This window comes from Trichosurus vulpecula, chromosome 3 (assembly GCF_011100635.1).
Source record: "Trichosurus vulpecula isolate mTriVul1 chromosome 3, mTriVul1.pri, whole genome shotgun sequence".
NCBI classification, from domain to species: Eukaryota; Metazoa; Chordata; class Mammalia; order Diprotodontia; family Phalangeridae; genus Trichosurus; species Trichosurus vulpecula.
The window spans coordinates 358,766,710-358,838,798 of NC_050575.1; the positions used below are offsets into that span (position 1 = coordinate 358,766,710).

Consider the following 72,089-nt stretch of genomic DNA (forward strand, 5'->3'; position numbering starts at 1 on the left):
AAAGTGACAGTTTTATCTTAGGGCTAAGCTGAAAAGTGGAATAGGCTGGAGTCTTGGATCTGGATTCTGGAAAGAGATGTGGAGATGTATTTCTGGGTGTGGCCAGCACCATCGGAATCCTGGTTCAAATCCTGCCTCTGACACTATACCTGTGCAAGCACACACAGAAATCTTTGTAACTCTCTAGTACTCAGTTTCCCCATTTGTAATAAGGATAAGCCCCACAGCATCTACTGTCACAGAGTTTTTGTGAAGTTCAAAAGTACTTTGGAAACATTAAAGTGATATAAATATCAATTGCTATTTTTCCATATATAAGCACAGGTTGGGAAATTAAGAGCAGAACACAACAGGAATTCCATGATTCTATATAATTCCACTCAACTCAGTATTTATTCGATGTGCCCTAGATGTTCGGTACTGTGTTAAGAGTAAAGGAAAATAAAAAAGGAGGCAGAAGCAGGATTCCTCTCATGAAGCTCAGAATCTCTGGGGAGAGGCAGATACACTCCAAGGACCAGTTTAATGAGACACCAAATGACAATAGTGTCAAGTGCCAAAAGGGCCAACAGAATGCTGTGGGCAAGAGGAACTCAGGAGAGTTCATGTCGACTAAAACGTTTAGTAGAGGCTTCCAAGAAGCCATGAAGCTGGAGGTGCATGCTGAAGGGTGAGCAGGATTTTTTATTTGGGAAAAGGGTTGTTCTAGGATATTATAAGGCAGTGGCAGAGTGCATAGAGTACTGGGACACATCTTCCTGAGTTCAAATCTGGCCTCAGACACTTCTCACCTATGTGACCTGAGCAAGTCACTTAACCATGTTTGCTTCAGGTTCCTCATCTGTAAAATGAGCTGGAGAAGGAAATGGCAAACTACTCGAGGATCTTTGCCAAGAAAATCCCAAATGGGGTAACAAAGAATTGGACATGACCCAAACAAAAGAACAACAAAGGTTATTATAAAAATCAGGAATAAAGCCCACTGCAGGATAGCAGTATCCAACTGCAGCTGATGGAGGGCCTCCATAGGGGGAAAAGCAACAAATACATTATGTAGGATGAAATCTACTATGGAAATCCATGGGTACCAAACAGTAGTTTGGATTTTATTCTTTAGATAACCACTAATCAGGGAAGGCTTCTGAAATGAGATATTTTAACTATGCATCTACTTTACTTGGTAACTATTAAAAAGCTCAAGTAAGTATACTGTAAGGATGACTACTTCCTAGAAATTGTTAAACTTTAAATATTAGCAAAGAAAAGAATTTAGAGACGATATTCTACATATTAATTTTATTACACTACATCTATGAAAGGACACACCAGAAATTTGATAAATGCATTATATTGGTAATAAACACTTTTAAAATATAATCAAAAGAAAATAAATGGAATAATAGAAATAGATTCAATATAAAAGCAGCTAAGTATATTAAAATATCCTTAAGGAAGGAATACAATTTTAGCAAAAAGAAGGAATTTGTTAAAAGCAGTTTAGGTTCATTATTGTCAAATTTGTTATTGCAGGTTTATTCAGTTGGATTCTGAATGACAATCAGAAGATATTCCTTATCTGTAAAAAAAAAGGCAAATTTTAGTTAATCTTGAAAACAGTATTAATTGCCAATGACTATTTATGCTGATTTTACTTTTATCTGGCTCACTGCAACTTGAAGAACCTACCTATGTTTAAAGAATGATCGAACAACTGAATAAAATATGGAAAAGCTCAGCTAATCCTCTGATAGTTTACAAAATGTATTTAGAAACATCAGGATTATTGTAATTTAGTTCAATACATATTTAACTGTCATCTGAATTTTAAGCACTGTATAGCAATAACCTTGCTTTACACATATCCTTGGTTTTACAAATACACGCTTCTGAAAAATAAGATACATTGAAACAAAATAACACCCATTATGTAACTTGAAACGTTTCCCCAAGACCAAAAATTCTCCAACTGACTGAACTGAAAACTTTTAATTAAGAAGGGAATCACGACACCTAGGCTCCAGTTACTGCTCTGCAAATTACCATCTTACCAGCCAAAAGTTTCTTTTCCTGTAAATGAGGGGATTATAATAGAAGATCTCTAAGGTGCTTTCCAGGAATGGAATGGTGGCCAACTATGGACCTAGATGGGCATTTTATATTCATAGGGTTTTGCTCTGGTGGGAATGCTTTGAGAACTTTTTTTTCTTTGTGACCTCTTATATTCCCCTTTGTTCTGATTTAATAAATTTCATTATGTCTTTGAAGTTTTATGTATTAGTTCACTGAAAATGAGGGAGATCCATATACTTGAAATTTGTTAATGCCATTTCTTACAATATAATGCAACTAAGGAAAATTAATTCTACTGATCAAAGCTAAGGTTCATTGAAGACTTCCTAAACTCTTTGAGCTGAAATGAAATGTTAGAGCTCAAAGAGCTAGTCCAAAGCCCTTCTATCAAAGATAGAAAAACAAAGCCCATATGGAGTTAAGTGATTCCAGAGGCAGCATGATGTAGTAGAAAGAATGAGGAAATGGGAGTCAAGAGAGACCTTGGTCTTAGAAGGTGTTATGCATGCAATCAAAAGGCTTTAAACTGAAAAGGAAGATGGAAGGAGAAAATTGCCTAAGTATATCCGCCAAGCTCGATACCATAGATACCATGTAGGTGCTACATAGAAAGAAGAATAGCAATAAAGTCCCAGAAATTTGTAGTAGACAAAATCCAAAAAAGGAGCCATCAAAATGGCCTTAAATGTCTCTCTATAGGAATATATAAAATAAATATAAAATATATAAAATCAAGTAAGCTGAACTAGAGGTTATAATACAAAAAGGCAGATTTGATCTCAATGATATAAATGAGTTATTGGGTTAAGGCTCATGACTGGAATATAGTTCTGGAACAAATAACTTATTCAAATGAACAGAGAGCTAAAAAAGAGAGTGGATGGAACAGCACTGTACATATAGAAGACCTACTTCTGTGAAGAAATCCAAGAACTAAAGGAAGAAAACATGTTGGTGATGAATCGAATTGGTATTGCCTTTAGAATATGACATAGACCACACCTGGATGGAAAGAAATGATAGATGAGGAGTTTAGAAAACATCATAATTATTCAGACTTCTGTTAGAACTCTAACTTTGACAAAACCAGAACAGTTTCTTCACTTGCATTAATGTATATTTTATCCAGGGAACCTGATAAAGGGAATTGCTATTTTAAAGGATGTGATTTTCACCAGTAAAGAGGAAGTAGTTGCTGGAGTATGAATGATGAAAATTTTGGGCATAGGTAACTAGTGCATTTCAGGATTTATGACAGAGAAATATGGATAGAGTCTGATAGACACTAGATTTGGGGAGAGCAGATTCTAAGGCGTTCATGGAATGACTAGATAGGATATCCTGGACTAAAATTCTACAAAGAATTCAGTTCAGAATGGATAGAAGGGCCTCAGGAATAAAATTGTGAAGCCACAAGAAAAAGAATTCTGATGAGGAACAAAAGATGTCTAAAGACATCAGTATGGATTCAAGGATTCAATGGATCCCATCTAAGTTCACTAATGAACTTAGATTTTTAAAAGTCACGTACTAAAGATGGAAACAAAGGCAAATGCTAGACAATGAATACAAAAGCATGGCACAACCTCAGAATGAGCTGAGGTTGATGAGGAAAGCTAAAGACCAGGGAAAGTATTTGAAGTCAATTGGTAAAAAACAAAACAAAACAAAACCATCAAAAAAAGAAATAGGATTGCTGCTCAGCGTGAATGGAATGATAGTTAACAATTGATGATGTACTGTATTTCCCCATGTATAAGACACACCCTTTTTCGAAAAATTTGGGGTCTAAAAACTGGGTGTGACTTATACAGTGGTTGTAATTTTTTTTACTTGCATTTCTCACTTTTTTGCGCTTGCTTTTACGCTCATTTTTGTAGATTTTTTTACTTGCATGTCTCGCTTTTTCAGGTTTGTTATCTTTGAGCTCATTGTTTCACATTTGTTACCGGTAACGTTTTGCCACGTTCTGCCCAGAAATGGCTCAAAAAAGATTTTCGTACACTGCTGAATTCAAGTTAAAAGTGATCCAGTTAGGAAAAGTAAATGGAAATCATGCTGCTGAATGTGAGTTTGGTCCATCTCCAATTGAGAAAACAATCTGAGACTGGCTACGGGAAGAAGACACCCTACTGAAAATGCCATGGAAGAAGAAGGCCATGAGGGGCAAGTCAGCAACATGGCCTGATTTAGAGAGGGAACTGAAGATATGGATTGAAGAGCAAAGGACAATTGGATTCCTGCATCCAAAAAAGATGCTTCAGCATGAGGCTAGAAGAATTGCTGATGAAAAAGAAGTTACTGATTTCAAAGGAGGACACAAGTTCATGAAACCCAATGGACTAAGCATGTGTACACACACCAGACTTGCTCAAAAGATGCCTGAAAACTATGAGCAGAAGGTCCTTGAATTTCATCGTATTATTGTATGAATTTTATGATGAATAAAATTTGAGATCAATAACTTTATGTAATACATTTTTTTTTCAAAATTCAGGCCGCAAAATTAAGGTGCATCTTATACATGGGGAAATATGGTAGATAAGGTACAGTGGCTTAGTCTGTTCCTGTTTTCTATGCCAAGTGAAAAGATTTTTGGACTGAAAAGGATAAAAGTGGCTAGTGGGAAGGTGATGGAAGTTGAATATATAAAAGAAGATAGGGGGTGGAGCCAAGATGGTGGCTGGAAAGCAGGGACTTGCCTAAAGCTCTCCCCCAGGACCCTCCAAACACCTATAAAGATGGCTCTGAACAAATTCTAGAACTGCAGAACCCACAAAATAGCAGAGGGAAGCAGGGTTCCAGCCCAAGACAGCCTGGATGGTCGCTGGGTAAGGTCTATAGCACCGTGCTGGGAGCAGGGGAGCAGAGTCCAGTGTGGGCCACACCCGGATCAACCAGAACAGAAGCTGCACAGAACAGGCCATAATACCCTGAATCAGTGAGCTATGGCAATTACCAGACTTCTCAACCCGCAAACACCAACGACAACAGAGAAGGTTAGTGGGAAAAACTGCAGGGACAGAGTGAAAGGAATTCATGGTCGGCCACTGCCCCAGGGGGAGGCAGAGGTGGTGCAGCTATGAGGCTACTTACAGAGCTACAGCTGCAGTTGCTTCCAGCCCCAGGCCCACCTGGTGGGAGGAATTAAGTGGTGGATCAGAGCAGGAGTGCAGAGCCAGCTTAGATCTGAGTCGAGGTCCAGGTTGGCGGCTTTTGGGGGAGGAGAAGCGCTGGTGTAGCACAGCTTGCTGGTGTAGCACAGCTTGCTCTAAAACAACAGCACAGCCCCTTAAGCTTGGGACAAAGTACTCTGTACTCTACAAGCAGTCATACCCGGACAAAAAACTCAAGGGTCAAGTAGTTGTCCGGGAATATGAACAGGCAGCGAAAATGGACTCAGATTCAGTCTCAGACTTTGGAATATTTCTTTGGTGACAAAGAAGACCAAAACATACAGCCAGAAGAAGTCAGCAAAGTCAAAGAGCCTACATCAAAAGCCTCCAAGAAAAATATGAACTGGTCTCAGGCCATGGAAGACCTCAAAAAGGAGTTGGAAAAGCAAGTAAGAGAAGTAGAGGAAAAATTGGGAAGAGAAATGAGAGTGATACAAGAAAACCATGAAAAACAAGTCAAAGACTTGCTAAAGGAGACCCAAAAAAATACTGAAGAAAATAACACCTTAAAAATAGACTAACTCAAATGGCAAAAGAGCTCCAAAAAGCCAAGGAGGAGAAGAATGCCTTGAAAGGCAGAATTAGCCAAATGGAAAAGGAGGTCCAAAAGACCACTGAAGAAAACACTACCTTAAAAATTAGATTGGAGCAAGTGGAAGCTAGTGAATTTACGAGAAATCAAGATATTATAAAACAGAACCAAAGGAATGAAAAAATGGAAGACAATGTCAAACATCTCACTGGAAAAACAACTGACCTGGAAAATAGATCCAAGAGAGATAATTTAAAAATTATTGGACTACTTGAAAGCCATGATAAAAAAAAGAGCCTAGATATCATCTTTCAAGAAATTATCAAGGAGAACTGCCCTGATATTCTAGAGCCAGAGGGTAAAATAGAAATTGAAAGAATCCACAGATCACCTCCTCAAATAGATCCCAAAAAGAAAACTCCTAGGAACATTGTCGCCAAATTCCAGAGCTCCCAGATCAAGGAGAAAATACTGCAAGCAGCCAGAAAGAAACAATTTGAGTATCATGGAAAAACAATCAGGATAACACAGGATCTAGCAGCTTCCACATTAAGGGACTGAAGGGCTTAGAATATGATATTCTAGAGGTCAGTGGAGCTAGGATTAAAACCAAGAATCACCTACCCAGCAAAACTGAGTATCATGCTCCAAGGCAAAATATGGACTTTCAATAAAATAGAGGAAAAGCGTTCTCAGTGAAAAGCCCAGAGCTGAATAGAAAATTTGACTTTCAAACACAAGAATCAAGAGAAGCATGAAAAGGTAATCAAGAAAAAGAACAAGAAAAAGAAATCGCAAGGGACTTACTAAAGTTGAACTGTTTTGTTTATATTCCTACATGGAAAGATGATGTGTATGATTCATGAGACCTCAGTATTAGGGCAGCTGAAGGGAATATGCATATATGTGTGTGTGTGTGTGTGTGTGTGTGTGTGTGTGTGTGTGTTTGTGTGTGTATATATATGTGTGTGTGTATATGTGTGTGTATGTATGTATATATGTAGGTGTATGTGTGTGTGTATATATATATATATATATATATAGACAGAGGGCACAGGGTGAGTTGGGTATGAAGGAATGATATCTAAAAGAAATAAAATTAATTTAAGGGATAAGAGAGGAATATATTGAGAGAGGGGAAAGGGAGAGATAGAATGGGGTAAATTATCTCGCGTGAAAGTGGCAAGAAAAAGCATTTCATTGGAAGGGAAGAGGGGGCAGGTGAGGAGGAATGAGTGAATCTTGCTCTCATTGGATCTGACCTGAGGAGGGAATATCATACACACTCAATTGGGTATCTTACCCCACAGGAAAGAAGGAGGAAGAAGATAAAAAAGGGGGGAAGATAGAAGAGAGGGAAGACGGGGAGGAGGTAATCAAAAGCAAACTCTTTCGAAAATGGACAGGGTCAAGGGAAAAAATTCGATAAAGCAATCTGGTACTGGCTAAGAAATAGAGAGTTGTAAATGAACCTAGTAACCCAATGTTTGATAAACCAAGTTTTGGGGGCAAGAGCTTACCATCTGACAAAAATTTCTGGGAAACCTGGAAAGCAATTTGGCAGAAACTAGGCACAGACCAATATCTCAAACATATACCAAGATAAGGTAAAAACTGGTACATAATTTAAAGATAAAGGGTGATATCATAAGTAAATTGGGGAAGCATGGAAAACATTCTGTCATGTGGATAAGGGAAAACTTTATGACCAACAAGAGACAGCAAGGATCATAGGAAGCAAAATGGATAATTATGATTATATAAAATTAAAACATTTTTGTACAAACAAAACAAATGCAGCCAAAATTAGAAGGAAAGCAGGACACTGGGGAAATTTATAGGCAGTTTCTCTGATTTCTCAAATATACTGGGAACTGAGTCAAATTTATAAAAAAAAAGTATGAGCCATTACCCAACTGATTAATGGTCAAGAGATATGAACAGGCAGTTATTTGAAAAAATCCTCTAAATCACTATTTATTAGAGAAATGCAAAGTCAAACAACTCTGAGGTACCACCCCATACCTATCAGATTGACTAACATAACAGAAAAGGAAAATGACAAATGCTGGAAGCGATGTGGCAAAATTCAGACACTAATGTACTGTGGGTGGAATTGGAAACTGGTCCAACCATTCTGAAAAACAATTTGGACTATACCCAAAGGGCTATCAAATTTTGCATACCCTTTGACTCAGCAATACCACTACTAGGTCTGTGTGCCAAAGAGAACAAAGAAAAGAGCAAAGTATTTATAGGTACACAGATATTTATAGCATCTCTTTTTCTGGTGGCAAAGAACTGGAAATTGAGGGGGTGCCCATCCACTGGGACATGGCTAAACAGGCGGTGATATTTGATTGTGATGGAATTTTACTATGCTATAAGAAATGATGAGCAGGATAATTTCAGAAAAAACTCAGATGACTTATATGAACTTTGAAGTGAGTAGAACCAGGAAAGCATTGTACAAAGTAACAGGAATATTGTAACAATGATCAACTGTGAAAAGCTTACCTACTGTAATCAACACAGTTATCTAAGATAATTCCAAAGTATTCAAGAAAAAAAATCTGTCTCCAGAGAAAGAGAACTGATGAACTCTGAGTATAGATTGAAGCATATTTTTTACTTTACTTTTCTTTGTTTCTTCTTTTTTTTTTTGGCAACATGACTAACAGCATGATTTCATATGCATAATTGATATCAAACTGCTTTCCTTCTCAATGAGTGGGGGAGTGCCTGGTGGGAGGGAGAGAATTTGGAATTCAAAATGTAAAAATATATGTTAAAAATAAATAATTTTTTAAAATAAATTCTGAATGTTATATTACCTGGGGCTACCATGACTTCATGTTTCTTTGATCTGATTCTAAGAAAAGTTAGGTCATTCTGAGGATCTATATCTCGCACTGTACTCTTGGCTTTCATAGTCAGCTGATGAAGAAGACCTGCATACTGAACTGTTGTAGAGTTATCTAAGGTTGTTCTGATGGGGATACCTATAAAATAAGGTAATTACTTGTTATTCAAGCTCTCAGACTTTTAAAACAATGAAAAATAAGACTTTATTATTTTACTTTAAATGTATATATTTTGATAGCTCTATGATTTCATCAATGTTAGCATTTCCTTCAGTGATGTAACAGATCACAGCCCATACCTGCCAGTCCATCATCACATGCTATTTTTGTTCATGTCTTCCCATACATCCGCCACAAAGTATCCACCCAACTTCCTAGGTACTTTCCTCTAAATCTCTTAATATTGTGTGAACTGACAACTGATAGGCTGCCTATATGTTTTGCCTCACTTTTACTATGTGATTAGCTTATCGTTTTTTCTAGGTCTAGATTTCTGACTAGATGTACGATACCAGGACTTGTACATTGTCTCACAGTATCAGAGTAAGGATTCAAACCCAGATTTTTACTGTTTCTAAGTCTGCTGCTTCTTCCTATTTACCTTACTGAGGTGTTGTGAGGAATGTGCTTTACACACCTTACTTATGAGTTAATATTTTTATTTTCATTATTTTTGAGTCAGCTGTGATTGTGATTCTTCTGATATCATGGTGTTCAATGATTTACAGCCACATAATGTCACAGAGAGAACATTTCTGTTTACAAGATGGGCCTCTAAAGCAGTAAGCAGTTTAGAATCTCTGGAAGTGCTTAAAAATTTCCTAAATGCCATCCAATATTGCATAATATTTTACAAGCCTTAAATTTGTTTTAGTAAGCATAAACAACTCACTTTTGATATTTTTGCCCTTGATCCCTTCCTTTCCCTTCTGAAGGCTCACCTTGTCATTCATCCAATTTGATTTTCTCTTGTTCTCTCTCATCTTCAATCTTTCCACTTTTACTGGCTTCTTCTATGCCTACAAACATGCTTGGGTTTTCCCCATCATTGAAAAATAAAACAAAAACAAAAAACCCTTGTACTTGACCATACCCTTCCCTCAATCTGTCATCCCAAATCTTCCCTTTATTTCATTGCCAGAAACCTTGAGAGTAATCCACTATTACAACTGCCTCACCACCCATTCACTTCTCCAGTCCTTGAAATCTGGCTTCTATCCCCCATAAACCATTCTCTCCAAGACTGCCAATAATCTCTTAAGCATTATGACATCTTAATCTTCATATTCCTTGACTTTTGCATACTTTGTGACATGGTCAACCATCCCCTTCTTCTCCTACTCTCCTCCTCACTTGGCTTTCTTGATTCTCTGTCCTGATTCTCCTTTCTAATTGTTCCCTTTAGTCTCTTTTTTTGATCATCATATGCTCCCTCTGATTGACCCTCAAGGCTCTGTCCTAGGTCCCCAGATCCTTTCTTATTTTATCACTGAATAGTCTCCTTTAGGAATCTTATATACTTCTATGGGTTCAATGATCATCTTTATGTAAACTCTCAGTAAGTTATGTGCATGTGTGTATATATATATGTATATATTTGCATATGTGTATACATGCATATATATATACATATATATATATATATATATTTATGTATGATACATACTTATCTCCTGAATCCCTCACTTACATAACTCTAGTCCTGTATTACCAAATGTGTACTAGACATTTTCATCTGTATGTTCTATCAGCAACTCAATTACTATTTAACATTTATACAGTACCTTAAGGTTTGTGAAACACTTCACAAATATTATGTCACTTTATCCTCACAACAACCCTGAAGGTAAGGGCTACTATTATCCCATTTTACAGAAGAAGGAACTGAGGCAGACAGTTAAGTGACTTTCCCAGGGTTACAGAGCTAATAAATGCCTGAGGCCGGACTTGAACTAAGGTATTTTGGACTACAGGTCCAATGCTTTTGCCACAGTTCTAGCCATCTGCCTTTCAAACTCAATGAGTTCCCCATCAATTTTCCTTACTTCTGTCATGGTTACTTTTATTCTCCAAGTCACTCAAGTCTGCTACATCAGTCATCCTTGTTTCTTTCTCCTAACTCTCCATATTCAGTCAATTGCCAAACCATGTTGATTCCATCTCCACAAAACCCTTTTAATTCATCCTCTTCTTTTTCTTACTCATATGACAACCACCCTAGTTCGGGCTCTCATCAGTTTCTAAATGCCCTATCATAATGTCCTTCTAAACCATCTCCCTTCTTCTAGGCTATTTCTTCTCCAATTCAACCTCCATAAAATTATCAAAATAATCTTCCTAAGGTAAACGTCTTCGCTCTACTCAAAGCCTCCAATGTTCTATTTTGGCTTCTACGATGAAATTTAAGTTGCTCAGCCTGGCATTTAAGGACAATTTGGATCTAGCTTCCCCTTCCCACATGTTATGTTCCAGTCAAACTGGACTGTCACCTGCTCTCCAAATGTGACATTCCTTCTCTCACCTTCCATGCATTTGCACAAGCTGTACCTCGAATGTGCTCCCTTCTTATCTCCTGCCTTTCAGAATCTGCATTTTCTATCAAGACTTGGTCCATGTGTTACCTTCTCCATGCAGCTTTTCTTGAAACATCCAGGTGTAAATGCTCTCTCCCTTCAAATGACTTTGCATACACTTATCTTGGTACATGCTATATCTCATAGTAGAATGTAAGATCCTTGAGGACTGGTACTATTTTTAATTGGCATTCCCAGCATCCAGTAGAGTACCTTACATATAGTAAGCATTTTATAAACTTTTATTTGATTTGAAATATCTTGAATACTAGATTTAAATTATTTAGTTATCTTATCTCTTAGTGGCAAAATTCTTCAAATATTCTTATTTGTAAATGAACTAGTACTGATAGCACAAAGACCTTGAGTACTTCAAAGTCTTTTCAGTAAAATTCACAGCAATATAAAATGGCTAAGTCTAATCACCCATGCTAGGAAAACAAAAACAAAGTAAATGAAAGCCACTCACTACACTCAATCCAGTTAGTCAACCTGTATCCTTCTGAGAGGGAATGGAGTAGGTTACACTTCATCTGGAGGAAATGCTCAGTGTTTTCAATAATAACAAAATTTTCAGTGAGACAACAACAAGAAAAGATCTCAACATCAATATTATTCCAGTGATACTATGTGGTTGCAGCAAACAACAAAAGAGAGTAATGGAAAGGTACATGATGAGTTTAAGTAGAGCATATTATCAATGGTGACTGCTCATAGGAAGTGGGTTGGTTATGTAATGAGAATGAGAGGAAACAGATAAACTCACTAGTACCATGGCTTCTCTGATATACTAGAATAGTGAGAGAAAAGCCTTTATTTGGATTAGTAATCTATGGAGGATTTAAGGAAAGCCATGGGCAAGGATGATCTAGGATTAGAAACAATCTGAATGGAAGGAATGAATACCCACACAGGTGAAATCAAATTCCACCAAAATACTATTTAAGCTATTTTATTTTCATTCTATGCGTTCAAAATAGTCTATTAATTTAATAGGAAAATTCAAGCCTGATCAAGTGCAACTGAAAACTGTTCCTAAAATTACTTTATATACTTGGTGTACAGAACTAAGGGACATGTAGGGACGTTTCTGGCACTTTCCTTTCATGTGTTCCTCTGTCCTTTGCATATAACAGAAGGATATATAAAGATGAATTTGGACTTAACAAGACTTTTAGGAAGAACTGAAAATCCTGATACAGAAGATATGACCCAGGTGGGGGAATACAAAATAACACAAGTATTGAAAGTACAGACTATGACTAAAAAATTAACATTTCTACATCTTTCAATGGTACTTTCTTTTTAACTGTAAAATGGTATATTCTTTTGCATTATGTACTACAATTTCCATAATGGTTTTTTGTTTGTTTTAGCAAATAATCTGACAGTAGACAGAATGAACTTCAATATTTTCACATTGTAATTTTCTAACATAGCTTTATTGCTGTTCTTTCCAGTTACATTGCTGTAGGCATTGCATATTTCATTTTCCTGTTCTATTTACTTCACTTTTGCATCAGTTCATAGGAATCTTTCCATGCTGAAATTTAGCCAACATTCTGAACATGAAAGGCATCCTCAGTACTTGGCATGGTCATTGTTGACACTAAATGGTTAACTAAATGTTTCTTGAAGGAGTAAGTTTTAGGACATTTATCTTCTATCTTTTCCCCCAATTTATTTAATCAATAATTTTATTTTGTACCTTTACAACAACTATTATGAATTCTGAAATGTCAAAAATGTCGAAGAAAAATATAGAAATAAATTATCTATAATCTAAATTTATAGGATTATGGTTCAAATACTTAGAACTTCCTTGCCAGTTCATTCTAGATCAATGTTAAGTAAAATAGGTGGATTTTGTGAATAACAATTATACCTTTGGGATGTTTCAGATACTTGGCTTTATGCCTATTACAACTGATTTTAGGAGACATGAATCTTTATATGGTTTTGGTGAGCTGTGTAATGGCAAGCAAAGTGGAACTTTTTGCTGTTTTTTTTCTTTTGCAGTATTTCTCAGCACTAAGGCAACCAAGTGCCTTTGATTGAGTCCTACCTGCTTAAGTCACAAGACAGTTTAAGTCATATGAGTTTGAGTCACATGGTTGTGATGCCCTCTGACCCTGAAGAAGTGTATATAAACTCTGAGGTTAGCATTTTGCTGTGCGGCTCACTCATTGAAAGAGTGTTCACATGGTTTGGCCAGACAAGATGCTAGGTAGACATTAAAGAGCCCCCCGGCTTTGAAAACCCAGATGTTGTTGCTTCTCTCTCTGGTAACTATGTATGTATTGATATGCACAGATAGAAGCCCTGTCTGCTGATTGTGTTATTTGTTCTGTTTATATAATTTCTGCTTGTAATTTCTGTTTGTGTTTTCTCTGAAGTTCGGGGTGCTGAATTTCTCCTTGAACTAAGTGAATGATATATGTATGTTTAATTAAAGTGAGATTGTGAACCCTTTAAAGTTGCTTTCCTTAGAAAGGCAGATCAAAGAACCTGTGCTAGCAACCCTCCTGCTAATAATATTGTTGTTACAGCTGTCATTCATTATTTTAGTTAAACTTTCTAAAAAAGAAATAAAATTGTTTTATGGTTTGTTATTGGAGTGAGTCCAATGTGTGTTGTGTGTGTGTGTGTATGTGTGTAATTACATATATCTACTGCTTATCAGAATGCCTGGCACATAGTAGTGTTTACTCATTAGTGTTTACTAATCAATTTAATGTTTACTAATCAATTAATATATTTGATATTTGACAGGTAGTGTAGTTGCACAATGAGCTGGATCCTGGATTGAACAGAAGGAAGAGAAACTGAACTGAAATAAAACTGTACAATGCTCTTTAAAACACAAAAATAAATTTAACAATATAGTTTGCTCTTATATCACCTATGTTTTCCACTGTTATTTTCCTCACCTCCTCCCAGAAAACTATCCCTAATAATAAAGTACAAAGGGAGAAAAAGTCCCACAAAGTATATCATAAATATTCCAATATTACATGCAATATCCAACACCCCATATCCCATGCTTTTCTAAAGGAGCAGGGGCAGATATCTTCTCATATCTCTTTTTGGGGGTCATGCTTGGTCATTGTAATTTTGTAACATACAGTTTTATTTGTTGTTCTTTCTAGTTACATTGTTGCAGGCATTGTGTTCTATTTACTTCACTTTGCATTAATTCATATAAATCTTTCCATGCTTCTCTATAATTATCATATTATTATTACATTACATTTGTATACCACAATTTGTTTAGCCTTTCCCTATCATGCCCAAATGATGGGCATCTACTTTGTTTCTGGTTGCTAACTATCCCCCAAAGTACTGCTAAAAATATTTTAAGGTAAATGGGACCTTTCTTGTTGTCTTTGACCTCCTTGTGGATTTTTGCATAGTAGAGGAATGTCTGAGTCAAATGTTATGGACATTTTATTCACTTTCTTGTACGTTGTTCTTTCAATAATACCCTACTACTCTCTTGCACAAAACCCTACATTTTTGACACCCACTTTTCCAGATGAGGTTATGTCTCTATGGTATGTTATCATGGAATACCACAATCTCTAAAGAATCAACTCAATTAAGTAAACATTTATTAAGTACCTACTATGTTCCAAGCAGTGAACCAGAGACTTAAATAACGTAGATTAAAATTAGGCTTAGTAAATTGCTAATAACGAATGATATATGAAAGGTGCAGCAAAAAGCTATTATCCAAGCCAAGTATAATAGGAAAATGAGGTAGGCTGATTGTTTAGCAGCAATGAGTGATAACAGATGGACAAGAATCACACAGGATGGGTTGTAATTTAGACCACGGTAAGGTGTACTCACATTAATGAGATCACAGATTTATTGTAGCAATGAGTAACAAAATTCACCCTAGTTGATAAATATTGTTGCTAGTTCATGGGCTCCGTGTTATGGTTGTACATGTGTTTTGTGATATTGCAGTTTCATCAAGAATAAAAAAAAGGTAATAATTTTTTGTTGATGCCAAAGAGAAAAAAGAATTGATTAGGGGTTCTTATAATAATGTAAGCCAGAGTAATGAATTTTTAAGAGGACAGCATTTTCAAAACCAGCTCGCTAATATTAAGACACTCCAGAGAAGAAACTCCTTTCCATAAAAAAAAAATTATTGGCAGGGACAGAAAGCAGATGTAGAGATATTTGCTCTATTGGTCCTGAATGTTTCTATGATGATTATCTGGTCTAATACCAGGCCCTCCATTTAGATTCTCTAAAAGAGGAATTACTATTCTCTCTAATCTTATCACACTACATTAAATGAAATAAAACAAATTGCTTAGAGTTTAGTTGGCCAGCATGTTTTATAATATTTTAAAGGCTTAAACATAAAAGTGAGCATATAAAAAAGACAAACTTCTAGATACCTTCTTTCCCATACAGTGACAGCAGGGACATACGGAAGCATGGAGATGGAGTGAATAACCCACAAGACATTTAGGTCACTCCTGGAGAGGAGAAAAGGCAGGAAGGAAGGATATCACCATTTCTATCTAGGTAGCACTTGATTCAGTAGTGCAAATATTGTCCAGTCCATGAGTCACACTCAAGACTTTCCTCACTGTTCTCTGCTCAGGATCATTCTGCTGGTTGGCTTGATCTCTTGCAGTTTGTGATGGTTCTTCTCAGATGCCATTCCCAGTGGCTCCTCTAGGGCATCTTACAGCTTATTTAGGGCTTTCTCCTCACCAGCTCCTTCAGCATTGAGGTCAAGGTGGACTTAGGAAGCTGGGCAAGTCAATCAGTCAGTCAACAAGCATCTATTAAGCATATACTATGTGTCAAGCCTACCTGGAGAACAGGAAAAGTAACTGACTCCTTTCAATGCTTCTGAATATCTGCCCCCTCATGGGCAGTGACAAAGTTTGGATATATCTCTTTTATGGAATACTCCATAATTTTGATTTATAAATGGTAGGACACTTTGTTGGAGGAGAGCCTTTAAAGTAATTTTTTGCTTTATTGGATCAAAAGCTTTTTTAAAAAAGTCAACAAGGTAGTAGTATAGTGGGATCTTCTATTTTATACATCTTTCAGTCAATTATATGATGGTAAAATGTAGTTTGCTAGGAAATGATACTTGTAAAAATCAGTCTGTTACCTTTTTATACCTTAAGAAGCCCTCAATGTATATGTATTTTTAAACATTTTATGTAGAAAGTTGACATGAGTTGGTAGTGAGCCATATTCTCTTGGTTGCCTTCTTAAAATAGCATTTTTTCTACATTTTCAATATCTTAGTCTTTTTTTCTGATGCCTTGAAAATTAATCCCTTAAGGCCCTCAAAATTTTCGAACCACCAGCAAAGAGCTCCTGTGTACGCACATACTTGGTGTAATCCAGCTTTTTGCTCCATCTTTGTCAAATAACATTTCCCCTTCTTCAGGAGGCACATTTGAGACTGTGATGTCAGAGTGCAAAGGTGGTAGCTCTGCTCTCTTAACTTTGAAGAGCTGGCTATGGAAATCTTTAAGGCTTTTGTGTCTGTGTCCTCTTTGTCATCCTGCATCCAGCTTCCTTCTTAAATGCTCAATTGGGACTCTCACCAAATTTTCTTCAAACTTATTTTCCCTTTCACTGTTTGTCCCTGTTTTATGAGGAGATGCTACTTATAAACTTCCATCGTTCTTGTCCCTAAGATATTCAAATGAGCTTGCATCCTTAAAGAACTGTTTTCCTAGGCTGCCAGCTCTCTTCTTGGCATGTAGATGGTGTTTACTGACTACGGCAATTTTTAAGTACTTCTAGTCTCTTCCCTATGGCAGTTCATTAATATCAGTTAAACACTTGCATGGAATTGCTATTATCAATGTCAATATCCATTTCCCATTTTTAGAATCAGATAGAGTTGGCATTGTTTTAATTTTGTCGTAGCTTTCTCATTTCCATTTTCTTGTCTAGTTTGGAATTCGTACTTATCTCTGCTCTTACAAGTTGGTGCTGTGAATGAACACAGAGCTAATGCAGGAATGACTCCCATATCAGTAATAAGCCATTCTGTCCATTAGGATGTAATCAAGTTCATTTTGGGGTTGTTATTTAATGCTCAGCAAGTCCCTCACCTCCAATTCTTTCCTTAGAAAGAATTCATGAATTATGGGTGTGATGCTTCTGTGTAGTCTACAAGTCTTTGACTTCTTTCATTTCTCATTCCTGAACCATACTTTCCAATATATGTATGTTTTGTCCTACTATCTATGCATTGAAATCACCAGTTACTGAAGGAAACTTGGAGGAAATGGTTGAGTTCTTCATATAATTCTGCAAACTTCATCCTCTGCAGTGGATGTAGGCATATGAACTGTAACAATTTTCACAGAAGTCCTTTTGCAAATAAATACTTATCATGATCAGGGCAATATAAATGACCAAATATGTCATGTTGCTTTTGGATACCTGGTGTCCAAAACCAATTCTATCAGCTCCTTTCCTTACCTTCCTGAAGAGAACCTATAAGCCAACTTTCTATTTAGCGGTGACTTGTGTTTGCCTTCTGGTTTTTCTCTAGTGAGAATGTCGAGATTGATCGGATTCAGACCCTCCAGCAGCAAGTATATCCACTTGTAAGGCACTAAACAAGGAGCTTACATTTAGAGTACAAGAAGTCAATGTTTCAGTGAGTTTGAAGACGATGTGTTTCTTAGCCCTCTGCCCTATTTTCCACCGTTCTAAAGCAGTGACAGCAGCAGTGGAAGGCAGTCTCACAGGACTGAGAATCATTTTGTATTGTCTGTGGTTTCTTGGATTGTCATGGTCAAAAAACTGTCATCGAGTTGTCAGCCTCCTGGTGCTGAGCTTCACCACAATTAGTTATGCAGATCCATGGAAAGCAGAAAGAATCTGTTTCCAGAACCATCCTTTAAGCCCTTCTAAAAGGCAGAACCTGTGAGGGCTCTGCTAGTATAGCTTTTGAGAATTTAGGTTCACTCCCATGCCACAGTGGGGCATCTCCGTAGGACCCTGGGATGCAGATGGTTATAGATGTCATAAATTGGTGAGGCAGACGACTGTAATCTAAGGAATATCTACACTGCTCCCCAAATGGCTAAAATGATAAATCCAGTATGTTGTCATGAATATAGAATTATAACTTTGAACGACTTGAAATCAAATATTACATTGAATGTGATATAAAAATAAATCGGGATATCTTAGCTTGGGAAAATTCTTGTTGGATATCTTTTAAAAGAATTGTTAAGATCAAGAGTAATATATTGGTAACATTAAAAATCTGGAAAAATACTAGCAGAAATAATACATAGAGTGCTAGACTTGGAGGTATGAACGTTTGGATTCAAATCTCACTTCTGAAACGTCCTGGCTGTATGACCCAAGGCAAGTCACTAAACCACTTTGAACATCAGTTACCTCATCTGTACAATAAGCGTGTTGGACTAGATGGCTCTAAAGTCTTCTGAAGCTCTAAGTTCATGATTTTATATGACTCAAAAGTGCCCTTGAAAGAATGAAAGATAAGCTTTTTAAATGGTCGATTTCCAGTGTTAAGTGTATTTGACTTAGGAAAGCTCTACTAACTTATCATGCTATAATACACTTTAGCTGTAGTATTATAATCATTAGTATTATCAGCAATATATCAGTACATACCAGTAAATATCAGTAGTACTATAATCATTAGAATATTTTATTGCTTCTAATATTTTTGTCACAAAACTTGTACCACTATCTTGCCTATTGTTTAAATTGGATCTTGTTTTTAATACAAATATTAGACATGCAGACTGAACATTCACAATCTCATAAAATAAAATCATTTTTTTTAAATTGGGAAAGACATAGATCTAGATTTCAAGCAATGCTTCAAAGTATCACAAATTTTATGAATGTCCAATGATTCCTGACAATGATTATTATATTTTCTAAGAAGGATATAGAGTATCTATCCTAGATGTTCTTTCAAAACAAGATACAATAGGAGCTGTGGAAGTCAGTGGTGATTATATAAAATCCCATCTACCTAAACTTCAAGGCGCACCTCAAATTCTCTTCCTCTAACTACTCTGGCTGGTAGTGATCTCACTTTCATCTAAATTTCACACATGCTTATTGATTTGGCCAATTGTGGTTCACTGGCTGGCACTATTATTCACTTTTTCAGTTATCTTTTCACTCCAACTAAATTTTAAGTTCTTAGAAAATGGGTACCGTACTTCTTATGATTTGTGGCATCCAGGACAATCATACAATATATACAGTAGGGCCTTGATATTTGATTTTCTCTGCTAGAATGACTAGATATAAAATCTTATGCTCAATCACTTAGTTTCCTATGTGCTAGTTCCATGATGATCTCATAAATTATCTGGAGTCGTTACATCTTATTCTAACTAGATAGTCTGAGAGTCTTGGCACTTCTTGACCATTAAAAATCTTCAGTAAAATTAACAGGTATTACCAGAAAGGGATCATCCATAACTCATAAAGAGGTGTCAAATAAAATGTCACACAAGCTCCTCAAATGATAGGTGTAAGAGATATAACAATGTACAGAATGAAATCCAAATTTTAGTTGAAAAATCCTTCTTATGCTATGCCCATTATAGTAAGTGCTATTAAAATGATTCCCACATCTTTAAAATACATATGTAAGGAAAGAAGTCACCCAGACTTCTCAATGAGACTAGTGTGGACTAGGGGTGGACAAGTGAATCAATCATCCTAACTAATGTAGATATAGAAGCCCAGAATGTTATTGAATTAATGAATCAAAAGTATAAAGTAGGTCTTAATACAGGAAATGTATTGGCACTGACTGAATTAGATATACTCCTGGGTTCACTGTATTTGAAGGGAGATTCCAGCAGCTGTTTCAGGATTGCTTTTAGAAGACAGATCCTTTGCTCCAGGACCAGAGGCCTCTGGGCTCACTTCCTAGTTCTATTCCACCTTTGCTGCTTCTAGTTTGGGCTTTTTATGTCCGAATTAATTGCAGCAGGGTGATCAATTGCTTCAATAGCGAGATTCAGGAAGTGTCTATGCCCAGCCTATAGCCTTGTTTGTCTGACTTACAAAATAAGAAGTCTAGGTAGCTCCCACTCTTACATATATGATATTAAAAATGTTTGCTTTAAAATGAGAAATATAATGCTTCTCTCTTAAAATTAAATAACATATTTCTTCTCTTATTAAATAATGGAGATTTTTCAAAAAGATGGGGACAAGACATTACTAAAGTGTTAATAATTAATTTAGCTCGGATATGTCTTAGGGAAATACAAATCGAATATCTAAAATATATAAAATATACTTTAAATTTCAAAACACATGATATTTTTGTCTTAAGGCTTGCAATGACTCTGTTGTACTTTACCTATGTTAAGAAAGCAAGCTGATAATATTTACCTTCAGCATTAACAACCATTGTTCCAATAACCCCTTTATGGTTCTGAATCCTTTTCAGAGTTTCTTCAACCTCTGCCTGTAAGAGAGGAAATATACACCACAGAAAGTTAATTAACCAAAATGACTTACCATGCATTAAAATCTTAATGAACAGAAAAGTGTTCAGAATGTATACATTCTCTTTCTTTGCTTAAATTTAAATAATAAATACTCCCTTAAGAAATCTAACTCCCCAATCTGGATAAATAATTGGGCAATTGGTGATTGAGAAGAGTTTACTGGTCCTATAGCATGAACTTGCTAAACACAGGTTGTAGTTCATAGTATGAAGTGACATTTCAGACCTGAAAAATATAATAATGATTCCTCACATTTGTGTACTCTGGCATGATTTACATAGATCTTTTACATATGCCATTACATGAGAAATACTCAAACATCATGGAACATTCTGAAGTACCTAATTAGTCTACAGCATATAGACAGTTATGGATTTCACTCTTAAACAAGTAGAGAAAATTCATCTTCTAAATCAACACATTTTTCCAAGGATCTAACTTTTTGTAGCTGAATACTGGGTCTTTTTTTAAAAAAAGTATTAATTTGCATGGGGATGTAGGGTAATTTTTTTTTGTTGTTTAAACTAGCACTGAAAGGCTGGCATACAAAACTTTTAGCTAAAACGAAACTCTTTCATTGAAAACCAAACTGGTTGGCCTCCTCCTTAGTGGAATTCTATCTCAGAATACTGTGTAGAATGACTTTTAAAAGGCCCCTCTGGGCAACAGAGAGCTGCATATCATTCTGAAGTCAGGATACCAGTTTCAGATCTCTGCTCTAACACTGACAAGCTGTTGTCATTCACCGTTCTTACTATATTTCCTCACCTGTCAAATGGGAATCATACTAACATGGCTTGCCTACCACCTTGGTCACTGAGTCAACAAGCTTACTAGGTTCCAGGCACTGTCCCAAGCACTGGAGATAAAACGAAAGAAGAAAATAACCCTTGCCTTTAAGGAGTTTACAATCTAATTGCTACGAGAAAAACAGTTTCTATACTTCAAAACCCTATAGAATGTGAGTTTTTATACGGCAGAAAAAACAATTCATTCTTCTGCTTAAACTCATTCAGCCTTAGCTTTCTCTCTCATCTGTTCAGTGGGGATGCAATTTAGCAAATCATACAATGCTAGGTGTGAAGGGGAAGGAGGGGAGAAGGAGAGGTAGAGGGAAAGGTAGGGGGAGGGGAGACAGAAAGACAGAGACAGAAAGACAGAGACAGAGAGGCAGAGACAAAACACAGAGAGATAAAGAGAAGAGACAGAAAAAAAGACAGAGTCAGAGAGAGACAGAGACAGACAGTTAAAACACAAAGGGAGAAAAAGAGAAGGCCAGAAACAAAGAGAATCTGAGAGAGAGACAGAGAAAGAGATAGAGAGAGAGAGAGAGAGAGAGAGAGAGAGAGAGAGAGAGAGAGAGAGACAGAGAGAGACAGAGAGAGAGAGAGAGAGAGAGAGACAGAGACAGAGACAGAGAGAGAGAGACAGAGAGAGATGGAAAGGTGGGAAGGGAGAGGGGAGGGGGGAGGGGAGGGAAGAGGAGGCGGAGGAGAGGGGAAGGACAGGGGAGAGAGAGACACCTTAGTTTTAACCTGGGTTCTAATCCTTGCTCTGCTACTTATTAGCTGTAGGACCCTGGGCCAGTTTTTTCCCTGCCTTTCTGCGCTTCAGTTTTCTTCTCCGTAAAGTGAGAAGACTGGACTAAGTATTGTCTTGGTTGGACCAAGTTCTCCTCCAGCTCTGACACTGAAGGATGCTATGGCTCTAGGTGTCCTGGGAAGGATGGATGCTTCTGTGGGAGAGCTGCTGGAGTTGCTAGGAGGGGGAGGGGAAGGGAGGGAGAGGGGAACCGGAGGATGCGTCCTTACTCTGCACTATCCCTTCCCCACCTAGAGTGTGCCTCCTCCTCCTCCCCCTTTCTCCCTACCCCCCCCCCCCAAGTTGTCGGGACACTGGTCCTGGGGCCGCTGGAACTCCAGCTGCCCTAGAAGAGCATTCCCGGAGGGAAAGAAGGAAGGACGGAAGGAAGGAAAGAAGGAAGGAAGGAAGGAAGGAAGGAAGGAAGGAAGGAAGGAAGGAAGGAAGGAAGGAAGGAAGGAAGGAAGGAAGGAAGGGTAAGAACGCGGCCAAACTGCGAATTTACCATCGCTAGCGGCTGGGCTGGAAGATCAGTCCAGTTCCAAAGCTTCCACCGTCAAAGTTGACCCACGCGGGCCGTGGTTGCTAGGAGACGAGCGGAGGAAGTGACGCCGGCGGCGTAGGCCGAGCGGGGCCAGGCCCCGAGCCGGGCGGTTTTCCCGTCCCCTCTCAGGCCTTAGGGAAATCCTTTGGTTTGGGGCACTCAGGGAAGGAAGGAGAGCGGGTGCGGCCCGGGCTGTGGAAGCGGCATGGCGGGCGGGCGGGCGGGCGGCAGGCCCCAGGCCCGCTCTGATCTCTCAGGTCGGTTCGGGGCGCCCGCGACGGTTGGGGTTATAAATGTAGCGGTCTCCGGTTGCTAGGAGACGGCGGGCGGAAGTGACGACGGGACAGGAAACCGGGGGTGGGTGGGGTGTTTATGGGGCTTCAGTAAGCGGTGCTAGATGTGCCCCCAGGTGTCCTCTCTGGAGGCGACTACTGCGGACCGGGCCGGGCCTCTGGGCGTGGGCCGTGGTGGCCCCGGAAACCGACTCCGAGAGAAGAAGTAACAGGATCTATCAGGAGACGGAGTTAGGGAAATAAAAGGGAGAAAGGTCTAGTCAGAAACATGTCGTTAAGCCCCTACTGTGTGCCAGCCTCAGTGGGGAGCGCTGGGGATGCGAAAAAAGACTAAAGACAGCCCCTGCGCTCGAGGAGCTTACAGTCTAATGGGGGAGACTACACATAAGTATAAGTGTACGAACAAGCTGTTGGCAGGGTAAATTGGAAATGACGGAGAGGAGGGACCAGCATTAACAGGGATCAGATTTCAGGGACTTTTTTCCAGAATAACGTGCGGACAGTAGCCTCTGTCTTCTCATCTGTAAAATGGGTATAATAATGGCACCACCTCTAGGAGTCCCCGGGGTCGTTGTGAGGATCAAGCGAAATCCGTGCTATTATAGATGCATTAAATAAAATGCATAGGATTATGAAGGAAACCAATTATATTGAAATATACTCATTGCTATATTTATTTATAGTGGGGGTGGTGGGGAGTGTGTGCCTTCTTATTTTGTGAATATAGGTTATGGGTGTCCACGTGGGTCTAGATGTGGCTCATAAAAGTCAGCAGTAATTTTGGAATATTTATCTATGTAGGATTTAAAGTGGAAGCTTGGAGATGAAAATGATCCGAAGTAACTGAAAAGGAAACTCCATACTTGCAGAGACTTTTAAAAAATTTAAAAAAGTCAACAAGTATTTAGTTTTTTTTAACATTTAAATTGAAACTTTTCATTTTTATATCAAAATTATTTCAGTATATTCCTTTCCACATCCCAGGCATTCCATAGAACCGAAGAAAGAATATTTAAGCAACACTAAAACCAACCTACACAAGGATAGCACATAATAGAACTTGTAACATTCTTCTCTGCCTTTCCAGTGAAAAGAAAGAAGTGAGAGAATGATAAAATATCATAGATCTGAAGCCAGAGGGACTTAAAAGGCCATTTAATTCAACCACCTCATTGGACTGAAGTAAAACAGGTTCAGAGAGGTTGGGACTTTGTAAGTTTGCAAAGCCAATGTCAGAGGTGGGATTTGTACCCAGTGCCTCTAGCTCCAGAGCCAGTGTTTTACACATTAACTCATCTCTTCTCTGGGCAAAGATAGTTCATTGTGATTACATAGCCTTTAGCTTCATGTTTTCCTTTTGCTTTACATTACTGTAATCATTGTGTATATTGTTTTTCTGATTCTGCTCACTTCACTTCCTGCAATTCCTTTTAATCTGGAGTTGAAAATGACTAATTCAGCTCTGAGAATAAAAAATGAGAACCAGTTTTTACAAGCATTGGTGAAGTTATCAATATATGTCACTATAGTAAATGGGAATGGGAACATAGGGACATACTGTGTGAGTAAAGAGCCTGGTAGAATACTGCATACCCCAAGGCTCTAATGCTTTTGTGAGTCATCTTTCTTCCCCCATGGATAATTACTCCCACTGTGGATGGTATGCTCTCAGCCACTTAAGAAGACAGAATAAAAGGTGGTTAATGAACTGATCAACACTTCTTAAATTAGGATTGTAAAAGGCAACCAAAACTATTAAAACATGATGAAAACAGTTTTGTTTCTATTTCTAGCCTACTTGCTAGAATATCTCTCAAGCCCCATCACAAGCTCAAATTCAGGTAACTAAGTATGCTCCCAAGGCTTAAGTTAGAGGGGGTGAGTGTGATAGAAACATTGGGAAGAGTTAATGAAAGGAATGTGCCTATGTACTGCCTTATTCCGTAATACATCTTGAAACATCACTAGGAAAAATGCTGCTTCAGGCATTCAGCCAGCTTAAAGGCAGAGTGTTAGATTGCAAATAACACTGGATTTGGAATCAGAGGACCTGGGTCTGAATCCTTAGAGCTTTTGCCTTGAACCATGTGACCTTGAACAAGTAATTTCATTTTCTCTGGCCCTGTAAAATAAAGTTATTTGACCAAGTAACTTCCAAGCTTCTTTCTATCTCTAAATTTTTGATCCAATGATCCTATATGTGAAGACCTCTAGTTAGAAGGAACCCATCACTCCATGGAAGTTTATCTTATTTTACTTTTAGAAAGATCCAATTAGGAAAATTTTTTCCTTAAATTCTCTGAAATTCCCGGTTATTTTTCTTAGTCCTGCCTTTGAGGGGGAAGTAGAACTCTTAAGTTAAATCCCTATTTCAAGGAATGCCTTTTATATACTTAAAGATAACATAATTTTTCCCAAAGGTCTTCTCTTTGCCAAAAACAACATTCCCATCTCCTTCGACTAGTTCTCATGTGACATTATCTCATGGCCTTTCACCATTATGGATGCCCTGCCTTGGATGCCCTCCATCTTAGTAATGTCCTTCCTAAAATATGGCTCCCAGAACTGAACACATTATCCTAGACAAAATCTTACTAGGGCAGAGTAAAGTGAGACTACGACCCCAAGCCCTAGATACAATGATAGTTCAACCAAAGATGACATACAATTTTTTTTTTCATTACCCTATTTGTAACAACAATGTTACTAGGTAACAACAATGCTGTGGGGGGGGGGGGGGCGGGCTGTAAGACCAACAATGCCAGCACACAGGAGGGCTGCTAGAACAAGTTCTTTGATCTGCTTTTCTAAGGAAAGTAACTTTAAGGGGCTTACAGTCTCACTTTAATTAAACATACATATATCATTCACTTAGTTCAGGGGAAAAGTCAGCACCCTGAACTTCAGAGAAAACACAGACAGAAATTAGAAGCAGAAATTATATAAACAGAGCAAACAACACAAATCAGCAAGCAGGACTTCTGTCTGTCCATAGCAATACATACATAGTTACCAGAGAGAGAAGCACCAACATCTGGGTTTTCAAAGCCGGGGGTTCCTTAATGGCTACCCAGAGTCTCATCTGGCCATTCTTCCAATGAGTGAGCCCCCTGAAACAAAATGCTAACCTCAGAGTAAATACACACTTCTTCAGGGTCAGAGGGTATCATAACCATGTGACTCAAACTCATGTGACTTAGGCTTTCTTGTGACTTAAGCATGTCATCAAAGAATCAAAGGCACTTGATTGCCTTAGTGCTGAGAAGCACTCCAAAAGAAAAAACAGTAAAAAGTCCCACTTGGCTTGCCATTACACTATTACACTGTTGATTCATGTTAAGCTAGCAGTCCATTAAAATCTCCTGACCTTTTTAGTATGAAATGTTATATTTATCAGTTGAGGAAACTAGGTAGTATAATACATAGAGTTCTGACCTTGGAATAAGGAAGACGAGTTCAAATTCTGCTTTAGACACTTAGCTGTGTGACCACAAACATGTCACAACCTCTCTGAGCCGCAGCTTCCTCATCTGCAAAGTGGGGATTAATACAGAGTTATGATGATGAAATGAGAGGTAATATATATAAAGTGCTTTGAAAACCTTAAAGTACAATATAAACACTAGCTATCATTATGTAGCTGTGCTTCCCCATTTTGTATTTGTGAAGTTATCTTACTGACCCCAAGTGTGAGACTTTACATTTACCTCTATTAAATTTCATCTCATTAGATCTGGATCAATGTTCAAGCTTGTCAAGAACTTTTTGGATCTTGACCTTATCATCCAAAACATTATCCATCCCCTTCCACTTTGAGGCATGACATTTAGTAAAGCAAGTTCTATTCCTGCAATACCTCCATGCCTCCAATCTATCCCTTATTTAAAAAGAGCAGGCTAGGTTGGGGAAGGGGCAGGGGAAGCAGCTAGTGAATAGTATGCTGGGCCTGGAGTCAGGAAAACTCATCTTCAGGAGTTCAAATGTGGCCTCAGATACTTACTAGCTGTGCGACCCTGGGCAAGCCACTTAAACCTGTTTGCCTCAGTTTCCTCATCTGTAAAATGAACTAAAGAAGGAAATGGCAAGCCACTCTAGTACCTTTGCCAAGGAAACCCCAAACAGGGTCACGAAGAGTCAGCGAGGACTGAAATGACTGAACAACCACAAAGTTAAGGAAGGATATATGGAAGAAAGCATTTAGACAAAGATCAGTGAGGGCACAAGCAGATCCAGTAGTGTCATCAATACGTAGTGTGGGCTATAGACCTTGTGGATAGAAAGAGGAGACAGATAAAAAAGCCTGGTATGGAGGCATGATAAACTTCAATTATCCATACTTGAGTGGTTAATAATTTCTTCTCTTGTCTTAGTGAAAGTTTCAAAGTGATAATTTCAAAAGATAGAGAGTCAGGGGAAACTGCTATTTTGGATCTGATTTTCACCAGCAATTAAAAACTGATAGTTGCTGTGGAAATGGTGAGAATTTAGGGAGAATGGTTTTCTTCTTAGAATTTATCATAAGGAAAGAGAGCAAATTGGGACATGGTCTGAGAGTAAATTAGACTCATTTAGACTTTAAAAGAACAGACATCAAAAGGTATGGAGTTAGGATAGTTAGAATTCCATGGATGAAAGTTCCAAAGAGGAAGTCAGGCAGGAAGGATGGGGACACTCTCAAGAGTGAAATACTGAAGACAAAAAGAGATGTATTTGGAGGTGAAAGATAAGTTCTGTTTTGAACATAGGGAGTTTGAACATTGCTTCAATTCTGATAAGACAAAAAGAAAAAGTTGTCAAAAGAGATTGGTATGGATATACAATAACTGATGAAATTAGATTTAAAAAATAACATTTATGGAAAATGGAAAAAAATGACCCAGTAATACAGAATGAACACAAAATTGGCATGATCTGTAAAAATAGTATCAGCAGTGCTAATGTACAGAATGAACTGAAATTAGTGAGGAAAGTTAAGGACAACAAAAAATAAAACCAATGATACTGGGAGTAAAGATTATCAAGCAAGCTACTACCTGAGAGATTGCTGCTGAGAATGGATGAGATACTGATAACCATTAACAGAAGGTAGAACTACTCAACTCCTTATTTGTTTGTGATTCCTAAAATCAGTCCCTTTATATTTGTGAAGCAGAACAGTGAAAATCAGTGTTCTGGCGTATTTTACTGGAGGCCTGGCCTCAGATTTGGTACTCAGCTAGAAAAATGTTGAAGTGCTTAATATTTAAATCTTTTTTGACAAATGTTTACATTTACATGGACACTTTGAGAAAACCAAGTTTTAAAGAAATATTTCTGGCTACCAGGTCAGCCACAGCTGGCAGCAGCAGCAGGTCTTATATAAGTAAATAAATTCAATGTGTATCCAGCCCCAGGAAAAGAAGTAACTGATAGGTAGGAGAACTAAAAAGGTGAATCTGATACAGTGCTTCTTGACTGGGGTGAAGGGGGTGGGAAAAAGAAGGCCTAGGAGTAATAGTGTTGGTGGCACGATACTCTATGTTGCTGTGTGTCTTTTGGTTTTTTTTTGCCATAAAGAGAAAGAAGTCAGGAACTTTGAGACCTGGGAGGTTGGAAAAGTCTAAAAAGGCCTTTACTGTGATAGTCTCTAACAGCTTGGGTAGGATGGATAGACTGCCTGAGACAGAGATAGATGATTGATAGTTGGCTCTGACAGGCAAACAGCCCAGAGGTCCTTGATGCCAAGCGGACTTGAACACTGAACACAAATCAGTACATTTACCTTCCAAGTTCCATCATTATAGCTCCAAAAAACCATTCATCCCCTCCTTCATTGTCACACCACCACTGTTACCACCCTGGTTCAGGCCCTCGTTAAATGTCACCTATTATTTTGTTTGTTTTAACACAGTCTCCCTATCTTGCCCAGGTTCACAGCTTAGCTCAGTTCCTGTATAGCATTAGTCCTACCAAGTTCCAGGTCCAAAACCCTTTGGGCTCAGTTCCCAGCTTCTCAGAGTTTCCCTGTTGGGCTGGCAGCAACATCTGGCCTGGAATCTTGGCTCCAAGGCCCCATGGCTCAAGCTCTTGGGACCAGGGATTCTGTTTCCCACACCTAGAAATGAAAAGGATGAGTGACACAGACCAAAACCCCATGCCCATTTCTCAGGGTCACAGGGCCTAAGAGGAAGAGCTTAATGCGTGCACCCGTGTTTTGGGTAAACAAAGCTTTCAGCCCCAGACACCACTAGAAGGAGAGAGAGCAGAAGCAAACTGGGTCTGCATCAAATAGATTTAAAGACAGATAGCTCCAGCTCCCCAGCCAGTGAAAAGAGCTGCTGCCACCCACATCATAGAGGAATGGAGAATGTTTTCTTCCAGGAGCAGGTCCCTAGAATTTGCCATGTGGATGCCTCCTTCTTAGGGCTTGGTCATACGTCAAAGTCCTGTTACCCATATCAATAATCATTCTGAAGCTTAAAGAATTTCTTGGATCTTTGAGCTGCTCAATGACTGGCCTAGTCACATAGTCAGTATCTGTCAAAGGGCAGGATTTGACCTGAGGTTTTTGTGATTTCAAAGGTGGTTTTCTCTCCCAATACCACACTCTCTCAGTCATACACTTGAAACCCTCTACGATCTAGGTCCCACATACCTTTATTGTTGTATTTCCTGTTGTTCCTTGAATTCTGTGCTTTAGCCAAACTACGTGCTATGTGGACTCCTTAAGAGATCCAGTATGTAGGTAAAATTGTGGCAGCCTACAGTTTTAGCTTCTCTCCTTTGATATTAAAAAATACTTCCAACAGGTAAAGGTGGTCCAAGTAGCATCTCATATGCTGTAGTATTTTACCTAGATTCAGTATTGTTTTAATCAGAATCCTGACCCATGCCCCTTCACAATGGATCTGCTCTAGACACAACTGTCTGGCCAAATTGTGCATGTATGATTTCTTGGCTCACCTACATTTCTGTGCTTCAGTTCACTTGGTGATCCTACCCAATCCCCAGAGTAATAACTCAGCTTCTACTCTCTCAGCTGAGGTTGCCACTTCTTACTTTACTAAAAAAAGCATTGGGGCCATTTGCTATGAGCTCTGTCTTCTGCTAGTCTCTTTATCTCAAAACCCCTTGACATCATACCCATTCTCTCCTTTTTATGCCTAGATTCTGATGAAATCGTCATTTTCTTTGCCAAGGCCAACCTCCTCTACCTATGCCCTTGATCCTTCCCCTCCTTGTCTTCTCCAGTATATTGCTCTCTCCTATCTCTCCTCCCTTCTGCCTCTAGTCTTCTAGCACAAATGATTTATTGGTTACTTTGTTATTGCCTTAAAGGGTGCCTAAGTCTTCCCCATCCTTAAAAATAAAAGCTTCAATAAATCTAAACATCCCCTCAAGCCTCAAGTTTTCATCCTGTATCTCTCCTCCCTCTCTCTCAGCCAAAGTCTTAGAAAAAGCTGTCTATACTCATATCCTGTATTTTTTCTACCCTCACTGACTCCTTAGTCCTTTGCAGTCTGGCTTCTGAATTCATCACTCAACTGAAATTGCTCTCTCCAAAGTCACCAGTAATCTCTGAACTGGCGATAAATGATCATATCTGTTGATATTTCCTCAGTTTTCATTCTTCTTAACATCTTTGCTGTATTTGACAGTGTTGATCTCCCTTTCCTCAGGATACTCTTTCCACTAGAGGTTTTCATCACATTTCTTTCCTGATTCTCCTGCTATCTGCATGATCATTTCTTCTTAGTCCTCTTGGTTACTTCTTCATCCATACCATGCCCCTTAACTATGAGTATTCACCAAGTTTCTATCTTGGGCCTGCTTTTTCTCTTTATACTGTCATGATGACACTCCTTAGCTCTCATGAGTTTGATTGTCATCTCCACTATTAATCAGGATAGTGAAGGGCCTTGACTCTACGTCATATGAGTATCTATTGGAGGAATGGGCATGCTTATCCTAGAGGAGAGTCAGAGGCGTATGGCAACCGTCTTCAAGGGTTTAAAGGGCTATAAAGTTGAAGAGAGATTGAATTTGTTCTGTTGGACCCCAGAGAGCAGAACCAGGTAAAATGGGGAGAAGTTATAAAAAGGAAAATTTAAGCTTGATATAAGGAAAAAAACAACAACTACTCCCTAACAATTAGAGCTGTTCCAAAGTGGAGTGGGCTGCCTTGACGTCATGGGTTTTCCCTCTATGGAGGTCTTCAAGCAGTGGGTAGATAACTACTTTTTAGCTCTATTATAATGGAAGAAAGTAAAGATTATTTATTAAATATTTACTGAGTAGCCAGACACTGTGCTAAGGGCTGAGGATACAAATTATAGCAAAAAGAAATGGTTCCTGCCCTCAAGGAGCCTATGTTCTAATGAGGGAGAACAACCCACAAAAGGAAACTGAAAAGTGTGTGTGTGTGTGTGTGTGTGTGTGTGTGTGTGTGTGTGTGTGTGTGTGGTAGTGGGGATGAGGAAGGAAAGTATATTGTATGGGAGCCTCCATGAAACAGAGACTTTAGAAGGAACTCACCAATGGGATAAGAAAGGTAGGCCTGGAGGATGGATATTCCATGGTGAATCAGTCTCAGTGGTGGTAAGCTTATCCAGGACCAGTGGGCCCCAGGCTCTGAGAGAAGTTCAGGAAGCATCAGCAATAGAGGGCATATGATTTTGAAGTACAGGGAAAGTCAGGAACAGGGCTGAGAGGGGAGGGATAGGAGGGATATCTTTTCTGTAGGGGTTGTACTACGTGGCCCCTGGAGTCCTTTCAGCATTCAAATTCCAAAATTCTGTGCAAATGACTTGTAGATCTACATATCCTGTTCTACTCTCTTCCTTTAGTGTAAGTCTGGAGTCATCAACTGCCTGTTGGAATAGGGACCTTAAACTCAACCTGTCCAAAATAGACAGTAGTTATTACTTTTCCCCCAAACCTAACCCTTTTCCAGGCTTCTCTATTTTTTTCAGAGGCACCGCCATCCTTTCAGTCTCCTAGGTTTGTAAACTTGGTGTTATCCTCCTTGCTCTCCTCACATAGCTAATTAGTTGCCAAATCCTGCCATTTGTGTTTCCATCACATCTCTCACTTATGGCCCCTTCTCTCTACTAGCACAACCCCGCTTTCATTTGGGACCTTCACTCATCACCTCTTGCCTGAATTAGTACAGTATCCTCCTAATCCATCTTCCAGCCTCAAGTCTCTCGTCACTCCAATCCACGCTTTACCCAGTGGGCAAAGTGATCTGATTTGAGGAAAGCATTGACTGTTCAAAAGAACATGGGAATAAAATGAGAGCAGATTTAAGCACGTGAAAATCACTTCTTTATATCAGGAGCAAATTGGCATCCTTGGTGTTTATTTGAAGAGTAGAGAGATTCCTATTTTTTAAAAATAATTATATGATGCTTATGTAGCATGCCAACAAAATCAAGCGTTACTAGTTTTGGTTAATTCAAACATTAAAGAAATGAAGATTCTAGGGGGAGGGGAATAAGCATTTATTTAGTACCTACCATATACTAAATGCTTTACAAATATCCCATTTTATTCTCACAAGAACCTTGTGTAGTAAATGGTGTCATTATCCCCATGTTAAAATTGAGAAAAATGAAATAAATAAGTTGGGTGACTTGTCCAGGGTCACACAGCTAGTAATTGTGTGAGGCAGAATCTGAATTGATTCTCTTCAACCAATTACACAATATTTCCTGAGTGATCTCATCTGTTTTCATGGATTGATCATAGAATTTCATAACTCCCAAATTGATTTAAGGATTGTTTTTCATACTTAAATAATACTTTTAATTGGTGGAATGATTCAAGGTCTGGACCTTCTGTGTTTGCATTCACTGGGGTCAGAATGGAAGCCTCCACCCTTATGCTTTCAAAGCCAAACTCCTAAAGTATTCTTTGCTCATTCTATCCATTCTCTCTGCTTCCAATCACTTTTCAGTCACTTTTCAATGTGACTGCTGATCCCACAACTCAACTGAAACTACTCTATCCACCTTTTAAAATTAAATGCATTCTTTATAAACTTTAAGGTGCTATTTTTATGTGTTAGCTATTATTATCTCAGTTGCTGGATCTAATGGCCTTTTATTAGCCTTATCCACAGCAAACAACAACAAAAAGCTGTTGGGAAGTCTGCTGAGTAACTCCTGAAATAGCCAAGGGGATGGTGGCTGGAGATTAATGCTATGCAACCTGGCAGCTGAAATATACTATACTTCCTACTTGGCTAATTAATTATTAGCAGTCTGCTTCTCTGTGGATTGCAGAAAATGAAGGCCTGGCCCAAGTATGAGTGGGTATAACCTCAGTAACACCACCACCACACACACACACACACACACACACACACACACACACACACACACACACCTGACAACATATTACCTGTTACCAGGGGCTGGTGCAGTGACTTTTTTTCTTTCCATGCAGCTTGGTACCTTCCCTCATGGCTCTTCCCTAGCTCCATAATCCACTGAAGTTTTTCAGACAAGGTGAGAATGAGATTCTGGGATTTTTCAATTCGTACAAGCGAGGGAAAAACTTGTCGAACTTGTTTTCTCTTTCCAGGTGCCACTGTTCCTTTCTTTTGTGATCCTATAAATACTTATATGTGTTTATGTTCTGTCTCCCCCGTATAATGTAAACTCCTTGAGCGAAGGGAGCCTGCCGTGTTTATCTTAGTTTAATAGGGGAGAAGAAGTTGAGTAGAACGTTCTAATCAATTCTCCCTAGTCTGGTTGACGTAATCACAAGAAATGAAGGCAAGTAATAGAGCCAACAAGGCTTTAATGTTTTCAACAAAGTACCAAAAAGGAGTTTTCACTTGTTACCACTTTATGAAGTGGCAAGTTCTCTTCGATGCATTTAGGCAGTCTATTGCTAATAGCTGGCTCCGCTAGCCTTTAATGAGCAGGAGACATTCTTTAAGGACATGCAATTGAGGCAAGAAGCAGCTTTGGGGGGTGTGGACCCTGGCCATCTAGAAGAATACCAACCATGCTTTTCCCTTATGCCTCTACCAGACAGCAAGTGGTGAAGGGGTAGGGAAAGGGGATTTCTTTCTTTTTCCCTTGCCTTCCTCCCACTTCTATCATGTCACTTAGAAGCTTTGTGGCATGGCTACTTGCCCAGAAGGAGATACTATTCCCAGGAGGGAATAGAAAATTAATTGAGGCAGCTCTGTGGAGTATAACCCTTGGTAGTGGAGAAGGGAATGAACTATGAATTCAAGAGAAAACTAGCCCTGGAAATGGGAAGTCAAACTGCAGAGGAACAGGTTCCACCCAGCCCCTCCCAAGGAACCCAGCTGAGCCACCTGATGTGTACTCAGGGAAGAGCAATATGAAGATGCCACTAGGAAAAAAAAGAACATAGAGGCTCTGCAGGGCCAGAAGCTTGTTTTACCTTGGGTCATGCTCCCAATCTATGTGTGCCCCATTCCCAGTATGCTTAATGTGTGGGCCCACTCTTCCCACTGACAAGTGTATATATACAGCCCTCCCTGCCCCTGCTATATCCGCCCCCCCACCTCACCCCCTTCAACCTTCAACCTTCCAGTTCCAATACAAGTATAAATTGGGAGGGGCTACTAGTAGGAGGGTGGACTTTTTTTATCCTTAGAGCCAAGCACAATCCCTTGCCCTTAGTAGATAATAAATATTCATGCTTTTGAATTGGATTGAGACACTAATCAAGATAGAAGGAGACTACATGATTGTTCAAACTGCTGCCTGTGCCTCCATCTTGAGAACTGTGATTTAGAATGCCTTTGGCAGATGAGAAAATCTGCAGGCTCTTCAAGTTCTGAGTGACAACTAAGACTAGCTTTTGGGAAAGAAATTAAAGGTAGTTAATATTTGCAGAGTAATAGAGAAGTGTTAGGGAGGTAATTAACACCTTTCCTCTGAATAGGAGCCTGGAACATATGGGACACAAGCACAGTGTGAAGTTCAGGACCTCATACGGAGGTGGAAAAAAGATTGAGAGAGCTTTGGCCTCCTTCTAGGTCTAAAGGAAAACCAGAGTTTAGGTTAGGAGAGGCTAATAGTTTTCTAATTACAAGAGTACCATGGGCTTTCTTTCAGTCTTTGATTCAACTATTATATTCTGTGGCTTAAAAAGAAGACATAGATGATAACTATTGAGTAATGTTTTCTTAAGAAAGTTATAAATGAAGAACAGTTCTTATTGTTTTCCTGCCTCCTCCCCCTTCTTACCTTTATTTGAAGAAAGGGGACAAGTTTCCCTGTAATCACCACTTATTGGCAACTAATTCAAAATGTAGGTCTAGTGCCTGGAATCAATATAGTGTTATTTACTTCTTTAGAAAATTGTATTAGTCCAATTTATTTAATTTCTAGAAAGGCAGAAAACTGGGGGAAACTTTTTTGCAACAAGAATCTCTGATAAAGGCCTCATTTCTCAAATATATAGAGAACTGAGTCAAATTTATAAAAATACAAGTCATTCCCCAATTGATAAATGGTCAAAGTATATGAACAGACAGTTTTCAAAGAAATCAAAACTATCTATAGTCATATGAAAAATTCTCTAAATCACTATTGATTAGAGAAATGCAAATTAAAACAACTCTGAGGTACCACCTCATACCCATCAGACTGGCTAATATGACAAAAGGGAAAATGATAAATGTTGAAGGGGATGTGGGAAAACTGGGACACTAATACATCGTTGGTGGAGTTGTGAGCTGATCCAACCATTCTGGAGAGCAATTTGGAACTATGCCCAAAGGGCATATCTGTGCATACCATTTGATTTATTAATAAGTTTATTAATAATCTGTATCCCAAAGACATAAAAAGGTGAAAAGGACCCATTTGTACAAAAATATTTATAGCAGCGTTTTTTTTTGTGGTGGCAAAGAATTGGAAATGGAGAAGATGCCCATCAATTGAAAAATGGCCAAACATGCTCTGGTTATTGATTGTGATATAATATTATTGTGCTATAAGAAGTGACAAGCAGGATGATATCAGAAAAACCTAGAAAGACTTACATGGACTGATGCAAAGTGAAATGAGCAGAACCAGGAAAATGTTCTACGCAGTAATAGCAATATTGTTCCATGAAGAATAGTGAATGGCTTAGCTATTCTCAGCAATACAATGATCCAAGACAATTCCAAAGGACCCATGATGAAGCAGGTTATCTTTGTTTCTTTGTTTCTTCATTCCTTCATTCCTTCATTCGTTCGTTCCTTCATTCGTTCGTTCCTTCATTCGTTCCTTCCTTCCTTCCTTCCTTCCTTCCTCCCTTCCTTCCTTCCTTCCTCCTTTCTTTCTTTTTCCTTCTTTCTTTCCTTTTAACTCTTCTTGTACAAAATGACTCATATGGAAATGTTTTACATGTTTGTACATATATACCTTATATTGGATTGCTTACCCTCTTAAGGAGGGGAGGAAGGGAAGGAAGGATAGAATTTGGAAAGTAAAACTTTTTTAATTTTTAATTTTTTTACTTATTTATTTTTAGTTTTTAACATTCATTTTTATATTTTGAGTTCCAAATTTTTTCTTCCTCCTTTCCCTCTCCTCTAAGACAGCATGCAATCTGATGTAGGCTATACATGTACAATAATATTAAACATAATTCCACATTAGTTGTGTTGTGAAAGAAGAATCAGAACAAAAGGGAAAAAACATGAGAAAGCAAAAACACACCAAAAAAGAGAAAGTAGTATGCTTTGATCTGCATTCAGACTTCATAGTTTTTTTCCCCCTCTGGACGTGGACAGCATTTTTCATCATGACTCTTTTGGAATTGTCTTAGATCATTGTATTACTGAGAAGAGTTAAGTCTATCAAAGTGGATCATCACACAATGTTGCTGTTATTATGTGCAATGTTCTCCTGCTTCTATTCACTTCACTCAGCATCAGTTCATGTAAGTCCAGGCTTTTCAGAAATCTGCTTGCTCATCATTTCTTATGGAACAATAGTATTCCATTACATTCATATACAGCAACTTGGTCAGCCATTCCACAATTCATGGACATCCCCTCACTTTCTAATTCTTTGCTACCCTAAAAAGAGCTGCTATAAATATTTTTGTAGATATGGGTCCTTTTTCCTTTTTGTGATCTTTTTGGGATATAGACCTATTAGTGGTATTGCTGGATCAAAAGGTATGCACAGTTGGCAAAGGAACTCAAAACTTTTAAAAGCATGTTAAAAATTGTTTTAAGATATAATTAGAGGGAAAACAAAATATTGTTTAAAATTTTTCTAGAAAGAAGCAGCTGAGCTAAAACCCTGCCTCTTATTTATATTAGCTTCATGACCCTGGGCAAGTCACTGAAGGTCTCACTAGGGTGGAGGGTGGGAGATCTCTCCTAAGACTATAAACTACAGATGTCTTGCTGATCTTCATTGGTGAAGGGAATACTCCCCGCAATGATGAAATCATAAGTCTGGACCACAACTGCCAAAATATCATATTTTAATGATACAAATAGACAATGAAGAAAGCTTAAAAATTTAATTTATTTCTTATTTCTTTCACAAATGCTTTCTCCTGTGGGAAATCCTTCCTGTTTCTTTATCCTTCCTGTGACCTTTGATGATTTTTACATCTCTTATGTGCTAATATCATATTTTATGTATTCATTTATTATTCATATCTATGTTCACCTAATGCATCAGTCAGTCAGTAATTCGGTTTGTATTACAAGGTGCTAGAAGCGACTTAAGTGAGAATTACAAGGCTAAGATTTATTGATGGATACATAGGATCAAAAGTATTTGTTATAGTGTAATTATCTTATGGTACATCTTATTTTACTTTAGAGAAATAAAGTGCTAGAAAAATTCCTGGTTATTCTTCTGTAGGGACTTGCTCTTCTGCAAAGACAGGCTGTGTTATTTAGACCACGTGGCCAAGGCACCACCACCACCTGGTGGCAGATCGAGGGATGAATATGAACCGATTCTTTTAAAGTTTGAACCTGCAGCCCTATATAGATGGAGTTATATTAAGAGTTCTAACAGGCTGTCTGAAAAAATGAAGAAGGAATGATTCTGTTGCATACATTATAGTAAAAAGAACACTAGATTTGAACCTGGAAGTGAATCCTGACTCAATTACTTGCCACCTCTGTGACCAGTTCCCTTGTCTGTAAAAATTAGTGGGGAGAAGAGGGAGATGTGCAAAGTTCCTTCTAGATCTGACACGTGAACTGAAGAGATCTTTCCAATTGTTCAGCTAAAAATTTGACAAAACATCTTAGGTGAAGACTGAAAAGCAAATTAGACTAAGCATGCTTGAGTGGTGGTAAGGGGCAGGAATGGGGGAGAAAGAGGGACATTGGACAGAAGGGAGAAGGGAAGCTTTCCATACATGTGGTCAGTTCCTCTTTTTAGATTTCCCTTTCAGGACTGAAGGGACAAAGAAAGTTTATGGCTTTAGGTACTTTTGCCCCTACCCCACCCCAGGGCATTGTCCATATGGAATCTCTTTCTGCTTTTCCTATCAGCTTCAAGTCTGAAATCTAAGGGGTTGGTTGATTCCCACCCAGTTTTTAACCTTCAGCTGGAAGAGGACAGCTCACTGTAACTGGAGAATGGACTCATCTTGAAAACCTAGCTCCCTGTCCTGACCTCAAGCATTTCTGCCATCTGGTTTGGGGGCATTGTCTTTAGGCAATTAGGGTAGCCTAGTCCTTGAGTCCCCCAGAGGTCTACAAAGGGCAATTTTTCTGCCCTTTCCTGCACTTTCTACTTTGTTTTAAGCTCAAATACAAGAATGATTATTTTTCAACTGTATTTTTCGGGGGGCAATGGCTTTCTGGGAATTGGTGTAACTGTCCTCCCACTGCTAAATACTTCCTCCTTATATGGATCTTTCAACATTAAATGTATAAATTAAGTATTTTTATTATGTTGGTATAGCCCAATCATTAACAATGAATTATTTAACAAGAATGAGGTTCATGCTGTTGCATGGCAGCTAAGTGGGGCAGTGGATAACCTGGAGTCAGGAAGACCTGAGTTCAATTTTAGCCTCCAAAACTTGTTAGCTAGGTGACTTTGGGCAAGTCACTTAACTTGTGTTGCCCTCAGTTTCCTCAACTGTTAGGGGATAATAATAACCCCTACCTCCCAGGGCTGTTATGAAGATCAAAAAATATATTATAAAGTACTTAGCAGAGTGCCTGGAAAATAGTAGGTGCTTAACAAATGCTTATCCTCTCCCTCACCTTCATATTGATCTTTTTTTGTCCCCAAATTTTTAGGAATAGTTCCTCTGTCCTTCTTCCTGCTCCTTTCCTAGAGTATTCCTTATTTTTATTTCCATTTTTAAACACCAAAACCTTAAACTTGTTGCTCACTAATTATTAGAAATATGGAAATTCTGAAGGAAAAAATAAGACATAAATAGTGGATTATTACTTAGTGCTTTTCAATTTGGTGAAGTTTCATTACATTTCTGTACTTGCTATGCTTGTCTTTCAAAGACTATTCAGCTGTTTCTCAACAGGAATGCTTGGAAAATCATTCTTTTAAAAATATTTTCTTTTTCTGTGGGTTTATACATAGCTTTGCAGGATGTTATTTATTCTTGGGTATATGTCCTTCACCCTTTTACCTTTCAGTATGACCTATTTCATTTCTCCCTTTATTTTGTTGTGTAATTCACTGAGATTCCGGCTGAGATCCCTTGGTACAGGATCTGTCTGAGGACTGCCAATCAAAATTTTTCTGTATGCCAAATTTAGAGCTTCTCCCTAGTAGTGATCTGTGGATTCCATCTGTTTTTACTTTGCTTCTTTGGTTGCAATACTTCCAGGCAACTTTAATTATGTCTTGTAATATAGTAAACAGATAGTTTGGTTCACTGTGCTTTTTTGGGACCCCACTGATTTTAAAATGATCTGGTCATGCCCTGTTTTCCAAGTTAATTGTTTTTGATACTAGATATTCCACATGATTTCCTAATTTGCTGCCTTTTGATTTAGCTCGAATATATCATGTTATATTCTTGAATTTTTAGTTTTGATTCTTCCAATCTATTTTTGTCATTAAAATTTTTTATTATGACTTGAAACATCACCAAGAGGAGAATTTCAATATAAAAATGAAGGTAAGAAACCAATATTCTATCACTTACAGTTTTTTTTAAAAGGAAATATATATTAAGTTTAGCACAATAACAGCAAAATTGCCCCATTTATCTGAGACCCCTTCTGCTCTCTTCTGCAGTTCAATGTTTTATTGATGTTCTTTTCTTTTTTATTTGGATAACTATAACTACCTATCAATCTCCCTCCCAAACCTCCACTCCCTCATTCCTGGATAAAAGTCCTTATTTGTACCATTTAAGAATAGTTTGGCAAAACAAATGCACATAGTGGCCGTGTCTTAAAATGCATGTATCATTGTGCATCTCTAACCCATCACCCTTCTGCTAGGAGGTGGGAGGCATGTTTCATCATCAGTCTTCTGGGGTCACAATAGGTCACTGGATTTGTTATGTCGGTTGTGCAGAACGTGTGCAGATATTCTGTTCCTGCATCCAGTTGGCCGTGAGCAAACTTTAGGGGTCAGGTCCTGCCTATGTATGACTCCTAACTGGAGAATGCTCCGATGGGCAGCTGAACCAGAAAAGCTTAGGACTCAGGAGACCTTTAGCAGCAGGAGCTACTTTCCTACTGGAGCTCTTGCTGCAACTTTTCACATGACAAGATGTGATTGCAATTGGATATAGGGAAGGGAGATGAACCTTCCTGATAAGTATTATGGTTCTTATCACTTTTTACCCTGCCATCTTTACTGGAATTCTTCACTTTATTTCTTAATGTCATGTAACATCCTAGTATAATAATTAGCTTATCTTAAGCTTAGAAGACAATACAATGACCCCTAAAGTCCTTGTGACTCCCTCCTTTATACCTCTGGGGAGTTTGTTTTTTTTTTAAGATGATAACTTATAAATCAATCTTAGTCACTCTGAGCCGCCACTAAAGGCAGGCGGTTCCTAAAATTAAGCAGAAGTTCAGCTTTCTCCTTAATTCTTTCTCCCTCTCCCTCTCTCTCTCTCTCTCTTTCTCTCTCTCTGTATATATATATATATATATATATATATATATATATATATATATATACATATATCATATATTCATCATTGTTATCACAATAGTCAGTATTTATGTAGTGTTTTAAGGTTTACAAATATTAACTTATTTTATCCTCACAAAAACCCTGGGACGTCGATCTAGGTCCTGAATAGTGTGAATAACAAATCCCTCTGATGCGTCCACATGATTAGAATCTGTACTACAAATTTCCATGAGGCTGGAACCAAGAACCTACTTTATGTAACTGTAGCTTCCAATAGTATGAATTGTTACGCATGTGATCACTTTATTATTCTCACTAATTGAGATCTGGCCTCATTATTATCCCCATTGCAGTGTTGAGGAAACTGAGATAGTAGTTAACTGACTTGTCCAGGGTCGCACAGCTGGTATATGTCTGAGACTGAATTTGAATTCAGGTCTCCTAATTGTAGGACCAGCACTCTTATCTACTGTGCCAACTAGCTCATTAATCCCTGACCTCTTTGTGGGTGAGAAACATTTGGGCAATGAAGCAGAAAATTGTATTATGGTGTCTATGAATAGACTCTGGAAGGTGAAATTTGGGGAAGAGCCGACCTTTTCTTCGGACCTCCCTCAGTCCTTAAGTTGGTAGAGACACTGGTGAACCAATGCTCTACGGTATCCACAGTACGGCCCTTATTTCTCTTTCCAGTGGTCATCCCTGGGCTGCTTGGTTCTTGGCTCAGCTCTGTATGGCTCCTCTCTTTCCTCTCCATTTCCAGATCCTTGGAAATCTCTATCTGGTTCTGAGATATTCTTCCCTTTAAACAGAAATTCCCCAGGGCATGATTAAGTCTGTCACACAATGGCTTTGATTGATTCGGGGAGGTGTACAAGTCCTGCTCATATTAAGTTCTGATTTTTGATTCAATCAAGAAATGTTTTTACCTCGCAAAGGTAATTACTTGTAAGTAGGGTGGGATAATCAGTGGAGCCCCAAATACTTCTACATTAATTATAGAACAGACATCTTCAAAAAGATATTTCCTGTAAATAAAATCATAGTACCTTTGAAGGGACTACGGAAGCCCCTCCTTGAAGCATGAATCAGTTCTATATCATCCTAACAAGTAGGCATTTAAAAGTTATTGTGCATCCAGGCTAGCAGCTAGAGGACATTGATAAGGAGCCAATATAGCCACCAAGTGACCTACTCAGCCTAGTAGCAGATTGGCCCATACAGGCAGGGCATTGCACTCTCAGTGGAGTAAGCCCAAATGAGAATGGTCCAGCAGAGATACCATGCCCTAAAAAGTGCCAGCTAGATGAACCATGGTGAGACGCGTAGAAAACTTTGTGAGAACAATGGAGAGAGAAAGCACTTCAAGGTCCTTAAATTCAAGAGTTGTGAGTTGCACCAGCCACATGCCCCCACCTGGGTCTCACTATCACTGTATTTTGTATGCATGCCCACTCTTTCCTCCTCCTAGACCCTGGGAATATTTGTGGGGAAGCATGTATTTTGTGTTGGTCGTGGCGAGGGGACAGCCCTCTTCTGGAGATGCAATTGGCCAGTCCTGGTGTCAGTTAGTTAAAGATCTCAAGAGGGTGAGCAAACATAAAGAGGAATAATATGAAATCTTCCTAGAAAGGCAGTCAGTAGCCAGATTGTGAAGGACTTCAAACACCAAATAGAGAAGTTTGTATTTTATCCTGGAGGCAAGAGGGCACTGCTGCTTCTGTGTGGGGTGTCCCCCATTCCTAACAACAAAGAAGACAATGATGACAGCAATGAGGATGACATCTAGCTTTTATATAGCGCTTTTGCAAGTGCTTTGCAAATAGTATCTCATTCAACAAGATGCTGTTGCATCTCGATTTTAGACAAGAGGAGACTGAGTCAGACAGAGGTTAAGTGATTTGCCAGGGTTCATGCAGCTAGTTAGGTGTGGTAGTTATATTGTTAGACTAGTAGAAGGGAGACTGATCCCTGGACCTGTGGATCTGTGTTTTTTCTCTGTGCTCCACTTTAGCCCATGTAGACATCTTGTAGGTATCTACAAGCAGATTGTGTAAAAGCTGTCTTATGACAAAAATATAGTATATTTGAAAATGTAGCCTTTTGTAAGGACACCTGAAGGTGACTAGCAAGTGCATCTGAAAGGTTTTGCCTCTCCAAGAAAGTCATGTGTTCTCTGCTCTGGGAGGTTCTGGGTTGTAGCTACACGTGTGTCAGACACCTTTGGTGACTGGGTGAAAACTGTGGGGTGTCTATGCCTTGGGAAAGGACTTTCTTTTACCCCACTTACTCTCATTTTCTCTAATGAGCTTAGACTGAAGGGGAGAAAGAATTATTCATTCTTGATTCTCCTGCTGTGCTCATTTTGATCTCAGGGTCAACCATACACACTGTAAATGTGTTCCAGATTGGAGAGTGTGGTGAACCCAGGGTGCTCAGTTGTAGACACACTATAGCTGTGCATTCCTGGTATTAGGCCCTGATTTTTCTGGGCTTGCTTCACTTCTCACTTTGTGGGGTTGCATGGGGTCTGCGCCAGGCAGTGCTATAATTAGGATATGACAAGCAGGACTCTGCCTCAGAGGACTGAATTTTCTAGGGGTCTGAAACACTTTTACTTCTCTGGGTAGAAATAACTAAATGGCACTAGGTTGGCCCAAATAATCAGTTAAAATAGAAAGGTATCAGATAGAAAACAGGCAGTATGGGATATAGAGCCAGCTTTGGAACCAGGAAGAATGGGATTCAAGTCCTGTCTCTGACACACACTGGGCACTGTGACCCTGGGCACATCATTTAACCTCTAAGGTCTGTAGGCAACTCTCCAAGACTACAGATTGCAGAGAAGGTGCTGACTTGTATTGTTGGAGTTTCTTTATGCAAGGATTTCTCTATATCAATGAAATCACAAATCTAGTCCTTATTTGAATGATTTCTCCCCTCATCCCCTCACAGGACACCTCAGAAGAGCAGCTCCTCTCCGGGCCCACACGGTCTCCTGGTCTCTCTCGGTAGACTCCTTAGTGGGGCTTAGGGGTCTCTGTCTTTACCCCATGGGACTGTGTTCTGTGTGGGGTCTTTCTCACCTCAAGGGTTTTTCCCAGCCTTCTTAACTGAATTAGTCTTTTGAAAAAGTGTATTTGAGGATGCCTTTCATGCTGCCTGCTCAGAGGCCCCAGAATTGTTAGTTCCAGCTTGGTGCCCATACAGCAGATGGGCATCAGACCATGCATGTGCTTCCTCACTTTGTTGCTCCTCAAAGAGAAGGGGCATCTCTTATCCCTCTCAACTCTCCACACTCTGTTTTGTCTAGTCCTTAATTAACTCTACAGGCCCACTTCTGTCTTCACATCTAGGAACGCTGCCCTGTGTATTGCCAACCCATCTACCTGAATTGTACATATTATCCTGGGCTTGTCCTGGAAGAAATTTTCAGGTGCATAAAACAATGACATCAGTCATCCCTGGCACAAGAAATAACAATGAGTTAAGAATTTAAAGACTTCAAATAACGCATGGAACAAGGCTTCTGCATTTTTCAATAGCTGTTTATATTTTGTTTGGGATGGGAAGTGAGCCTAGGGAAGGAACTGCACTGTATCACTCTTAGCTTTCCTCTAGATGGCGCTCATGTTATAGTCTTCGGATGGAGAATCTTCCAGCTAACTAGCAAACCAAATATTGGATTTATTAAGCTTCACCTTCTTGTGTTTCATCGCCAAAGCGAATGCTATCTATGATTTCTATGATCATATTTACCCAAGGTTCTCCAAGGAATTAACTAGCATTCATCAATGACAGGTACATGTTAATATTGCAAGTTGGAATAAGAGGGTTTCTGTGGTTATTTGCCAAACACAAAGACATGCTTGTGTGGCTGCATTTTCACCGCATCCCTCAAAACCTTCTCCAAGAGAATCACTGCCCTATGTCTAATCCTGTCCTACTGATGAGAGTGGGGGTTGACTAACTAGCTTTCCCAAGGGGTGAACAACAAACATTTATTAAATATTGACTATGTGTAAATCACTGTATTGAGTGATAAAGGAGATGCAAAGCGTACCCCTAGGGATTACAGTGTAGTAGAGAGGTAAGACACTAACGTAGCTTGCTTATTCATGAGACAACAAGAATTTTTGATTTCATCAGCCTAGGGAACTACCAGTGTGGGGAATTCTTTCAATCAACACAGTTTATAACTGTCTATGACCTACAGAAGTCCTAAGCATAAAGATGGCTAAATGACTTTTCCAGATGCATATAGTGTTCCAGAGGCTGAATTTGAACCCAGCCCTTCCCAACTCCAAGGCCAGCAATGAATTCATTATGCCAAACAAGCTCTGCCCTGAGATAATATTGGGAAAAGGAAGGCCAAGACCAGATCGTGGAAGGCTTTGAATGCCAGAGAAAGGACTTTGAATTTCCTTTGCTGAAGATTGTTTTGAACAGAGGATTGACACGGCTAGATCTTTTTGTATGATAGATCATATTCCAAGCGGTATAAGGGAGGTAGGGCAGGCCTGGAAGAGGGTGGAGGCAGAAAGACCTCCCAGAACGCTATGGAAGGAGCGGTCCATGCTGGTGGGATCAAGGGCCTGTGAGGTTAAATGTAAGTTGCTTAAGACACACAGCAGATGTTGCTGCTTCTATATGCTAATAGAAACTTTATGAACCATCTTCTTTTCCTTCTGAGAGCAGATTTAAGTACGTGAAAATCACTTCCTTATATCAGGAGCAAATTGGTAATAACCTTGGTGTTCATTTGAAAGGCAGAGGCAGTCCTGACATTTTGTTTGATAATTACAATACATTTATGCAGGACACCAACAAAATTAATACTTGATATGCTGCTAGCTTTAATCAATTTAAAACACAGGAGAGAACACTCACAAAGGTGTCTGATCAGTCATAGGGCAACAGTCTTTTTTTTTTTAACATCAATCTCTTTCTAAGACCCTGCGGTGGGCACCTGAGGATAAGGGAGCCTACATCTTGTAATTTGTTACTCATACCCTGCAGAAAAAAAAATGCACATATACTCTCTCCCAAACTCTCACCTTACAATGAAGGAAAAGAAGACAGTGGTTATGAGCCAGGACTTGGAAGGCCCTAGGACATGGCCTTTTTATTTCTGCAAAGGAGGCTTACACTTTTAAATAAGAGAGGGACAGTAAGAAAGGGTTACGGAGGTCGTGAACCCGTAGGCCCCATGTTCTCCCAATTATCCACAATATCATCACTTCATTTTACAGATGCTCACTACTTGGGTCACCTTGGGTAAGTGACTTTCCTTCTCTGGGTTTCAATTTCCTGCCTTTTAGATGAGGGCATTAGACCCAACAATCTCCAAAGTCTCTGAGTTCTCTATCTCCTAATCCCGTGAATCAATAAAAATGTGTGATTTAGTCCGAGAGTGGCATGAATTTATGACTTCAGCAGCTACTCTGATTGACATTAACTAATGATGAAAAGGGTTAGGACAAAGAAGGGAGAAAATGAGGATATCATTTGTTCTGTTCTCTCAGCAAGCTGTGAAATAGTCACCTAAGGAAGAAAAGCATAACAACCGTTAGCATTTTAACATGAATACCGTAAGGTCTGCAAAAATACCTTACACATATTCTTTCATTGGAGCCTCACAATAACCTCCCTTTTACAGATGAGAAAAGTGAGCAGGCAGTGGTTAAGTGACCGGCCCAGGATCACATAGGTAGTAAGTATCTGATGCTGGATTCAAACTCGTCTACCTCCCTCCAGGTCCATCATTCTAACTACCACACCATCTTGCTGTCTCTGATAATAACCAAATAGTACCTGAAATGCATCATGAACTTTAATACTGACAAAGCCCTTCATCACTTAATCCTCAGAACAACTCTGTAAGATAGGTACCACGTGCATTATTACACCCATTTTATGGGTGAGGACTTTGAGGCTTAGAAGAGTCACGATCACACAGGCTGGGAGCACCACTCACAGTCTTTAATCACAGCTCTCTTTGAACTCCAAGTCCAACATGTTTTCCATTATATTATGCTATCTTTTAAGTATTAGTGGACTTAGAAAAATGTTACTCCAGTAGCCCCAACTATATTCCCTTTGATTCATATAGATGGCATAGCCAAAGACCCAATTACTAGCTAATGTAGACATTAGCCAGAATATCTCAGGGCCATGGAAAAAATATATGTGTGTATGTATGTATATGTATCTGTAGATATATATATATATGTATATATAGAAAAATATGACATTATATATATATACACATATACATACCTACATACATATACACACAAACATATTATACCTAACCCAAACTCAGTGTCAATCACTGAAAGGCTACATTCTTGAATACTTGCTAGTTATTATTGTTGCTATGAATACTAACTGGTCAGTCTATTCCCTATTTCATATAATAAACAGCTACAGAGCCTGAGAGCCAGTTGCCCAACTTCTGTATGAGGATGAGGATGAGGATGAGGAAACTGAGAAACATTTGCTAGAAAGGGCTCGTCCAAAGTCACGTAGCTATTAGTGGCAGATCCGAGACTAGAACCAAGGATTTAGAATGTAAGCTCCTTGAGGGCAAGGATTATTTCTCTTTTTTTCTTAGTACCTTTAGCACCTAGGACAGGCATTTAATAGATGCTTGTCAATTGACTTAATGATTGGTTTATTCTTTTCCCAGATGACTGCTCTGACTTTTAGGTATTTTTGCAGTTAAAATTTAATTTGTCTAATTAAAAAATTAAATTTCAGTGCCAAGAAATTGGTATTGTGACTAGTACCATGTTAGGAACTTGTTTGTGTGCTCAGGAAACTGCTGCACAGAGATGTTGACTTCTCTGGCACAATTCCACAGTTTATTAGAGACCAGAATGGAAGGGACAGCCACATCTGAACTAGTGATTCCCTACAGATTTCTTTGGTGCACTATTTCAGAATACTTCAGGCCATACCCCCTAGGATGGTTACCAGATGGAATTTATCACTGCCACATAAAGATTTTATTTCTATGTGTTGGGGGTGAGGGTGAGAATTTACCTAGTGGGAATTAGTGGGAATGCCCTAGTAAGTGCATTCTTATGATCACGTGTAAGGGAGATCAATTAGATTTGCTATCTCAGAAGTAATTTTGAATCTCAAACTTCCTGACCCTAGCAAAGCTAGTGTCATATTACTTTAAGAAAAAAAACAAATGAACAGGCCTAGTTCAGCCTGATGAGAAATACATGAAGGTTCCCAGTGAGAGAGTTTTGTGATGTGATTTCTGACCCACTGTTGAAAAGGGGAAATATCCAAAGTCCCCTAGGAAATCTTACCTCAAAAGAAGACCTCCCTGATATCAAGGCCTCAAATCTGATGTATAAACATTTCCCGACACTCCTAGATGTGGTAACCAAGTACCTTATAAGGTCTGCCTGCCATTTATTATCATTCACCAGGCAGAGCTCCTCACTAGGCTTTTAAAAGAACTGGCTTTTCAGCAGTATTCATATCCTCAAGAGTATCTATGGAGAGACCTGTGTGGTATATTAATCAGAGCTGTCCAACACTTGCTTTGAATGTTATTAGAAATGTTTCTGAGAGTGAATAAGCTGGGTCAGAAGTGTGCCTTACTATGTTTAACTCAGAAGTCTTTCCACTCAAGGTTTAGTGGATGATTTAAGGGTGCCTAATACTTGCTTTTACTGAAGGTATATCCCAGCTCCTGCACCCTGTGCCCACCAAAAGTGGAGTACCAAATCATACATTCCATGTCTCCTAATTTATAGCCAACTTTGTATTTGGATTATTCACCTTTATACATACTCTTTAGTAGGAATATTTTTAATGTGTCCTTAGGACAGAAATCTTTTCTAGACCACATCAGACAAGTGGTCATCCAGCTCTTGTGATTGAGTTTGCTTGCTTTTATAATAAAAGCATTTTATATAATGCTTTAAGGTTTTCAAAGCACTTTACATATGTCTTAGTTGATCCTCACAAAGCCCTGTTAAGTAGCTGTTATTACTATCATCATTTTTTCAGACAAGGAAGCTGAGAAGTCAAACGGCTGGCCCAAAGTCACATAGCTAGTACAGATCCATAGGAACTGAACTTGCTTCTTCCTGAGTCCTGCCAACACTCTATTCACTGTTCCACCCGGCTGCTTGCAGCTGCTTTTCTGCAATCAGACCTAGTTGAGAGCCTGTTATAGTCTTGTCTTCTTCCAGGTAGCTGAGGTAATGCTGGAAACAAAAAGTAGGATCATGAGCTTATCCATTTAACATTTAGAGTTCATCCAGTCCATCATTTAACAGATGAGAAAATGAAGATGAGCTCCAAGATGGATTATAGCCTTACACTTAACCCGAATGTTTTAATCCATGCCATTAAACATTACTTGCCAAAACCAAATCACTAGTGAGAAAAGTTAATTAGCAAATATATATCAGGTGCTTAAAATGTCAACCCCCCCCCCCCCAGGGGAGAAAGAAAAAGTATTAGACACTGATCTTTCCCTCATGAGGCTTTTGTTCTGACTGGAACGACAATTCTCATACACTCATAACCAGTCAGAGTTGGAAGTCATTGTGTAAATCATCTCATCCAGAGATTCTTAACCTGATTTGTGTCATGGACCCCTTAGGCAGGCCAGGTGCTGAATGCTTATACTACTGTGGTTTGTTGCGCATATTCATAATTGAAGGAAATGTTAAATTTCAATGAGAGGTTAGTGAAGATAAGGATGTAATTCTTACTATTTTTTCTCATCCCAAAACTTTGATTTTAAGGATAGGTCTTGGCCAGCCATGTTCACTGCTTCTTGCCTGAGTTCCAGCTTTGCCGTTGCTCTTACTTTTCCTGACCCCTTTCCTTTATATGGTGTTTCCCCTCATTAGAATCTAAGCTAACTAAGGACAGAGCCTGTCTTTTTGCATCTATTTGTATTCCTAGTGTTTATCTGGTGGCTGGCACCTTGTAAGTGCTTAATAAATGCATATTAACTTGACCAGTCCAATCTTATTTTATAGTTGAAGAAATTGAAGTCCAGAAAGAGGAATTATCTTTGCCCAGGTCGTAGAGCTAGTTAGAAGCAGAGCTCCATTACATTTTTCCACTACTCTGTACTTCAGGATGTGACACTAGATAACAAAACAAGAGAGAAGTAATAGTTAAATACTGCAGTCTCTTCAGAAATGGGCAAGTGATTGCTCTCTCCCCTCACTCACATCCCACCATCCAGGCCACTAACAAAGTAGCTGGCCCTTCTATCTCTACCAAACCCGAACTGGGGAAGGTAACTGAACAGCTGTACGTTCAGGAAAATGTTGATTGCATGTTTTGAGAAGCATCTGACAAAGCCTTCCTCCAGGATGCGCTTTCCTTGTAAGGTAGCAGAGGAAAAAAAAGACACTTTTATTTTGACTTAGCGTTCATTATTTCTTTGTCGGCAGCTGTGCCGCAGCAGCGTTTATTATGCAGAGAAGAATTATTTTGATTATTGGCAGTAGGCATTCTGCTCATAATTTTGAGTTCTTCATTTAGGAATTGTTTCCTCACCTCGTCTCCTGTCTGCACATGAATAAAATCTACAATCACTTGCCAGTATCCTTCCCCAAGGCAGCTGTTATGAGAAACGTTGTTTAAAGTTCAGAAATAATTTGGTGTTAAACTATTATTGCTGTTTGTTGCTTCTATAAGCAGCATCACAGAGGGCTGGGGCTTGAGATGTTTGTTGTTTATCATTGGGAGCTAAAAAAGCCTCCCAGCAAGGTAACTGGCTCCCTGTTATCAACTGATTTTCTCTCTTTAAATATATATATATACACATATATGTATATATACACACACATACATGCATACATATGTGCATATACACACATATATATTTCCTAGTTATCTTAAATTTTTTAAATATTCATTTAAAATTGTTTTATTTTTTTTCTTCCCCCTATCCACTTCTACTCATTGAGAAGGCAAAAAATATTATATCAATTATATATGTGAAGTTATGCAAAATGTAGCCGTGTTGCAAAAGAAAACACACACAAAAACCAAGAAAAATAAAGAGAAAGAATATACTTCAATCTAGACTCCGAGTTGATCAATTCTCTCCCTAGGTGGATAGCATTTTTCGCCAGGGGTCCTTTGGAATTATCTTGGATTATCGTCTCAATCACAGTAACTCAGTCCTTCACAGCTGATCATCAGAACTAACTTTCTCTTGCACTTTCATCTCTAAGCTTTATTAATTCAGATTTCTATCAATAATTTAGATAGTACATAGTCCCACTATTTTGCACAGGAGCTCAGAGTTGGAAGGGACTTCAGAGAGCAGTTATGTTTTCTAGGCTATATCTTAGTAGCTGTGTGACCCTGGACAAGTCACTTAACCCTGTGTTTGCCTCAGTTTCCTCATCTGTAAAATTAGCCGGAGAAGGAAATGGCAAACCACTCCAGTATCTTTGCCAAGAAAACCCCAAATGGGGTCATGAAGAGTTGGGCATGGCTGAAATACGACAGGACAACAGTGACTTTTCACTAGTTGTATCACATGCCAATAATGTTTTCTTTTCTCTTTACCTTTAGAGGCCTTTTGGTGTCCTTTTAGGCAACTCAGCTCCTGTCTTCTATAAAATACCTTCCTGTCGCCACACTCTTCTTCCCTCCACCCTTCTCACTGGTAGTGCTTTCTCTTTGAGATTGCTTTCAATTTACACTAGATGTACACATTTTTGCATATTGTCTCCTCTATTAGAAAGTGAGCTCCTTTATGCCGGATTGGCATTTTTTACCTTTGATTGCATCTCTATTACGTAGCACAGTACCTGGCACATAGTAAGGTGTTTAGTAAATGCTTATTGACTGATTGATTTACTATTTCCAGTTCTACCCACTGGATTGGAGCAGAGCAAGTCAAATCACTCTTCCATATGATGGCTTTTCAAATGTTTGAGTACCAGGACCACCTCTCCCCAATAATTTTGCTCTTTTCTAGATTAAACATCCCTAGTTCCTTCAACCAGTCCTCATGTCATGAAGTCAAAAACCATTGGCTATCCTAGCCCTACTCTGGATAACCTCCAACTCTTCATTGTCTTTTCCCTAGTGTGGTATCTACAATTGAACACACTACCTCAACTGATGTCTGACCAGGGTAGAGGACAATGAGTCATTGTCTCCCTAATACTAGACCCTATGCCTTTCTTAATTCAGCCCAAGATTGCATTAGCCTTTTTTGGCAGCCAAATCATATCATTGACTTACTGCATTTTTTTAAAGAAGAAAACTGTATTGATTGTCACAAGGACAAATAAACAGTACAGACTTCCAGGTAGTTCTATGACTTCTCTTTAATTATTGTCTTGTCTTGAGGCTTAAATCTTGAATCTACTTGCTTATCCCTTTAAGTAGATGGTAACTTCTATATGGGCAGGAATTTTGTGCTGTCCCCCACTACGAAGGACATGACATAGGCCTTTGCAAAAAACTACCACCAAATAACTATTTAAACTCTTCAAAAGAGCCAAAGTCTTACTGGGATGGGTACTAGCCCCCGCCATTGACCCAGTTCATGACCCTTCTATACCTCAGTAGACAGACTTTGTGAATTTGTCTGGCCAAAAAAAATTAATTGCCACCATACCTGTGCCAGGGAGGTTCAGAACCTTTCCACCTTAATAGGACTTGGCAAGCTTCCTTTATCATAGCCTTCAAGAACTCAGGGCCACTTCTGTGCCATGGTATGATATGGAAGGAGAAGTCTATTTGGACACTCAATGTATACATATTAAGTTTATACGTTCTTATACGTAGCAGAAAGCCACACTGGTATGGGGTAGGATTGGGGATAAAGATGCTGTACTTCTGGCAAGATCTTTGTCTTGTCAAAACCCAAGTCAGAAAATGACTCTTGTAGAGGGTGGGTTTTTTGTGTGTCTGTGCCTTTGAGTGTGTTCAGTTGGATGTTGTCCAAGAGCTGCACTGCTCTCTGTCTGTTCACCCGTCTGTCCACCCCCGCCCCGGTCTGGCTCCGGCTCCGCCATGACCGCCACCACCTTCAAGGGCGTCGACCCCAATGTTACGTCCTCCAGGTGGTGGATCTAATTTTACTTTGGGCTTTGATGAGCTTATAAAACAACCAGTGAGAAAGAACAAAATGGCATCTAATATTTTTGGAACATCTGAAGAAAATCATCCTTCCTGGGCCATGTCAGCAGGGGCTCAGTCTAGTAGGGATAATTCCGAACCATCTGGACTCCAAAGAAGAAACTCTTCTGAAGCTGGTCCTGGAGATTTTTTAGGTCCAAAGGGAGAAGGTGATGTACATGAAAATATGGAGGCAGACTTACAAGTTGACCTGGGACAGAATGAAGAGAAATCTGTGCCTGCTGCACCCGTCCCCTGCCCAGTTACATCAGCACCAGCACCATCCAGAAGAAATCCACCTGGTGGCAAGTCCAGCTTAGGGCTTGGTTAAATATGACTTTTTTCCTCCCCTCCGTGCTTGTGAACTGCACAACTTGAGCCTGACCGTACATCTCTTTAAAATTTCTTTCATTAAAACAGCACTTTATGTAAAAAAAAAACAAACATGACTCTTTAGCTGAATCCTATATATTTTAATTAATCCATAAAATACCTAGTGGCCCTGATGTGGGAACTTGATAAATTGTCCTCATTCTAGATATCCCATTTAGGGATGCCTAATTTTTCTCTAAGAATCTGCTATATTGCATCCATGATTTTATTAGTGTAGGTAGTCCCTCACTTATGCAGATCAAAGCCACCAGACATCTTATCTGGAGAAATCCTTATCTAAGTGTTCCTCCCTATAAGATTAATCTAATATGCCCAAATATTCTTGTAGTTCTTTTAATGGTTCAGGTGTGGCAGGTAACTACAGGTGACATATTCTAGTGGATACTAGAGTCCTGGTCCTGGAGTCAGGAAGACATCACTTGTTCAGATCCTTCCTCTGACACTCATTCAAAGGGACCCTGGGCAAGTCACTTAGCTACTATGCTTCTCAGGCAACTCTATAGGACTTTTCTGAGACTCTTCCCTTGCATATTCATATAATGCTTGGACTGTCTACCAGTGCTGACACATAACTGGCCCACCTTCTTTTCTAGTTATAGCATCACAAGGAAAAGATTAATGTTAAAAAGATGGACTTTGCAGCCACGAGCAGTTTTGGATCACTGAAAATGCTATCGATTTTCCAATTTTGACCAAGCTTCTTGTTTTTTTCCTATTGAATTCTGAGCCAAAGGCATTGTCCAGATGCTCTGTCTATCCATTCTAGATTCCTTGGTCAGGTGTCACAGATCAATCAATTAACAAATATTTATTAAGCAACTGCTATGTAAAGCACCTTCAACAAGCTTGTATTCTACCAAGGAAGGCAGCATGCTCATATAAGAGTATACCTGAGAGGGTGAGGAAAAGCTTCATGTGAATGGTGGCATTTAAGCTGGGCTTTAAAGAAATTAGAGATCTAAGCAAGAGAGGTGAGGAGAAAGGGTGCTGTAGGCATTTGGAAACAACCTATTCAACAGCATAGAGATGGGACAAGGAAGGTTGTGTTTGAGAAGTAGCAACAGAAGCCCATTTGCCTGAATTGTAGAGTTTGTGAAGGGGAATTTGGGTATGATAAGTCTGGAAAAGTAGCTTGGAACTAGGCTAGTAAATGCTTTAAATATTTAAAAAAGGGGGTTTGCATTTGATCCTGGAAATAATATGGAGCCATTAGAGTTTATCGAGTAGAGGGGTGATACAGTCAAACTTGTAATTTAAGAAAATCACTTTGGCAGCTTTGTGACTGATGAATTGGAGAAAGGACAACTTATAAGGAGGGAGATCAATTAGGAGGCTATTGAAGTACTTTAGATGCCCTGAGATAACTTAAGCTACTCAGTCAATTACCAATATTCTTTTAGGGTAGGCTGTTTTCTTCTGGAAAGTTTCTCAAAAATGACTAATTCTATATATGTAGATTTTTGTCATCATCAATGGAGCGATAAGGCAAGACTGTGCTCCTTGCACACAATACTTATTGATTTTTTAAAGATGGGGGTTTTCCCAGCTCACCCAGACTGGAAGTCCAGTGGTCACTCACAGGCATGATCTCCCTATTAACTGGCATGGGAGATTTGACCTGCTTCATTTTCAATCTGAACCAGTTCACTTTTTGTTAGACAATCTGATTCATACCCTGCCCCACCCCCACCCCCCAACCTCTACTGCCTAGCTCACCATATCGGTGCCAGACAGTGTAGACACCTAATTGGTTTAGCCCACTGTAGCTCAGAATTCCAAAGCACAAGAGATCCATTAGCCTCAACTTTCTCAGCCACAGGGATTAGTCAGTCATTCATTCAGTCAATAAATATTTGTTAAGCTCCTACTATATGCCAGGCACCTTATACTCTTGAGATACAAAGAAAGGTAAACCACAGTTTCTGCCCTCAAGTAGTGCACAATCTAATGGGGGAGACAACATGCCAACAACTATGTATAAACAGACTATATACAGAATAAGCGGGAAATAATTAACAGAGGGAAGACATTAGAATTAAGAGAGACTGGGAAAAGTTTCTTGTGGGAGGTGGGTTAAAGCTAGGACTTGAAAGAAGCCAGGGAGGCCAGGAGATAGAGAGGAGGAGGGAGAGCATTCCAACTACGGACAACCAGACAAAATGCCTACAGTCAAAAGATGCAGCATCTTGTTTGAGGAACCACAAGGAGATCAGTGTCACCAAATCAGAGAAAATATGTAGGGGGCCTGGTATAAGATGCAGGAAAACTATAAATGTAGGTGGGTGGGAATAAGTCATGGAGGTCTTTGAATGCCAAAAAGAGAATTTTATATTTGATCATGGGACTGATAGGAATCCACTGGAGTTTATTGAGTTGGAAGGTGGGCAATGAATGCATGGTCAGAACTGCATTTGAAAAATCACTTTGGTGGCTGAATGGAGGATAGTCTGGAGTGGGGAGAGACTTGAGGTAGGCAGACTCACCAGCAGGTTATTGCAATAGTCCAGATGTGAGGTGATGAGGGCCTGCCCTAGAGTGATGGCAATATCAGAGTGGGACATATTCAGGAGATGTCAGCAAGCCTTGGCGACAGATTGAACAAGGACGGTGAGAGACAGTGAGGAGTTGAGGTTGACTCCTAGGTTATAAACCTAGGCCATTGGAAGGATGGTGGTGCCCTTGACAGTCATAGGGAAGGTAGGAGTCGGGGAGAGTTTAGGGGAAAAGACAATGAGTTCAGTTTCAAATATGTTGAGTTTGAGATGTCTGCTTGACATCTAATTCCAGATATTGAGTAAGCACTTGGAGATGAGAAACTGGAGATCAGCAGAGGTTAGGGCTAGATTTAAGACTCATGAGCATAGAAACAATAATTGAAAAAACAGGAATAATGAGATCACCAAGTGCAGCAGCATAAAGGGAGAAGAAAGAAAGGCCCAGGACAGAACCCTGTGGGACACCTACAGTGACACCTATAGTTAGTGGGCCTGGCTTGGATGAGGTTCCAATGAAGGAGACTGAGGAGTGGTCAGACACATAGGAGAGTGATGTCCCAAAACCTGGAAAGAAGAGAGTATAAAGGAGAGGGCAATCAGCAGTGGAATAGGGTACAGAGAAGCAGTGGAATAGGCTACAGACATTGAGAAGGATGAGTATTGAGGAAAGGCATCTACAGCCATTCCTGGCCTTATTCCCACTTTTTAATCTCATTCTTATTGTAGTATTTGTTTATGAGATATAAAAGAAGAACCACTCTCATTGTTTCATGAATTTGTGCTAATGAATTGGAGTGGGGCAAAACTTAGTCTGAAGCCTACAGCTTTTCCTTTTTCATTAGAATAAGAAGGTGTGTGTGGAGTCTCTAGGACATCTTGAGGCAGAGACCAGGTACTCATGGCAATATGGTACAATTTATTTTATTTTATTTTATTTTAAATTTATTTCTTTAACATATTTAGTTTTCAGCATTGATTTTCACAAGAGTTTGAATTACAAATTTTCTCCCCATTTCTACCCTCCCCCCCACTCCAAAATGGCATATTTTCTGGTTGCCCTGTTCCCCAGTCAGCCCTCCCTTCTGTCACCCCACTCCCCTGCCATCCCCTTTTCCTTTCCTTTCTTGTAGGGCAAGATAAATTTGTATGCCCCATTGCCTGTGTATCTTATTTTCTAGTTGCATGCAAAAACTTTTTTTTTTGTTTTTGAGCATCTGTTTTTAAAACTTTGAGTTCCAAATTCTCTCCCCTCTTCCCTTCCCACCCACCCTCCCTAAGAAGTCAAGCAATTCAACATAGGCCACATGTGTATCATTATGTATAACCCTTCCACAATACTCATGTTGTGAAAGACTAACTATATTTTGCTCCTTCCCAACCCATCCCCCTTTATTGAATTTTCTCCCTTGACCCTGTCCCCTTTCCAAAGTGTTTGTTTTTGATTACCTCCACCCCCATCTGCCCTCCCCTCCATCATCCCCCCCCTTTTTTTTTAATCTTCTTCCCTCTTCTTTCCTGTGGGGTAAGATACACAATTGAGTATGTATGGTATTCCCTCCTCAGGCCAAATTTGATGAGAGCAAGATTCACTCATTCCCCCCTCACCTGCCCTCTCCCCTCTTCCCACAGAACTGCTTCCTCTTGCCACCTTTATGTGAGATAATCCACCCCATTCTATCTCTCCCTGTCTTCATCTCTCAATATATTCCTCTCTCATCCCTTAATTTGATTTTATTTCTTTTAGATATCGTCCCTTCATCTTCAACTCACCCTGTATCCTCTCTCTCTCTTTCTCTCTCTCTCTCTCTCTCTCTCTCTCTCTCTCTCTCTCTCTCTCTCTCTATATATATATATATATATATATATGTATATATATTTATACACCTACATATATACATACACATTATATATATGTATATATATTCCCTTCAGCTACCCTAATACTGAGGTCTCATGAATCATACACATCATCTTTCCATGTAGGAATGTAAACAAAACAGTTCAACTTTAGTAAGTCCCTTGCAATTTCTTTTTCTTGTTCTTTTTCTTGATTACCTTTTCATGCTTCTCTTGATTCTTGTGTTTGAAAGTCAAATTTGCTATTCAGCTCTGGTCTTTTCACTGAGAAAGCTTGAAAGTCCTCTATTTTATTGAAAGTCCATATTTTGGCTTGGAGCATGATACTCAGTTTTGCTGGGTAGGTGATTCTAGGTTTTAATCCTAGCTCCATTGACCTCCGGAATATCGTATTCCAAGCCCTTTGATCTCTTAATGTAGAAGCTGCCAGATCTTGGGTTATTCTGATTAGGTTTCCACAATACTCAAATTGTTTCTTTCTGGCTGCTTGCAGTATTTTCTCCTTGATCTGGGAGCTCTGGAATTTGGCGACAATATTCCTAGGGGATTTCATCTTCGGATCTATTTGAGGAGGCAATCAATGGATTCTTTCAATTTCTATTTTTCCCTGTGGCTCTAGAATATCAGGGTAGTTCTCCTTGATAATTTCTTGAAAGGTGATATCTAGGCTCTTTTTTTGATCATGGCTTTTAGGTAGTCGAATAATTTTTAAATTATCTCTCCTGGATCTATTTTCCAGGTCAGTGGTTTTTCCAATGAGATATTTGACATTGTCTTCCATTTTTTCATTCCTTTGGTTCTGTTTTATAATACCTTGATTTCTCATCAAGTCACTAGCTTACACTTGCTCCAATCTAATTTTTAAAGTAGTATTTTCTTCAGTAGTCTTTTGGACCTCCTTTTCCATTTGGCTAATTCTGCCTTTCAAGGCATTCTTCTCCTCATTGGCTTTTTGGAACTCTTTTGCCATTTAAGTTAGTCTGTTTTTTAAGGTGTTGTTTTCTTCAGTGTATTTTTCAGTATTTTTTTGGGGTCTCCTTTAGCAAGTCATTGACTTGTTTTTCATGGTTTTCTCACATCCTTCTCATTTCTCTTCCCAATTTTTCCTCTACTTCTCTAACTTGCTTTTCCAAATCCTTTTTGAGCTCTTCCATGGCCTGGGACCAGTTCATGTTTTTTTTGGAGGCTTTTGGTGTAGGCTCTTGCACTTTGTTGACTTCTTTAGGCTGTATGTTTTGGTCTTCTTTGTCACCAAAGAAAGAATCCAAAGTCTGAGACTGAATCTGGGTGCGTTTTCGCTGCCTGGCCATATTCCCAACCAACTAACTTGACCCTTGAGTTTTTCAGCGGGGTATGACTGCTTGTAGACTAAAGAGATCTATGTTCCATGTTTGGAGGGGATGCGCAAGCTCTGCCACACCAGCACTCCTCCTTCCCCAAGAACCCCCAACCTGGACTGGGCTTAGATCTTCAGCAGGCTGTGCACTCCTGCTCTGATCCGCCACTTAATTCCTCACACTAGGTGGGCCTGGGGCCGGAAGCAACCGCAACTGTAGCTGCCCCACCTCTGCTGCCCCGGGGGCGGTGGCCAAACTGGGAACTCCTTCTACTCCCGCAGCTTTTCCCACTAACCTTCTCTGCTGTCTTTGGTGTTTGTGGGTTGAGAAGTCTGGTAACTGCCGCAGCTCACTGATTCAGGGCACTAGGGCCCGCTCCGCCCGGCTCCTGGTCTGGTTGGCCCATGCTGCTCAGGCTGGGCTCTGCTTCACTCCGCTCCCAGCTCCCAGCTCCCAGCTCCTTGTGGGATAGACCTCACACAGAGACCATTCAGGCTGTCCTGGGCTGGAGCCCTGCTTCCCTCTGCTGTTTTGTGGATTCTGCAGTTCTAGAATTGGTTCAGAGCCATTTTTTATAGGTTTTTGGAGGGACTCGGAGGGGAACTCACGCTAGTCCCTGCTTTCCAGCTGCCATCTTCAATATGGTACAATTTAAAGAGCCTGGTCTCTGAAGTAATGGGACTTGGGTTTGAATCCTGCCTGACCTAGATGGGCTCTGAGGTTCTTTCCATTTCTAAGTCTAGGATTCTATGTTGTATTGGTGCTTTTCACCCCTTTGTGGCCTTCTTCAACAGGAAGAGACTAAAAGTACCACCTGCTATTGCAACCACCCATATTTTAACTCCTTGACGAAGATTTTGGTGCAGAACCACTGTGTGCATACCTTAGGTGGGAAATTTTTCATTTTCAAAGTTTAGGAAACACAGAGACTGACTGTGACCTTAGGAAACTCCATTCTCTGAGGTTTTGACTTTGACTTTGTCTTTTTTCTTTGCTTCTTCACCAGCAATGATTGAAAATTATCCATTAGTAATCATAGGCATGACGAAAGTGCAGATGTGGTAGCTGAGTACCATTGGGGCTCTGCTGATATTTGCAGCTAGAAGGCTGTCCAAGGTCAAGGGGTGGTAAGGTCCATAAAGGCAACTCTAACATTCTGCCTCATTTCACATCCCATTTTTCCCCATTGCCTTTATGTGATATTTATTGTTTGAGGATGTTTGAGAATATTGTTTCTCAAAACTATTCTTTGGGAATCTGGAGGTCAGAAACCCTCTGGATTCCATTTATGACTGAATTCTCCCCTTTAAACCTAGATAAGGAAGTAGAGGAAAGAAGAGCCTTTCTTTTTCTGGGGGGGGGGGGTCTTGCTAGCCTTGGTGGGAAGTCTGAATGGAACATAACTTAAGTAACAAAAATGAATGGAGAAAGCATGTGCTCAACATATGAGAGTCTATCCTCCGCCTTAAGCATCCTCCACCTTGATACTGGATTGATGCAGTCAGGACAAGGTTGACTGCATGTTACTCTCTCTCATTCATTCTGTGTTCTAGTCAAAAGACCTCTGTCCTGGTCTGTATATACAATCTTCCATCTCCCATCTCCAGGCTTTTGTACAAACTGTCTCCATGCCTAGAGTGTCCTTTCTCCTCACCTTTGCATCTTGGCATCCTGAGCTCCCTTCAAAGCTCAGCTCATGTCACTTATATGAGAGCTTTCCTAATTCCTCACTTGTTACTATTCCAGGATCCCTAATTCCTTTGTATTTTTTTTATATTTTGTGTATTTTTTTTCTCTGAATAAGTGGTTAACTACCCCTCCCCATTCCTTAGTAGAAGGTCAACTTCCTGAGATCAAAGGTTATTTTGTTTTATATCCTCAGCACTTGATGCAATGGAAGTACTTAATAAATGCCTACAGAATTAAATTCAGTTGATTTGACTTATTCTAATTCATCACTATGATTATTCCCCACTTCCCTGGAAACGTTCAGGGATTTCCTACTACCTAATTCATGAAGTATAAATCCTTGGCTCTGGCAATCAAGGGCGCCCTCTATCCCTGACTTCAGCTCACTTGTACAGCCCCATGATCTCATAATATTCCCTTCCATATAGTCTACAATTCAGCCAAACTTGATACTCTTCATCTGCCTTTCTCATCTTATTCTCTTACATTTCCTTTACTTACCTACTTATGCCATTGCCTATGCCTGGAAATTGCATAGGATTATAGATTTAGAGACCTCTGAGACTATTTAATCCCTTCTTTTCCCAGATGAAGGAACTGAGGCACAGGGAATCTAAGTGACTTATTTAGGGTCACACAGAAAAGTATTTGATACAAGATTTGGATTGGCAGCTAGATGGTGAAGTAGACAGAATACCAGGCTTGGAGTCAGGAAGACTCCTCTTTCTGAGTTCGAATCTGGCCTCAGACACTCACCAGCTATGTCACCCTGGGCAAGTCACTCAATCCTGTTTGACTCAGTTTCTTCATCTGTAAAATGAGCTGTAAAACAAAATGGCAAACCACTCCAGAATCTTTACCAAGAAAAACCCAAATGGAGTCATGGAAAGTCAGGCACAATTGAAATACAACTGGTCAACATTGAATCCATGCCTGACTCCAAGCCCAGTACTCAATCGATGACACTGTATTGGCTCCATTGAAGTCCCTTTCTTCTTTTAAGGAACTCTGGTGCCACTTCCCCTACGATGGGTCTTTCCAAGTCCTTCCCTCCTATTCTCAATGGGATGGAGGTGAAAGTAGCCTTTTCAGATTTCTCATAGGACTTTCCACTTCCTTTTATCATAATTACTAGTGTCCATAACTTCATTCTCCTTAGCTATAAGCTTGTTGAGGGCAAGGCTATCATCCTATCTGAGCAATGAATAATTCAGTAGAAAGCTTGTCATAAATAGAGTTCAAAGACCTATGCTTAGATCTCTTCTCTTCCACTTACTACTTACTGCTTACCTTAGACAAATCACTTAATTGCCCTGGTACTCACCTTCTTCATCTGTAAAATAAGTTTGTACTTGATCATCTTCAAGTTTTTTTTTTTTCAGTTCCAAATATGTATTCCTATGGCCTATAATTATATTTTCCACACCCAGGGTTGAGACACAGTAGTTGTGCTTGATAAATAGTTGTTGAATGATTGAGTGAATTATATCAAATAAAAAAAATTGCAATATAAACAATCTAATGTGACTTTATAAACAAGATGGGAACCAATGTGGAGATTTCAGAATTTTGAAGAGGACCCAAAGTAATTTGCTCAGAACAGAGACATATTAAAATGACCTCCAGTAAGGGAGTAAGAAACAAAGAGATGAAATCAGCTGAGCGTAATTTACTGAAGAGCATAGATCCCATGTTCTAATTATGGACAGTGCTGTAATAGTATCGGAGAAAATTGCAGCCATTATAGGGTGTTTTCAACAATATCTATTTGGCTTACAGTCTGATTTCTCCTTTGTTTTACTGAAATTACCTGTGAAAGGCATTTCCTGTCTTAAAGACCATCACAAAGTGGCAGAGGGACGATATGATTGAAAGGGTTCCTTAGGAGGACATACTTATTTCTGGAACACCAAATCCTCATTCCATTTTGTAATTAGTCCTACCAGTTCCCCATCAGACCCCACTATCTATCCAGTGATGTTGAGCCTTCCTCTTCACTCCTGCACTGAATCTGCCCCCTCGTTCATAGATGTGCCCAATTTTCCTAAATAATAAAATTATAGAGGCAGCAAAGTATAAGGGATAGAGCGCTGGCCTCAGAGTCTGGATGACCTGGGTACAAGTCCTTCCTGGGACATAACTGACTGTACGGCCTGAGGCAAGTCACTTAACCTCTTGGTGTTCTAGGAAGTTCCCAGAGACTAAACATTTTGGAGAAAGTGCTGACCTAGTCAAGGGAATTTCTTCATCTGGGAGTTCCCTCTAACACTGAAATCACAAGTCCAGTTCCTGTCCCTAATAAAATTACATTGTCTACTTAATAGGTGCCTTGCGAAGATTCTCAATGGGGTGTAATGGAAAGAACACTGCATTTGGCACCAGCAGACCTAGGTTTGAATACCTGTTCTGCTACTTACCAGTTGTCGGATCTTGGGTATGTGAGTTAAACTTGTTTGGGTCTTTGTTTCTTCATCCTTTATTTTTTTAGAGTTGTGTTTTTATTTCAATAAAATGGTTGTGTTCTATATATCAGTGACCAAAGAAGGAAAGTCATCCATAGGTTAGAGCAAGGGAGCTGGAGACAGATGTGGTTGGAAGGCTAGGAACCATCCATACCCTGACCTCACTCTCTCCTCCTCCAAACCAACTCTAGGTTGCTTTATAAAAAGTGATTATTAAAAACTCACGTCGAGAAGTTGAGAGATGAAAATATCTCAAGCCTGGGGTTAGGCTCCTGTTCCTTCTGGCTCCAGCAGCAAAGGCTTCCTCTCTCTCAGGAGGTCTAACTCTCAAAGCTGTTCCCAGTGTTTCAGATTTCCATCTCTGTGATCTTTTTTTTCTTTAATACAAATTATTTATTTATTTATTTTTAGTTTATGACACTCGGCTCTACATAATTTTGGGTTCCAGATTTTCTTTCCTCCCTCTCCCCATCCCTCCTCAAGATGGCATGGAATCCCATATAACTTCCACATATAATTTCGCATTGAATTAATTTACACACTAGTCAAATTGTGGAGAAGAATTATGACCAATGGAATGAATCATGAGAAAGAAGAAACAGAACCAAAAAAATTCCAAAAACAAAAACAAAAGGGAGAAAAAAGGGGGAAATAAAAGTCAAGCATGAAGTGTGCCTCAATCTGCATTCATACTTCATAGTTCTTTCTCTGGATGTAGATAGCATTCTCCATCATGAGTCCTTTGGAGTTGTCTTTGCACCTTGTGTTGCTGAGAAGAGCAAAGTCTGTCAGGGTTAGTCCTCACAGAATCCATATATCTGTAGTTGTGTATAATGTTCTCCTGGCTCTGCTCCACTCAGCATTATGTCGTGTAGGTTTTTCCAGGTTGTTATGAAGTCCGTATCATCCCCATTTCTTATAGCACAATACTATTCCATTACCTTCATATACCACAGCTTGTTCAGCCATTCCCCAATTGATGGGGATCCCTTTGATTTCCAATTCTTAGCTACCAGAAAAAGAGCCACTATAAATATTTTTGTACATATGGGTCCTTTTCCCACTTGTGTGATCTCTTTGGGATACAACACTAGAAGTGGTATTGCTGGGTCAAAGGGTATGAACATTTTTATAGCCCTTTGGGCATAGTTCCAAATTGCTCTCCAAAATGGCTGGATCAGTTCACAACTCCACCAGCAATGTAACAATGTTCCAATTTTCCCACATCCTCTCCAGCATTTATCATTTACCTGTTTTGTTATTTTAGCCAATCTGACAGGAGAGATGTGGTATCTAAGAGTTGTTTTGATTTGCATTTCTCTAATTAGTAGTGATTTCGAGCATTTTTTCATATGCCTATGGATATCTTTAATTTCTTCCTCTGAAAACTGCCTGTTCATATCCTTTGACCATTTCTCAATTGGGGAATGACTTGTATTCCTATATATTTGGCTCAATTCCCTGTATAATTTAGAAATGAGGCCTTTATCAGAGACACTGGTTGTAAAGATTTTCTCCCAGTTTTATGCTTCCCTCCTAATCTTTGTTGCATTGGCTTTTTTTGTACAAAAACATTTCAATTTAACATAAACAAAATTATCTACTTTGCTTTTTGTAATGCTCTCTGTCTCTTGTTGGGTCATGAATTTTTTCCTTTTCCATAAATCTGATAGGTAAACTATTCCTTGCTCTCCCAACTTGCTTATGGTGTCAGCCTTTATTCCTAAATCATGAACCCATTTTGATTTTATTTTGGTATACGGTGTAAGATATTGGTCTATGCCCAGTTTCTGCGCTACCATTTTCCAATTTTCCCAGCAGTTTTTGTGAAATAGTGAATTCTTAGCCCAGAAGCTGGCCTCTTTGGGTTTATCAGAGTAGATTTTTATAGTTGTTGACTTCTCCATCTTGTATACCTATCCCGTTCCACTGATCCACAGCTCTGTTTCTTAGCCGGTACCAGGTAGTTTTGATGACTGCTGCTCCATAGTACAGTTTAATATCTGGTATAGCTAGGCCACCTTCCCTAGCATTTCTTTTCATTAATACCCTAGATATTATAGACCTCTTGTTCTTCCAGATGAATTTTGTTATTATTTTATCCAGCTCTGTAAAATAATATTTTGGTAGTTCAATTGGTATGGCACTGAATAGATAGATTAATTTAGGTAAAATTGTCATTTTTATTATATTAGCTTGGCCTAACCATGAGCCTTGCACAGGGGCCATACTAATCTTCTCTGTGTCGTTCCAATTTTAGTATATGTGCTGCCGAAGCGAGCACGTCTTCATCCTTTGAATGAAGATTGGCCTATATGGTATATAAGATTCCTTTTAACTCCAAAGAGCTTCTGCAATTATATATGCAAGTTAGCTGTCATAAAACACTGGGATTTTTTGTTCGCTTGTTTGTTTTTAGCAATTTGGAATTTTCCATAGTCTAGTTGCAATCTTATCATTGTACAGATGAGGAAACAGAGGGTCTTGGAAATTAGATAGTTTGTCCAGGATCACAAAGCCAGTATTCATCACAGAAAGGGTCTGAAATTAGTTGTAGGAAGAACATGCCTTTTTATATAAGCAAAAGGTTTAACCCATAATATATATATATATATATATGTATACATATATGCATATATATATATATACCATGTTTCCTCATATAGAAGAGAACATTTCATTTATTAAAATGATCTCAACCCATAATCAGCATTCTTAAGTTTAGTGAAAGCAAAATTTATTAAATCCTTGTCCTGTGTAATCACTGAGCTAGGTTATAGTGATAAAAAAAAAGAATAGATACCCCCTATGTCCTTCCCTTCAGGTTGTGACAGTCTCCAAGCAGTGCCTGGTAGACCATCTTGTGCAATTAGTCACAGGAGGCAGTGTGTTCACCACTTCTAGAGGCTTTCAAGAGTATTCTGGAAGACCGTTTCTTGGCACATTGTAGAGTATATATTTGTTCAGGAGCAAATTTGACCTTTGAGATTCCTTCTAGTTTTGTGATCCTGAGGTTCTTTGATTTCTTGCCCAAGTAAAGTGCCAGGAAAACCATACTTATTTTGGCTTTTCTAATACATGAGGGAGTTTGTACTCTCCTCACCAAAGAGGCCTCTGGGAAGTTGTTCATGTGAATGTAATGTTGGAGTATGGACAATGCATCATCAGGTTTTATTTTTAATACATGTAAAGTTATATAGTCTCTCTGTTTATTTCACTACACTTGGATTTTTATTCATTTTATTCTCACTTTCCTGGTCTCCATTTTTGTGTCCCTGGGGCATGGAAGGGGCCACTTTTATGTGCAGAATTTCCATCTCTATCACTTTAACTGCTTCTTTTTTCTATGCATAGCTCCATGCTGAGGGTACTGCAGCACTAGCCTGCAAATGGAAAGGTCTCTGTGGACATCCATTCTCTTGTCCCATCTCCATCAAGGAAAAACAAACAAAAAAACCCCAAACAAGCAATCATGCAAACACTTCAGATGATTATTTGTTGGTTTATTTTTTCATGAAGCAAGTGTTTGGGCACTGAATGAGGTACTCTTGCTTGAAGACTAAGTTGGTCCAGTCCTACCTTCAGGGCAGTGAGTTAACATGGTGCCTGGCAAATAGTAAGTAGTGAATGCTTGTTGACTGACAGACTGACTAGCTTAGCTTTCTCTAAGCTTTGCCCTACTTGCAGAATACAGTAGGACCTGGCCACGTGCATGCAGAATGGCCAATGTCCGATGACATTTGGGTGAAGTCAAAGAAGGAGCTAGGTCTAGGAAGGGCATCTCAGGCCTTGGACTCACCAAGAGGGGAGGTTAATGAAATCAACTTGCTTGGTTCAGGGAAGATCAGTCCTTCAAGCCTGAGCCGGGAGGTTCAAATTCAGCCTCTTCCCATTGGAGTTTTGGGTGGACCCTTCCTTTGGTCAGGGTCTGTATATATGAGGCTCTGATCTGGGCATTCTACAGCACCATTTAAATGAATGTGCAGGGACCATGTGGGAACCCCATGATTTATAAAAGCCAACCGTCTGTTAGATAGATGCCTGATAGGAAAGGTACCATGATCATAGAGGTCCATCTAGTCTCATCCCTTAGCCCACAACAGACACATTTTACAGATGTGGAAGTTGAAGTCCAGAGAAATTAAGTGATTTCTCTGATGCCAGGCAGGTATTGAAGGCTCCTTCCTCTGACGCCAAATCCAGGACTCATTCTGCTATGCTGGTCTGATTCCCAGTGAGCGTTGTTCCAAAAAAGACCTCATTTTGGAGCAGAATCCAGCCCATCAGGGAAGCCTAGTTTTGTAACAAGGTAAATGAATGAACTGCACTCATCACCAAAGTGTAGGCTGTGCAAGCTGCTTGTTTCTCTGGATAATGGGGAATTTGAAATGAAGTTAATGGGTTACTATAGTTTTTATTGTAAACTTGAACTAAATTAAACTGATAGTTTTAATTAAATTTGAATTGGCTGTGGTTTTACTCAGCTTTAAAGGCCACTTGAGACACTAAAGTTGCACTTAAAATCTAGTGTTGTAATTAGTGACATCTACATTTATTATAATGGTTACTGCACTTTATTGAATTTATTCTGGAGTAAACAAAGCTCCAGCATGAAAAGAGCTATGATCCCTGGGCTTAGTTGAATTCAGTTTCCTTTTTAAAATTGTTTTCTGATGGCTAGAAAAGCATCGTATTCATCTGGATCATCAGAAAGGAAAGCCAAGGTTTCACCCCATTCTCCCCAGATGGAACAGACTCAGAATCTTCCCTCCATCTTCTCCTGGTCTGTTTCTTGACATCTGACTTAGGGTGTTCTGGTCCAGGGCAACCTTTGGCTACCTGCCATTGTTGAAAAGAACACTGTAGATGAAACTTCTGCACTGACTAATGCCCAGGATAATTTAATGTTCTGTTTCTTTTGTGATTTCTTTCTTCAATGTTGCCATTGACCTTTAATATCTTAATAGAGATGAATTCCATGTTTGTGTATTTGCTTTTTGCCCAGTTTTGTATATCTTATTAGGGGTCTTTGAAGTTGCATCTGTACAGGTTCAAAGCTATCAAAAATTTATTTATTCATCCAGTAAGCATTTGTCTATTATTTGCCAGTCACTGTGCTTCAGCACTGTTCTGACCCCTCCCCCTAAATCTGTTATTTCATCAGTATAAGGAGATTCCTTATGAGTAAACTCCCTCTATGAATGCAGACAAGCAATTTCTCTGCATCTCGTAGTTCTAAGGAGTTACCCAGGGTATGATGACTTGCTCAGGGTTATGCAGATAGCATCTGTCAGAGGCAGGGCTTATACCTAGGTAATCCTTATCAGAGACTGGTTTCATTGTTTAGTATCTCACAATGAGATAAATCCACAATGAGAAAGATATCAATTTTATCATCTACACTGGGAAAATAGTGTGGATTTTTTTTAAAAACTATACTTCCCATATTTTAGACTATGGCATAAATAGGGACAATCTGTCCAAATAGTGTATCAGTCACATTTATACCTTTGGCAGACACTGAAGATAGACAGTGGGCCTAGGCCTAGCTGAATAGGAGGAGATTGGGCTAAATCCCGTTTTGAATTTTTAAAAAATAAATTATATTGACATGTTTTGTCTTTATATTACCTACATTTCTCAATATATCTCTTCACCCTTCCTCCCAAATAACCATCTATTCTTAAAGAATTTTTTAAAAATCTGCAAAAAAATTAGCATATAAAGTCTTTTTATTTTGAGGGGAGAAGGCAGGGCAATTGGGGTTAAGTGACTTGCCCAAGGTCACACAGCTAACAAGGGTGTCAAGTATCAGAGGCCAAATTTGAAATACAGGTCCTCCTGACTCCAGGGCTGGTGCTCTACTCACTGTGCCATCTAGCTGCACCAAGAAAGTCCGACATTGTATGTGCTCTTCCACACCTATAGTCTCTTGCCTCTGTGAAGAAGAGGGAGGTGATTGCTAATATTTCTTCTTTGGGGCCAATTATAATTATAATTGGGTTATTATAATTTCACAACATTCAATTTCAATTGTTTTGTTATTCTTATTCTTTTTGTGATTTCTATTCTTTGTTATTGGAATGACTGTATATATTGTTTTCCTGGTTCTGCTTACTTTGCATTATGTAAGTCATCTCATGCTTCTCTGTGTCCATCATTTTTTTTTTAACACAACAGTAATATTCCATTGTATCAATGTAATCCCACAACTTGTTTAACCATTCCCCAGTCAATGGTAGGACCAAATTAACAATTCAACCAATAGTGTATTGGTGTGCCTATCTGTCCATAAACCCTTCAATGTTGACTAATGCTATTGTTTGTCATCTTTCAAATTTTTCTGGGTGGGAATTGAAATGTCTAAGAGTTATTCTGCTTTGCATTTTTCTGATTTTGAGTGATTTTAGGCAATCTTTCACATGGTTATTTATAGTCTATAATTCTTTTGAACATCATATGTTCATGTTCTTTGACCAATTATCCTTCAAAGAATGGCTCTTGGTCTTATATATCTTTTTTAATTCCCCATATGTCTTGACTATCAGATTCCTATGAGAGATTTTTTACGCAAAGATATTTCACCATTTGACTTTTTCTCTTCTTATCCACATTGATTCTATACATGCAGTTTAAGTTTATGAAATTGAAATTATCTATTTTAATCTTTGCAATCATATCAATCTTTTGCTTGAATATGAATTTTCCCATTTGCCATAACCTGTAAAGATACTTGATCTCATCTTCTTTTTTATGGTTGCATCTATTTTGAGCTTACTGTACCGTATAGTAGAGATGTTGGTTTAAAACTAATCTCTGCTGATCTGCTTTCTGGTTTTACCAGCATTTCTTATCAAGTAGAGATTTCTGTCTCGAGTAATTCATGTTTGGGAGTTTATCAAACACCAAGATTTTGCGTTCGGTTGTTTCTGATACTCTCCTATCTAGTGTGATCCATTGCTTGGCTTTTCAATTTTTTGAGCAATATGAAATAGTCTTCATGACTACTGCTTTTTAACATAATTTGATGTCTGTGCAATTCTTAATTTTTTTTTCAATTTGGATGAAGCTTATTGAGGATTAGCTTTTCTTTCTGGAAACTTCTTATATATATTCCTGCATCTGATTTCAAAGAGTTGTATTCTCTGTATATGTTTTCCAGTACTCACTACTTTGGGCAGCTATATGCCATACTCAGCTCCACATTCCTGTTGGCCACTAAGAATATATACATTTGATACAAGTTAACAAGACAGAGAGATGTCTTTTATTTAGATATCTCCTAGAAGAAAAAATAGATCTCACACTTGTTCATCACACACAACCACAGTGGAAAATCATAGAACAATAGAAATGCAATAAATTGCATTCTCCTTCCTTTACAGGGATGTCTCTACTGAACTTTTCTCCATTGGACTTGTCTTTTAAGTCTTTTCCTGGTTATAAGGATATATAAAATATTAAGACTTTATATAAAGCTTTTATTCAACAAACAAATATCTACTAAGTGTGGGGTACCGTGCTAGGGAGAAAGGTTTAAAAAGTTAAGGGAAAAGGGGATTAAAAGATTGTTAAGAGACTTAAATAAGCGCGTGTGTGTATGTGTTATGTATGTGTATACATATATATATTGTGTATATATATACTTGTATGTGTATATATGTGTGTGTATACATATATATGTAGATATATTCTATGATATTCACTGTGGTTCAGTGTGATAAATAAGAGTGACATACATACACACACACATACACACACATATACAATATATATCGCATTGCAGACTTTAAAGTTCTTTATCAATATTGTTTGTTATAGCCTAATTTCAGGGCAGCTAGTAGGTACAATGGATGTAACACTGGGCCTGGAATTAGTTGTTGCTGTTTGGTTATTTCGGTCATATCCTGATTCCAGGTCCCGCACTGGGAAAACTTGAGTTCAAATCTAGCCTCAGACACTTATTACCTATGTGACCCTGGGCAAGTCACTTAACTCTGTTTACCTCAGTTTTCCCATCTGTAAAATGAGCTGGAGGAGGAAATGGCAAACCACTCCGATATCCTTGCCAAGAAAACCCCAAATGGCGTCACAAAGAGTTGGACATAGCTGAAATGACTGAGCAACAAACAACAACAAAATAACCTAGCTTCTTCATTTTACCGACTGGGAAAATAAGACCCAGTGAAGAGAAGGGATATGCTTTTTTATGGTGCAAATTTTAAATGCATTTTTATTCTTTCAAACAAGAATTGCATAAAGTGTAGTGTTCTTTATTTCCCTCTGTACACATTCAAATAATCTGAACATCTAGAATTTACACAGAAGCCCAAATGTGACCTTTGACCTGCCATTGCACCTACCCTGGTTACAGGTTTGGGTACTTCAACTTGGCGCGGCTCTCAGAATGCTATCCTGGGGCTTTTTAGTGATCTCTTTATACCTCGTACTCTGATAAAGCTTAGTAATAATACGGTGGTA

At 39.0% G+C, this 72,089-nt stretch overlaps 1 protein-coding gene and 2 pseudogenes across 1 annotated transcript; 1 reads left to right on the forward strand and 2 right to left on the reverse strand.

Moving 5' to 3' along the window:
* Positions 1–1,279: 1,279 nt before the first annotated feature.
* On the reverse strand, positions 1,280–23,184 carry DYNLRB2 (dynein light chain roadblock-type 2). The gene is made up of 4 exons (XM_036751844.1): positions 22,832–23,184; positions 20,627–20,702; positions 8,613–8,780; positions 1,280–1,576 (listed from the first exon to the last, which is right to left on the reverse strand). Exons 1-4 carry the CDS (start codon positions 22,832–22,834, stop codon positions 1,533–1,535), a joined length of 291 nt encoding a protein of 96 aa, XP_036607739.1. The 5' UTR covers positions 22,835–23,184; the 3' UTR covers positions 1,280–1,532.
* Positions 23,185–53,270: 30,086 nt separating this feature from the next.
* LOC118842604 lies at positions 53,271–53,706 on the forward strand (annotated as a pseudogene).
* A 12,072-nt stretch (positions 53,707–65,778) lies between these two features.
* LOC118845135 lies at positions 65,779–65,892 on the reverse strand (annotated as a pseudogene).
* Positions 65,893–72,089: the final 6,197 nt, after the last annotated feature.

Bases quoted from the DNA above. Each gene is read 5' to 3' on its own strand.
- DYNLRB2 (XM_036751844.1), bottom strand. The intron at 8,781-20,626 runs GTAAATATTATC...CTTATTTTATAG, and splicing joins AATGGTTGTTAATGCTGAAG to GTATCCCCATCAGAACAACC. The intron at 1,577-8,612 runs GTAATATAACAT...TTTTTTTTACAG, and splicing joins TGAAGTCATGGTAGCCCCAG to ATAAGGAATATCTTCTGATT.